The sequence below is a fragment of the Narcine bancroftii genome, chromosome 13 (assembly GCF_036971445.1).
Source record: "Narcine bancroftii isolate sNarBan1 chromosome 13, sNarBan1.hap1, whole genome shotgun sequence".
Classification (NCBI taxonomy): Eukaryota; Metazoa; Chordata; class Chondrichthyes; order Torpediniformes; family Narcinidae; genus Narcine; species Narcine bancroftii.
In genome coordinates, this window is record NC_091481.1 from 20,794,722 (window position 1) to 20,866,810 (window position 72,089).

Here is a 72,089-nt window from a genome sequence, read left to right on the forward strand (position 1 = left end):
TTTTCCTGCATTCGCACTTGGACGTCTTCCCTGCTGATGTTGGGGCAGTCAGTGACGAACATGGTGAAAAGTTTCTCCAGGACATTGCGACCAGGGAAAAGTGGTATCAGGGCAACTGCTGGCCAAATATTTTTGGACACTGACATGGGAGGCATCAGATGCTGCGTACAAACAAACATCAGCGGCAAAACTATTTTAAGTCAGTTGAATAAACATGGTAAATTCAATAAAAATTCATGAAAATTTCTCCAACTTACTTCATGATGAAGCAAATCTGAAATTATCTTTGTGTTCAGCTTGAGGTTGTCTATCAACGTCACCAATTTTCTTTCAGGAAGCAAACCTTTTGAACACGATATCTGGCAAGAGCATGAGAGGAATGCAGTGATATGAAAATAGCCACAATTTTAACCTCCTGCTCTCCCCACACCTTTTGGAAAGGAGAGATTAAAATCAGAACTCCTGATAATTAGTCTTTAAAATTAACTGCACTAAGAATCTGACTTTTTCTAGCAACCAAGAGAAAAAACCTGCTCTTCATTCAATTTTAAAGCAGGTAGTTCATCTTGCAAATGTTAGGAATAATAAGGATCCCATTTTATGCCAGCTGCATTTCACTTCAGATCCTCTTGGGAAAAATGGGTAGTAATAGCTGAAACATTCAAAGCAGAAAGACATTTGTATGGGAGATAGATGATAGGAATTCCAACAGAAGTTATTCCACAGAGAGAACAGTTTGTTAACTGAATGCTTGATGAATCCGATGATGAATCTCCTTGGTCATTCACATATTGCTTGAAATGGGCGAGCTGCCAGGAACTTGTGGTGGGTCACTGTTGTCCACTCTAAAATTCTTATTGTAAGAATGAAAAACAAATTGCTACCCTTATGTTTCAATCAGATACCAAATCTGTGCATTCAGCAGGCCAGCTTGGTACATTGCTTATATTTGGAAATGGCGCAGGCTTCACTGAAAGTGTCTCCAGAGATTCTCCTACCAGGGGAACGCTGAATACCATGATGGATTGTGATCCTTGCACAAATACAAAAATCTGAGGGCTGCTGCAATATACGAGGTTAAACAGTCTTCAGTATGTGTTCCTTTGAAAGATATTTACTGTTCCTAAAAACACATCCATTTGACACATCTAAAAGAAGGATGACATTTCAGGAATGATTCAAAGCTGAGATATTTATGGTTACTAAGATGCATTAACCTTGATGATTTTCATAGTCAATAGTTTGGAGATTCTTTCGTATAACACCCTTCTCTATGTATTATGAAAAAGAATGGTGAACGACCAGCACTTACCCTATGAGTGCATAGAGCACTTCTGCAAATGGGAATGTGTTCTTTGATGTACAAAGCTTGTACAAGGAGGATGATGTGCACAGAACAATGATCTAAATCTGTTTAGAACAAGTGATTCCACATCCTCATTTTTCATTGGGTATATGTGATCATAAATGGCACAAATGATGGCCTCACAAATTGATCTTAAGGGAGCATATAGGGCTACACATATATTACAAAATCCCCACGTACGCCACAGCCATGTGAGGCAGTGAATTACCTTCCATAATTGGCTATTCTTCATTCAGGTAAAATTCTCCTTTATCTCAGCATCCTCTATTATTACACTAACCTTCACCAACCTCCGGATTGGCTCTGCTACACATAGATCTCTTCCATCGTCCTGTAGAATTTCTCTACTGCCTCTTCCCCTGATCACTTCCCCAATAGTCCTGATTTTTTTTTCTCTTTCTCTCTGTTCCCCTTGTTTCCTGACAATCTCTGCACCTCTCCAATATCGCCCATCTCCAGCATTCTGCACTGCTGCGCTTACACGATAGTTCAGGCCTCAAACATTCTTAGACCTTTAACATGAGGTGAGCAGTTGCTGAGCAGCGAGCTTAAGGGACTAATGGATGTTACCTGATATCCTGAAATTGTCTTTTATCTTCCTGTACAAGAACAAGTCCTGATGCTGAAATGAACTGACATTTTTCAGCCTGCATATGATACCTATATCTCTATAGGTATGTCCCTGCATATTCATGCATCTATCTAGAAGCCTTTTATACACTATGGTCATATCTGTTTTCATCAGTACCCCTGTTCCAGGTACCTATCACTCTCTGTGTAAAAAGAAAAAAATTGTCTCACACATCTCCTTTAAACTTTCCACTGCTCACCTTAAATAAATGTCCTCTAATATGTGACATTGTTACCCTGGGAGATCTCTGACTACCCATGCCTCTCATAACTTTATCAACTTCTTAATATGAACCAGTTGAATACTACTTTTCCTAGATTATCCTGGAGACCATGTCTCGAAAGTTATTCATTAACTACAAAGCTAAACTGAAGACATAACAAGCATCATAGAAAAGTAAGTTATCTTCAGGTTTTTCTCCTCTAATGTTGGTCTACCCACTGATTTCCTCCAGCAGATTGGGTGTTGCTCCAGATTCCAGCATCTACAATCTCTCATGTACCTCCAAAGCAGAGTGATATGAACCTAAAGTGAATAAATGGGATGAGATCTGATGAGTAACAAGGTAGGCATGAATAGAGTGGGCTGAAGGGCTTGTTTCTGTCCTGTACCATTCTAGGATTCCAAGGCTTTAGCTGTGGAGGTGCTACCTGTCCTCACACAGAGACATTTTTCTTCCCCTAGATGTCCCACTGAGCCACACCTGACCACTGTGGCGATCCCCTAAGAATGCCATCAATGCAGTGCCCATTCATTCACTTGCCTCCATTTTAATCTCGTTGAATGCCGGTGAATGTTATGCTCAGCGTCTTGAAAGAAGAGATTTGAAAATTTAAGAACTGAAAATCACTCAAACAAAATTATTTTTCCCCCTTTATGCTCTGTGGTATTGCAAAACAAATTTAACAAAGAAACATTGCAGCAATTGCTCTGTTCATTAATTTGTGAAACATTTATCTGTGTTCTATTAACATTTTGTCTGTGCATCACTCCTATCTGGAAATTTTTAAAGTATATTCTGATTGTTTTCCTGGATCTCTTACTAATTACTCTTTAAGCAAAGCTTGTGGAAGAGCAAAAGCTTGGTTCAAACTGCTTTATTGCATCATATGAGATCTTCATTTCACAATACACTATGGCACCAGAGAGACTTGTTGTTTACATCATTATTCATCTCAAATTGAATTTGAAATCTGTTTCTGCATAATAATCAGGGATTTTAAGTCAATGTTTGTCTTCATGATCTATAAACTTTTCCTTAAAGAGAGAGGGAGAGAGAGGGAGAGAGAGAGAGAGAGAGAGAGAGAGAGAGAGAGAGAGAGAGAGAGAGAGAGAGAGAGAGAGAGAGAGAGAGAGAGAGAAATGCATCTCCCACAGTTAGATTGATGATGGAAAGGCTAAGTTGGTTTATCCCTCAAACTGGTTTGTTTTATCCACTATCTGTCACAGAACCATTCTATCAGCCATGTCCATCAGGACATGGCTAGCTTGGACAATGTTTGTGCTATCAAATTATTCTTGATGAAAGACTCTGAAGTCCCCAACAAGAGTAAATTCTGTACCCTTGTGCAGTGTAGATTGTGAAGAGTTACGTGACTTCTCTATCTGGAACTTATTCTGGACCCTAGTCAGAAGTCGCATCATCTAACAATCCTGGTTGGACTGTGCCCAGCCATTAGAGCACACCTGGCCATTGGTCCCTTTCATCACCTAGTGATTACCTGGATCGGAACCTCCATCTTGCTGTATTTCCTTTTAAAAATATATTTATTCAGTTTAACATATAATTCCTACATATATAGTCTTCAATCAAACAAATAACAGTCACATCATAGCCATATGGAGAATAAAACTATATTGAACTATCCCTTAAGGTCTTCTTTGGCTTGGCTTCGCGGACGAAGATTTATGGAGGGGGTAAAAAGTCCACGTCAGCTGCAGGCTCGTTTGTGGCTTACAAGTCCGATGCGGGACAGGCAGACACGGTTGCAGCGGTTGCAGGGGAAAATTGGTTGGTTGGGGTTGGGTGTTGGGTTTTTCCTCCTTTGCCTTTTGTCAGTGAGGTGGGCTCTGCGGTCTTCTTCAAGGGAGGTTGCTGCCCGCCAAACTGTGAGGCGCCAAGATGCACGGTTTGAGGCGTTATCAGCCCACTGGCGGTGGTCAATGTGGCAGGCACCAAGAGATTTCTTTAGGCAGTCCTTGTACCTTTTCTTTGGTGCACCTCTGTCACGGTGGCCAGTGAAGAGCTCGCCATATAACACAATCTTGGGAAGGCGATGGTCCTCCATTCTGGAGACGTGACCCATTCAGCACAGCTGGATCTTCAGCAGCGTGGACTCGATGCTGTCGACCTCTGCCATCTCGAGTACTTCGACGTTAGGGATGAAAGCGCTCCAATGGATGTTGAGGATGGAGCGGAGACAACGCTGGTGGAAGCGTTCTAGGAGCCGTAGGTGGTGCCGGTAGAGGACCCATGATTCGGAGCCGAACAGGAGTGTGGGTATGACAACGGCTCTGTATACGCTTATCTTTGTGAGGTTTTTCAGTTGGTTGTTTTTCCAGACTCTTTTGTGTAGTCTTCCAAAGGCACTATCTCATTGTCGATCCTTGCATCTGATGAAATGGTGCAGCCGAGATAGGTAAACTGGTTGACCGTTTTGAGTTTTGTGTGCCCGATGGAGATGTGGGGGGGCTGGTAGTCATGGTGGGGAGCTGGCTGATGGAGGACCTCAGTTTTCTTCAGGCTGACTTCCAGGCCAAACATTTTGGCAGTTTCCGCAAAGCAGGACGTCAAGCACTGAAGAGCTGGCTCTGAATCCCTTAAGGTACCTTCTGCCTAATTTATTGAAATGATCTATGATAACCATATATAAACCCATATTTAACAAGTTTATAAAAAAAAGAAAACAAAAAAACTAAAACTAAATCTTATCTATCCCCTCCTTCTAATCAAGGTTACCTTGTTAAAAAAAAGATGTAAAGATATAGATCAAATAACAACCTTCAGACACTAGACAGAGAATCACTGGAACATCCAAACTTTTTAAATCTTCCAATCATTATAGTATTCTGTGAATGGACCCCCCCACCCCCCACCATTTTTCAAATTAAACTTTTCTATCTTTAACATTTTCTCCAAGGGTAAATAGGACATTACATCATATAAACCACTGAGTATGGGTAGGTAAAGAGTCATCTTTCCATTCATTAAAATTGGTCATCTAGCTATCAACATGATAAAAGCTAAAACTTTCTCCTTGGATGTAGTCAGAGGTATATCAAGAAAAAAACAATTAAGGCTATTAAAAGCCATGGTTCTATTTTCATCTTAAAAATTGTTGAATAAATTTGGAAAATGTTTTCCACAAATACCTTACTTTACTATAAAGTCCACCACATGGAGTAACTCATACTCTTTTGCTTTTCAGTCCTGAGACAAAACCTGCTCCACTCCAGGTTGTGAACTGGGAACAACGCTGGAGGAGTCATTGGTTAGGTGTGCACCATGTAGGGATCAGGGCTATTGTAGATAGCATCAGAGCTGTCCCCACGTTAGACAAAGAATGGCGGGTAGCATATTGAAATCCTTGGTTGTTATGTTTGTACACAGTTATTGGTATTGGTAATGTTATGTCTGATGTGACTGGGTTAAACAAATTTGCCTTGTCTGAATTTTGAGCAAGAACAACTTGCCACACCATTTCAGAGTAAAATTAAAGTTTAACAAATTTTGTAGGGCTCAAGTCATGTGTAGACCTGATTGGGGAAAGATGGAAGATTTTCTTTCCTGTAGGATACTTGGAAACCAAATTAACTTTTATAATGATTTTTGTCCATTCAGCAATCTGATGGCAGAGAGAAGAAGCTGCTGGGTCCTCATAGTGAGGCTCCTGTACCTCCTTCCTGATGGTAGCAGCGTGAAGAGAGCATGGTCTGGATGGTGAGGGAGGGTCCTTGAGGATGGAGGCTGCTTTGTTCAGACACCACTTCTTGTAAAGTCCTCACTGGTACCTGTGATGTTGCTGGCTTGGCGATCCTTTCTTTTTCCCCGCTCCACACTTTACTACAAACTCATTGCTTTTTCGTTTACTGCCCGTTCGTTTTTTTTCTCATAATTTTGAACGTATTCAGATGTTGCTTCAGAGATGCGAGATTAGCTTTTGGTGTTTATGATAAATGGTTCAGTTCCTTTGGTTAGAGTGAAAAACAATTACTTGGTCCTATACTTGGAACAATTTAAACATTATTAAGATCAGTACCTGAGATAAACCTAGTGTACATTTTGCATTCTGTCAACAAGGAAGCTATGTATTTGATTCACCAGCCCTCCAGGTCAGTGACATATGCATTCGAGTTTTAGAAAGCACTGAATATAAACATTTCAATAGCTTAAAGTAGCACTGGGTTTTATTTTTAAAAACAATAGCAAATTTATGGGTAATTCATTACTCCATATTAACTCATTTAAACTGATATCAATTGTTGAAATGGATGCATGGTAAAAGTTGTAAATATTTTAACCTGCAGAATTTTGTATATTCTTTGGAATGAAGTAATTGTTTTTCTTACATTCTGTTCTAGGTTCATGTCATTAAGTATGTTGCCTTGTGTCAACAGATTGGAATTTGCACCATACATAAGTTTTAAATTTATGACCAACTTTGAGTTAGTTGGAATTCACTCCTTCTTACACTTAACCTCAATGCTTTAGATTCTCACTTTGATTCTGGTTTTCACTTTTACTCAATCTGATTACATTAAGTTTCACATTGTATCTTACTTTGCTTGAAGTGTGGACACGTTTCTTCAGGTATTTCAATGGTCTTAACTAATATGAAGCCTTTACAGTGGCGATGGACAAATATTGTCTAATTTTTTCATTAAAAAACATTACCAATAATTGAAGACTTAGCACTTTAAAAGATTGTGTTGATTATTGCTGTTAAAATGCAAAATACCAAACACGTATATTCAGGAAATCACTGAAATCGCCAATTAATGAAGGATCCAAGAAGCTTGGATATACAAATGTACATTAAGCAAGATATCAAATGGCAATGCAAATAGAATGGAGACACATTTCCAAATAGGTCAAAACAAATATTGATGGAACTGTACACCATATACTGCAAGCAGTAAAGACATGAAAATGGTATTCTGTCCGAGACACATAAACAAGAAAATTAGTAGAGGTTTGGAAACAACGGTCAGGAAGAACTATGGCATCTTAAAAAAAATGAAAGCAAAAACTGAGAAGGATATACAATATGATCTAATGAAGATTTAATATGGATCTAACATTACATTATTTTTTACTACTTCCATTTCTACCTTCCACGATATGTTGTTTGATGCAGAGTGATTCCAGTGAAGTCTAAGGCTCCCATCATTTTGATCTGGTTCAGGACAGTGTGTGGTCTATCTCATCAGAGACAGCATGTTGAACTGAATGGCTTTAACAAACAGATTTTCACCCTACACCCTATTCTAACATTTTTGGGCTTATAATACATGCATTTTTTTTTTGTTTCTCAAATAAAGACTTTTTCAGAGTTGTTTACACTGTGAAACTTGCTGGCACGTGGATGTTTAAGGGCAACATAAATATGCACAGAAGTGAAGGGGATCAAGGGGATTGGAGACAGAGTGGGAAAAGGTAACTAGACCAAAAGAGAACTTTATCAAAGTATAATTAGCCATATGGACAATGTGGGTACAGTGATGCTTTCCATGTTATTCCACATTGAGATTTGAAAATGCAAGATAATTAAATATTATGGATTTCTACACAGACTTTCTTCTGTCTTTTTGTAGCCTTCATTCATGGGAGAATTAACTTATTATCTAAATCAGCACCAATGAATGTAAAACTCCCCAGTGTTAATAAAAATAACTCAACTCTTTTTATAAGATGCACGAGCTATCAAAGCTGCACAACATGGCAAACCAAGCATAATTCACATCCAGATATCACAAACATTTATGTCATTTTGGAGTAGTTGTCTGTTTAAAAAGAAATTAAAAAAGTAAACTACGTTCCAAGCTCTAAATTACTTATGATTCCTCCCCGTAGAGAATTGGACAACTATTTCTTACACAAAGGTCAAATAAATTCTGTGAGTTCCTTACGATTCTATTAGAACCATAGAAAACAGGCCCATTGGCCCTTCTAGTCTGTGCTGAGCTATTATTCTGCCTAATTCCACCGACCTGCATCCTGTCCATAGTCCTTCCCATGCCCCTCCCACCGGTGCACCTGTCCAAATTTAAAATGTGAAAATTGAACCCGCAATTACCACTTCACATATTCACGACTCCCAATGTTCCTCCTAAACTTTTCCTCTTTCACCCTTAACCCACATCCCCTGGTTTATATCTCACCTAACCTAAGCGGGAAAAGCTTACTTGCATTTAATCTATCTATATCCCTCAGAATTTTATATACATTTCTTCACTTATTCTATGCTCCAGCGAATAAAGTCCTAACCTGTTTAACCTTTCCCTGTAACTCAGTTCCTGAAGTCCCAGCAACATCCTATAAATCTTCTCGGCACTCTTTCAATCTTATTGATATCCTTCCCTGTAGGTAGGTGATCAAAATTGCACAGAGTACACTAAATATAGCCTCACAAATATCTTACACAACTTTACCCAAATCCTCTACTCAATATTTTGATTTATATGAATTATGCTAAAAATAATTCCCAATTATGCCTTCTATTTGTAACAGGTGAGGTAAACTTCCACACAAGCATACTTATGGTATCACATGGAGCTGGTCTAAAATGTTACATGATGCTTTATAATCCAAGACAAATATCATGGCCCCCTGTGTATCATCTCTATTTTTAAAATTTATGATACAATATCTGGAACAGTGAAATGAAAAAATAAATTAAATCAAACAGATAATTTAAATTGTTGATATATATCCCAACTGATTGGGAAGGTGTCCAATTCAGTGTTCATTGCTCATTTTATTCTATTTTCTTGAATTTCTTCTTCTAGTGTTATCTAATTTTCTCCAAATACAATGATTTGTGTGATATTAATTGCACTTCTTCATTTACATTTATTATTTAATCAGAAGTCTTGGCCTTCTGCTGAACTGGAGCCCAGGGGATAGCCAAGGCAATTTGACCTCTTGTTACAGGACATCATTCCACTCATCTTAAGTGTAAGATTATCTTCACTTCAAGTGACCGTGCTGCTTCATTGACTAATTTTGTGCTTTTAGCTGGTTATAAAAATGTTCAAATTTACCACCAGCCCTTTTCTTTAACAATGTTCTAGTTCCTTTTGTCAATGCTTCTCAAACCTGTTTTCTTGGATATTTTGAACTAACATGAAAGAAATTATGTTCTCTTTTTCGGAGTTTGTGCAATTCATCCATCAATGGACCTTTGTCATAACACTTATATTAATGACTATATACAATGCCATCCATAATGTTTGGGAAAAAGACAGATTTTTTTTTCCTTTATTTGCCCCCGTGCTCCACAGTTTTACATTTGTAATCAAACAATTTACATGTGGTTAAAGTGCATATTCCAGGTTTTATTCAAGGGTATTTGTATACATTTTCATTTGACAGTTTTATACATAGCTCCCTCATTTAAGGGCACCATGATATTCAGGACATAGCAATGGTATGTACAGTATATGAAAGTAGTCATGTTTAGCACTTTGTTGCCTATCCCTTCTATGCAATGATTGTTTGAAGTCTTTGATTCATAGATATGACCATCTTCTGAACATCTTCTCCAGTGATGAAGAGTTTTTAGTTTTTAGCATTGAAAATCTCCTTTGTTGCTTTAGCAGGATGGTTGGGATAATTATCTTGCTGTCAGGTGATATGCTGCCCACCAAGTTTGTTTGAACTTGGATGTTTCACCTCAGATTTGATTTTGCTGCTGCCATCAGCAGTTATATCATCAATGAAGATGAGTAAATGGGTTGCCAAATAATATCATGTGGCAGCCATACTGCCCAGGTCATAACAGCCCCACTGGCATGTTTCACATTTTGAGGTGGCATGCTTTGGACCTTGGGCTGTTCATTTATGCCTCCACACTTTGTTAACCTCTGATGCAGGTTAACCTTTGGTTTCATCTGTCAGCAAGATCTTTTTACAGAATTCTGAAGGCTCTTTAAATAGTTCTTGGCGATCTGTAATCTGGCCATCCTGTCTCTGGTTTGTATCTTACTGTGTAGCCTCTGTATTTCTGTTCATGAAGTCTTCTGCGAACAGTCATCATTGACACATCCACACCTGCTTCCTGAAGAGTGTTTCCGATCTACTGGACAGGACTTTGGGAATTTCTTGATTATGATAAAAATTCTTCAGTTATCAGTAGTGAAGGTCTCCCTTTGAGATTACTGAGCTCACCAGTACATTTTTGTCTTCTTAATAATTTTCTTAACAGTTGATTTTGGTAATCCTAAGGTTTAAATGATGTCTCTTACTGTTTTATTCTTATTTTTCAGCCTCATCATGGCTTCTTTGACATTCAGTGAAGCAATAGAATAATACATGAGTAATTACAAACACCTATTAAGCCAAATTTCCCAAACATTATGAAGCCCTGAAATGGGGCAACAAAGTAAAATAATTCCTCCAGTTTCTACACGGTCAAACCAAAGTGTATGCAAATAACCTTTAATGAAATCTGGAATGTGTACTTTAATGGCATTTGAATGGTTTGATTGCCTATTTAAAACTGTGGTGCACAGGGGCAAATAAAGGGAAAAAAACATTTCAAAGGGCACTGTAGTTGTTATTCTGCACCTTAGCTGCACTATGAGATGGATTCTTCAGACTGTAACTCATCATGTCAGCACCAAGCCAATACCTCGCTGCAGTGCACAAATCAGGATGTCCAGGCATCTATCTCTAGCAAAGTTATGGAAAACAGGAGATCAGACTCAAGTCTGTCCCTGGACTTACCTATAATCTATCAGAGGCTGTTAATTATCTTGAACAGGTAACTGGAGGTTTTTTTTTAAATGAACAGCATGGTAACAGGCCCTTCCAGTCCATGAGCTCGTGCTGCACAAATACCCCAATTAATCCTCAGCCCCAGTATGTTTTGTAGGGTGGGAGGAAACGGGAGACCTAGAGAGGATGTAGAAACTCCTTACAGAAAATGGCAGATACAAATCTCTGCTGCTGGTGCCGTAATAGCATTCTACTAACCGCTATGCTAACCTATTTCTTATTACTTTAATCTATTTAATAATTTTGTAAATGGTTTTAATTAATTGAAATCCAAAAATTATTTTGAAGTGAATATAGCTTCGAAAGGTTTTTTTCTCTATCAGGGATATTTACTGTTCTGATCACCTAGGTATCACTGTCAAGGACAAGATCCCAATCTGCCCTACTGAGAGATGGTGATGACCTGCCTTTTTAAAGCACCACATGCATTTCTAACTGTTGGAAGATCAACAGACTGTGGCCAGGACCTTTCCTCAAAAACCCCAATGTCTCACCACTGCTCATGGCTCACACCACCAAATGGGACACTGCACAACTTCCAACCATTGGTGGAAAGTCACACCAGCATGGGGTGAGGGGGCGGTGGGGAGGTGAGATAGTTGACGATGAAATACGGATCAGCTGGAGTTCTGAAAATCTCACTTAAGTCATCACTTTCTCTCCTTTTAAGTTATGATAATTGATACTCTGTACTGGAGCCATACCTTTATAAAACTTTGATCTGCCAAATGGTAGTTATATTCTGTTGGAATATAATGGTTTAGAAAGGGTATGAAGAACTTGGAAAGAGCATGGAACTTGTTCTGGAATGTTTCCAGACCTGAGAGACTTATGTGAAGAGATGTTGTTTGAATAGACATTGTGAGAAAAAAAAAGGATAATTGGAGATTTGAAAAAAGTATTCAAAACTACAAAAGACCTTCAAGTAAATAACAAGACACAATTGGACATAAATATAGTTATCAAAAGAGCCAAAAGTAATTTGGGAGAATTTACACTGCAAGGAGATGAGATCTGGCATCCGCAGCCTAAATTTTTAAATTTAAACATATCACTCAGTAACAGGCCATTTTAGCCCACGAGCTCTTGCCACCCAATCTACATCCAAGTAACCTACACTCCCAGTACGTTTTGAATGGTGGGAGGAAACCGGAGCCCCTGGGAAAAACCCACGCAGGGATGGGGCGAGCATACAAACTCCTTACGATCACTGGTGCTGTAAGTGCATTGCGCTAACCGCTACCCATTTGAGAATTTCATTTGTGAGTTTCAAAATGAATTTGGCTGTCGGGATAGACCAGAAGAATGAGACCTATAAAATCTCTTGTATAGATTTTATTGTTTTTCCACTAATTTGTGAGAGAAATCCAGGTGTAACATATTGCAATTTCATCTGTATATCAACAGATGAGGAAGAGAATCCTTTTGGAAGATAGATTCTATTTCAAAGTCATTTCTTTCTGTTGTTGTAAATCAGACTTCAGTGAATCTGCACAAACTCTTCATCAAGGAGATATTATTTGGATGACAATAATAGAAATATTAGTCTTTTTTTTGGAATTCCATACAGATTTGAAACAATCCCTCTAAACCTGACAATCATACATCTATGTTCTTAAGTTTCTTAAGTTTCTGCAGTCTGAGTGATGGATTTTAAATGAAGATAATTTGATATTAAGAACAAATAAAATGAAACCACATCAATGACAGGAGCAAGAAATACTTAGCACAATGGGCAGTCAATATAAAATATGATAGGCCTATTGACTATTCAACAGTGGAGTTTGTGATCTTCTTTGACACATGATTTCCATTCTTCTACAAACAATGCAAAGTTATAAGGCATTCATATTGTCCTGAGACCTTAATCACAGCAGGTAAAATAGTTATCCTATTTGTAAATAAACCTTCCCTGCATGGGAGCATAAACCTCCTCGCAGTGTGTGTGTGTGTGTGTGTGTGTGTGTGTGTGTGTGTGTGTGTGTGTGTGTGTGTGTGTGTGTGTGTGTGTGTGTGTGTGTGTGTGTGTGTGTGTGTGTGTGTGTGTGTGTGTATATATATGTGTATATATATACATATATATATATATATATATATGTACATATATATGTACACACACACACACAATGCATGAGGTCAATTTTATGTGTGTTTTGTTTGAAATGAATTCTGTATTTCTAGCCACTCTGTAATCCTACAAATTGAACAACATGCTATTCGCCTTTTAAATTTCCCCCTGGTTCTGAATATTTTCCCTTCATCCACTGTACTACCAATGTCATTCACCCCAAACAACTTACATCAGTAACTATTTACATATTTGCCAGAAATTATTCTATCAAACTTTTATTGATGCACGGTGAAAAAAAAAATATACTGGCTGGGTGCATCACAGCCTGGTTTGGGAATTCTCCCATGATCACAGCACAAAGACAGGTCCATCACTGACCTCTTATCCATTGCAGACATCTATTCAAGGTGCTGCCTCAAGAAGACAGCAAATCTCTTCTCGTTGCTACTTTTGGGGAAAAAGGTATGGAAATTTGATTACCTAGCTCAAGAGCATATTCTTTCCAACATCTATTGGACTCTTGAACCTCCTCTTGGTTCGCTAATGTTAGACTGCTCAGACCTCACCAAATAACTGGACTATTTGCAAGTCACCTTTTTCACTCAGATATATGTGAATATTTACATATAGATGTCTCTAAAAAATGTCACTTTTAATTTAATCAATTAGTTTATTTTAGAACTTTTCTTTGCCAGAACCTGTGCATCAAGTAAGAATTTCAGGAAATTGTGTGGTTGGGGGAAATAATCTCGCATTGTATTTACTCTATTAATGTAGTGAAACATCTTGAATCAATCTTTTATTGGTATCCTATCCATAAAATTAAATCGCTGGTGTTACATGGTGAGGAAAAACAACCAACTGAAAAACCTCACAAAGATAAGCGTATACAGAGCCGTTGTCATACCCACACTCCTGTTCGGCTCCGAATCATGGGTCCTCTACCGGCACCACCTACGGCTCCTAGAACGCTTCCACCAGCGTTGTCTCCGCTCCATCCTCAACATCCATTGGAGCGCTTTCATCCCTAACGTCGAAGTACTCGAGATGGCAGAGGTCGACAGCATCGAGTCCACGCTGCTGAAGATCCAGCTGCGCTGGATGGGTCACGTCTCCAGAATAGAGGACCATCGCCTTCCCAAGATCGTGTTATATGGCGAGCTCTCCACTGGCCACCGTGACAGAGGTGCACCAAAGAAAAGGTACAAGGACTGCCTAAAGAAATCTCTTGGTGCCTGCCACATTGACCACCGCCAGTGGGCTGATAACGCCTCAAACCGTGCATCTTGGCGCCTCACAGTTTGGCGGGCAGCAACCTCCCTTGAAGAAGACCGCAGAGCCCACCTCACTGACAAAAGGCAAAGGAGGAAAAACCCAACCCCAACCAACCAATTTTCCCCTGCAACCGCTGCAACCGTGTCTGCCTGTCCCGCATCGGACTTGTAAGCCACAAACGAGCCTGCAGCTGACGTGGACTTTTTACCCCCTCCATAAATCTTCGTCCGCGAAGCCAAGCCAAAGAAGAAAAGATTTTCACCTCTAGAAAAAGTAGCACTTACAATCAGATCAGGAAACTATTTGGAAGTAAATTGGTGTTATACATTTCCAAATTTCCCATTGTTTCTTTTCAAAAGCCAGAAGTATTCTGAATGCAGCAATTTTCCATTAAATAGAAAATAATACATCATTTTTATCATTTATTTGTAGAATCTATGCAAGACTGTTTCTAAGCAGGGTAAAGCTTATCAGTGATTTTGATAAATGATTCAAAAGGTTTAGTAGATGATTCAATGCATTGATATATATTATCATCTGTAGCACATTACAAGGAACGAGTAAATCAAAGCATTATCAAAATTAAATCTATAATGTAATGCTCTATAGGTTATCACTGTCAAGTCAAGACATTGATATTTTTCATTGGGAAAAAAAACCAGTGTGTGTGTGTGATAAATACTGTGTAATTTGCAAAATAAGGAAGAAAATCTGCTAAAAGTGACTTAAGTTCCAATTGACATTGTGAATAGATAACTCCATAGCACAAATGATGCACACATGTCCAATTGAGAATTTCACTTATATTATTTCACAGAAGTAGCTATTAAGTGTCTCAATCCTGTTCTGTCTTTCAATGAATTGTTACCTAACCTGCTCCACTTGCCTAACATGTATAACGGTTAAAAGTGCTTTAGTTCATAAGCCAGTTCACATACGATTACGATATCCTGAGTAATACCGCTAACACCTTCCTTAGTCCATTTAAATGCAATGTTCAGGGTAAAAAAAAAGTGGGAAACCTTTGTCAATTTGGAGAAGAGGATTTACAGGATATTAGCCTGGAAGGTTGCTCATGTGCTGAGGCAGCAACTGTTTGGATGGGATGTTGACAGCTCCATCCATATTTCGTCAAACCAGGAAATCAGTAATCTTGTGTTTTCCAGACAGAAATATTCCTATTCAAATACTAGAGCCTTACATGAATTCTGGTCCCATTGTTTCTTTAATTTTATACTTCCCATAAAAAGCCACCTGTTTGGTGACAAACTTGGAGTTTTTGACTTTATTATTAATGCTCATAAGCCAGAGGTTGTGGCCTACTATGGGTTTTTGCAGCTACTGCTATCTCCATTTACTTTGAGCACTAACTCATTTTCTTTCCTCTGTGTTCTGACACCCATCAATTTGCTAACTAGGCCAATAATGTGGCTTCATAGCCATGAAATTGAATTTTTAAACTTTTACATAAGGTAATTAACATTAAAATTGCAGCAAAACCATCTAAAAATTGAATAGTTTTAACTTCAATATTTTAATCTCCCTTTTTCCTGGTCAGCTAGAAATTGTCAGCTGTTTCCACAAGCTGCAAGCATGAAATGCTAGGGTTTGATATAACAAAATGATTTAAATGCAACTGCAACCATTTTCTGAGGAACAAAATGGTTTAACATGCCAATATTATCTGAGTGCTGTCTTTTCTGCCCTATTATTGACAATGATTACATCTAAACATGTACATTTTCTGCAATGGGTTGCAAAGATGATCACTAAAAGCTCCAGAGGCAGTCTCCGAAGAGCTCTGAATAAACCTTGTTTGACCTTTTGTATCCATGTGTACTCACTATATTAGAAATTAAGAGACCACCAAGCACACACATACTTTAATTTTGAAAACATTGAATTTAATTTCAAAAGAAGTAAGTACTTGATATTTATTTTTGGCTATCACAACATTCTTCTACCTTCAAATATAAAGGCATTATTTCTGCACCAAGTTGAACCGGAGAGGTAAATTATCTAAGGTAAATTTTCCAATTTCATATTCCTCCACTAATGCCATAGCATGTCTGTAAACAGGCTTGCAAATGATGTTGGGGAATTTTGAGTTTGCTCAAACACATTTCTGAATTCCAAATTTGTAGTTTTTTTATTGCAAATCCACCTTCGATTGATGGAACTTGGAGAGAGCACAAGAGAACTGCGAAGAATAAGATGCTTTGAAAGACGAAATAATATGATATTGGTGTGAAATTAGATTCACGCAGCACAAAAGAAAGCCAGTAATTTAATTGGCATGCTACCTCACTAAAAACATTGTCCGAAGCATCTATGCTTTTCCTTCCTCCATGGGCATGCCGATCTTCCCTTTCTAGATTACAGTGCCCTCCATAATATTTGGCACAAAGACACTTTTTTTTCCTTTATTGGCCCCTGTGCGCCTCAGTTTTAAATTTGTAATCAAACAATTCATGTGATTAAAGTGCACATTTCAGATCTTATTTGAGGTTATTTGTATATATTTTGGTTTGGCCATGTAGAAATTAAAGCCCTTTTTATACATAGTTTGCCATTTCAGGGCACCATTATGTTTGGGATATTAGGCTTCGCAAGTGTATGTGATTACTCAGGTATGTTTAATTGCTTCATTGGTTCAGGTATAAGAGAGTTAAACTTGCTTCTAAGCTTTTGATCTTATTTGGAATCTTCAGTTGCCACCTTTCAACAGGAGGGCCAGAGCTATACCCATGAAAGTCAAAGAAGCCATAATGAGGCTGAAAAATAAGAATGAAACAGTAAGAGACATCATCCAAACTGTAGGATAACAAAACTCAACAGTTTGGAACATCATTAAGAAGAAAGAGTGTACTGGGTGAGCTCAGTAATGACAAAGGGACTGATCGGCCAAGGAAGACTTCCACTGCTGACGACAGAAGAATTTTCATCATAATGAAAAAAAAATCCCCAAACGCCTGTCCGACAGGACGCAGTTGTGGATGTGTCAATTACTACTGTCCGCAGAAGTCTTCATGAACAGAAATTAAGAGACACCAGTGCAAGGTGTAAGCACCAGTTGGCCATAGAAGCAGGATGGCCAAATGACAGTTTGCCAAGAAGTATTGAAAAGGGCCTGCAGAATTCTGGAAAAGGGTCTTGTGGAGATTTAAAGAAATTGCCCAAGTTCCAAAGCATACCACCCCATCTGTGAAACATGGTGGTGGGGCAGTTTGGCCTGGGCATGAATGGCTGCCACAGGATGCCATTTGCCAGCCTGTTTACTTATCTGTATTGATGATGGCAGTAGCAAAATTAATTTGGAGGTGTATAGAAACTGCTCATGTTCACGCAAATGCCTCCAAACTCATTGGATGATGCTTCATTTTGCATAAATACAATTATCACAAACATAGTGCGAAAGCAACAAAAGAGCTTTTTCAAAGCTAAAAGCTAGAAAAGTTTCTTAATGGTCAGGTCAGTCACCCAATCTAAATCCAATTGAGTATGCCTTCCATATGCTGAAGAGAAAACCTAAGGGGACAAGGCCCCGAAACAAGCAGGAGCTGAAGCTACAGAAGAGGACTGGCAGAGAAGATACTCAGCACTGGTGATGTCTATCAAACATAGGCTTCAAGCAGACATTACAGGCAAGGGATATGTAACAAAGTACTCAACATGACTACTTGAATATACTGTGCATTCTACTGCTATGTCCCAAATATTAATGTGCCCTGAAATGAGAGGACGATATATAAAAGGGCTTTAATTTCCACATGGCCAAACCAAATTGTATATAAATAACCTTGAATAAAATCTGGAATGTGCACCTTAATCGCATGTGAATTGTTTGATTACAAATTTAAAATTGTGGAGCATAGGGGCAAATAAAGGAAATAAATGTCTTTTATCCAAAAATTATGGAGGGAACTGCATATTCTGATCTCCTTTGAAAATGACAATTAAATCATTTCTATCACTCTTTTAAGGCATTGAATTCTAGATAATTATAATAATCTATGATCATAAAAGCATATTTCCCCAGGCTATATAGTTAATCTTGCTCTGCTTAGCAATCTTTGTAAGTTGGATTCATTTTTCCGTATTCATTCTTTCCGAACCCCTCAGAATTACAGCACCATTACGTCTCTCTTTAACCTTCTCAGTTTTAGGAAGAGGTTGGGAGAGAACAAAAATGATCAAAATGTCGATTTTTGGTCTGAAAATCTGGTGGAAAGTCTGGACTGGCATGGAGAAATCGTAAGGGGAGGAGGTATCATCATCCATAAATGTCACAGTTCACTTGCAAATACGGAGAATAGAAATTTTTTTAGATCTTCCTCCCCATGCTGGAAAGAAGACATGATTTATCCAATCTATTGCAGTGGTATTGCTTGAGCAGAGTCAACCAGGTCGAATCATGGGTGAATCGACTCCCAACTCGATCACTGAATGAGGAAGATGGTGGAGGGTTTGAACTTCACAGTAGAAACTGTAACAATGCCACTTTAGACCCATCAGGGAAGGTGAAAAAAGTAAGCGAGATTTAACCAAGAAAATTACAAGACAAAAAGGGAAGGGAATACTGATAGGTTAGGTGAGAGAGTGGGGATGTGGTAAGATAGACTAATAGCAGCTGGCATGCCTGTGAATAACTTAATTACATTTTGTCCTGATATCTAGAAGTGAATGACACATCTGAGATATAAAATAGACATTAATATCCAAGCACAGATTCTAATTTGAAAGAGAGTACACTTCAATATCTCCTAAAATCTTTTAAAATTAAATGTTGAAATACTTGACTCTGACACGTAAGAGGTCAAAACAATGAGTCTAGTCTAGACAATTAAATCACCAGAGATTTGGAACTAAATGACTGAGAACTGATCATGCAGCTCATTTTTTTAGGTGTCCCTCTGAAGGTGTTAACCTTGACAAATGAAATTAGCTTTGCAAAGTAGTATTTGGTAGTGCAAGTTAATTGTTACAGCAGATTCTATTAGCAAACACATAAGCTTACATAAGAAGGTTTGAGTTGTATTCTTTGCTCACCTGTCTGTTTTATTCCTGTTTCACTTTACATTTATCGAGCAGGTTATTATTTCAAAGAACTTGCTGCACAGTTTTAAATCAGAAAAGTCATTGTGTGATATTATGATTGCAATCTTATTTCCCAGAAAGTGAGTTCCTGGGATGACATTCACAACTTTGATCGTTCTTACAGAATTATTGACACGAGAAGAGAGGCACAAAGTATGATATTAAAAAAAAATTGCTAACAGATTTCCAGTCCAGGATTAGTGCAGCTCTGGGGATTCTCAGTCCTCTTAAAAGCAGATTAATGAACATTTACGGGAAGCAAGGATAAAAGATAATTAATGTTTTAAAAGCCTCTGGTGGAAAACTCATCTATAATTACTCATCGGTAATTAGGAATATTTGACTCCTAGTCAGACCAAGTGAGTTTGAGAGTCAGGGAACAAATGATAATCACATCACTGCCTATTAAAAAATAATATAATGGAGCTTCCTGTCAAAAGCAAATGTGTGACTGCTTTTGACAGATTTTTCACTGTGGTGAAAAGCAATGGGGTGTCCCAGAACAAGAGGAACAATGGATAGTGTCCAATAAAGAAATATGGAGCAAAGTTCAGCTTAAGCTTTGATCTCCAACTAGAGCAGTGAAGCATAAAGGGAGTCAGATTTAGCTGAATGCCTAGGAGAAGGAGAAGGAGAAGAAGAAGAAGAAGAAGAAGAAGAAGAAGAAGAAGAAGAAGAAGAAGAAGAAGAAGAAGAAGAAGAAGAAGAAGAAGAAAAAGAAGAAGAAGAAGAAGAAGAAGAAGAAGAAGAAGAAGAAGAAGAAGAAGAAGAAGATAGGAACATAGGAACATAGGACCATAGGAAGTAGGAACCAGAGTAGGCCAAAAATGGCCCATCGAGCCTGCTCCGCCATTCAATAATATCATGGCTGATCTAATTTATGACCTAACTCCACCTACCTGCCTTCTCCCCATATCCCCTAATTCCTCTATCATGTAAAAATTTATCTAACCAAACTTTAAATATGTTTAATGAGACAGCCTCAACCACTTCCCTGGTTAAAGAATTCCAAACATTCACTACTCTCTGGGAAAAACTATTTTTCCTCATCTCTGTCCTAAATCTACTCCCCCGAATCTTGAGACTGTGTCTTCTCGTTTTAGTTGCCCCGGCTAGCTCAAAAAACCTTCCTACATCTATCCTATCCATACCCTTCATAATCCTATATGTTTCTATAAGATCTCCTCTCATTCTTCTGAACTCGAGCGAATACAATCCTAGACGATTTAATCTTTCATCATAAGTCAACCCCTTCATCCCAGGGATCAACCTAGTAAACCTCCTCTGGACTGTCTCCAAAGCCAGTATATCCTTCCTCAAATATGGAGACCAGAACTGGACACAGTACTCCAGGTGCAGTCTCACCAGTACCTTATACAGTTTCAACATTACCTCCCTACTCCTGAATTCAATTTCTCTAGCGATGAAGGCCAACATTCCATTTGCCTTCTTAATAACCTGCTGCACCTGCAACCTAACTTTTTGCGATTCATACACAAGCACTCCCAAGTCCCTCTGCACAACAGCATGCTGTAGTTTTTCATCCTTTAAATAATATTCAGCTCTTTTATTTTTCTTGCCAAAGTGGATAACCTCACACTTACTAACATTGTACTCCATCTGCCCACTCATCCAGCTTAACTATATCCCTCTGCAGACTCTCCACATCCTCATTACAATTTGCTCTTCCACTCAATTCAGTGTCATGCGCAAACTTGGCTACACCACATTTTGTCCCCTCCTCCAAGTCACCAATGTAATGATGAACAGTTGTGGGCCTAACACCGACCCCTGCGGCATCCCACTTACCATTCTCTGCCAACCTGAAAAACTCCCATTTATCCCGACTCTCTGCCTCCTGTCAGACAACCAATTTTCAATCCAGGCCTATATACTTCCCCGGACTTCACTTTCCTGTAACTTACTGATAAGTCTCTTGTGCGGCACCTTATCAAACACTTTCTGGAAATCCAAATATACAACATCAACCTGTTCCCCTCTATCCACCGCACCCATTATATCCTCAAAGAATCCTAACAAATTTGTCAAACAAGATCTTCCTTTTCTAAAGCCATGCTGCGTCTTCCTGATTGAACCCTTATGTTCCAAAAGTTTCACTATTTCATCTTTAATGACGGCTTCAAGCATTTTTCCAACTACAGACGTCAAGCTAATTGTCCGATAATTTCCAGTCTTCTGCCTACATCCCTTCTTGGTATGTGACCACCAATGCATCAACTATAACTTCTGCCATTTCCTTCAGAACCCTTGGATGCATATCATTAGGACCAGGTGATTTGTCTGGCTTTAGTCCCATTATTTTCTCCATCACTACTTCCTTTGTAACAACTATTTTATCAAGGCCCTCCCCAACATTTGCATCCTTAACTCCGCACTTGGGCATGCTGGACGTGTCATCCACCATGAAGACTGACACAAAATATTTGAAGAAGAAGAAGAAGAAGAAGAAGAAGAAGGAGAAGAAGGAGGAGGAGGAGAAGGAGGAGAAGAGGAAGAAGAAGGATGGAAGAAGAAGGAGGAGAAGGAGAAGGAGAAGGAGGAGGAGAAGAAGAAGAAGAAGAAGAAGAAGAAGAAGAAGAAGAAGAAGAAGAAGAAGAAGAAGAAGGAGGAGAAGAAGAAGGAGGAGGAGGAGAAGGAGGAGGAGGAGAAGAAGAAGAAGGAGAAGAAGAAGAAGAAGAAGAAGAAGAAGAAGAAGAAGAAGAAGAAGAAGAAGAAGAAGAAGAAGAAGAAGACTCTGCAGATGCAAGAAATCTGAAGCACAACTGAAAAATGCAGGAAATGCTCAACTGGCTAGGCATTGTTTGTGGAGAAACTGAGTTCATTTTCAGGTCAATGTTCTCAGTAAACTAACACCTTTTAATCCTGCTTAGCCTCCACCTTATTACAGACATTGCCTTTGGTATCTTTATGCCTCCTCCTTCAAAGCAACTTCAAACATGTCCACTATCAACCTTTCTCTGGTTCTGATGAATGATCATCACCCTGAAATATTAGCATCAAATACCAAATAAATAATAAAAGAGAAAGAACTAATCTTCACTTAATTCAGCCTGCCTTCCTACAAATACCAATCTAGCTCCTCTTTACAGTGTTGGCTCAGAGTCCACTGTAGTATTAATAAAAGCTGAACTGTTCTTATTGCTGTGGACTGAAGAATGGTGGAGTTATAAATGTACGTATATGAGAACAGAAAGCGAGAGAGAGAGCTCATCACATGGAGATGTGTGAGGTTGTCACATTCAATTTCAGAGTTACTGTTTGAGATAGAAAGTGTGACCTTGGTATTTACTTGATCAAAGAATAAAAGCTAAAACAGATTGTGTAATAATTGATTTGTGACTATAGGAACTCCATCTTTCAATCAGGTATTACGGAGGTCAAGTCTCAAAATTGAGAAAGGTCATTTTCCTTCAGCTGTCTGATCAATATTTATCTCTTGTCCAAAAACAGATTGTCTGGTCTTTATAATTTGCTGCTTGAGCAACCCGGCAATACACAATCTGGGCTCTTCATTTTGCATGTTAAAGAGTAAATGCACCTCCATTTAACATTATTGGCAATGAAAAAAAATTTGAATGTTCTAGATTATATAAGACCAAATATTAATAGAAAATTTTCCTTCAAGCAGAGAAAATAAATGCATGAATACAATCAAATGCCAAGGCTACTCTCTTATACTCCGTGTATTGAAGGTCAAGTTGAGAAGGATCTTGTGCATTTTGGATATTGTAAGGTAAAACATCATGAGATGGGACCGGAGAAGGAGTCACCCAGTACTAAGGAGTAACAGAATGCATCCTTGTACTTACAAGATAAGAGAGACATTGATGGATTGAGAGGCAGGAAGCTAGCAGGGAAAGGATAGCAACAGTTTTAGTCATTGGACAAGTAATGATATGATGATGTTCTAAGCATGTATCCAAGGGTATAAAAAATCACCATTTTGCTGATAACGGCAGAATGCATTCTCCGACTAACTTTGTTAGTCGCAAGTGTTACAATCCGGTAATAAAGAACAAAGAACCCTGATTTCGACTCAGCCTGGTGTTTGTCTCACTCATTCATGAACAAAGCAGACCTAACAATATTGAACAGTATTTTTAGGCTGCCATTTCTCGTTTTTCCTGCCTCACTGCTCAACATGCATGTGGATGAAAAAGCCAGATCATCTGATTTATTCCGCACTGGGCATTACCTGACAATGTTTCATGAATGTTTACCAAAATGTTTTACGTAAGAATGCAAGAAATGGGAACAAGAGGAGGTTATAAAACTCATTGAACCTGTTTCTGTAAAATCATGGTTGATGGGATTTGGGACTCATTCATTCTCCTGCATGTTCCCCATAACTTTTAACTCCCTTAAAGTGTAGCATTCAGTTATTTCCTGCTTGGAATATATTCAGTGATTAAGCCTTTTCAGGTTTCTGGGTTTGAGAATTCTACAGATACAAATGCTACCAAGAAAAGAAATACCTCCTCATTCCCATGTTAATGGGTAACAATTTATTCATAAATAATTCCCCAGTTTGTGATGCCCTCATGAATAGAAAAAACCTCTCAATATTATCTCTCTTTTCAAGCCGATTCAGAATCCAACATGCTTCAATAAACCACCTTCTTTTATGTAAATTCCAGCTCAACCTGCATAACCTTTCCACACAGGACAACCTCCTTAACCCAGTAATCAACTTAAGTGAATTTTCACCGAATGAAAATTCTATCTTTAAAAACAAGGAAAGTAAAAAAGTTCATGATACTTCAAGTGGTATTTCATAAAAGGTCTATTAGCAAGTGAGGTGACGTGGAGTGATGCTATGTGATCATTTGCAGCATGTTTTTGTTGTATATGGACCACAATAATTCCAAATAAATCGACCCCCTTTTGATTAAAAAGTGCATTTCCTATTTTTCAATCTGATGGAATTTTCCCACATCTAGAGCATTCTGGAAAGCCAACTGGACACAAACATTGGTGGAGCTCAGAATTCCCACAATTTGTTCATTGTCACCTCCATGTTGATCGTAATTTTCCTGAGTTCTTCCCTCCTTTTCGATAACCAAATTTCAGCTGTTTCTTGGACATTAATATATTTCCTATTTTGAAGAGTGATAAAAATTATCAGTTTAATTCATCTTCCATTTCCTTCTTTTCCATTATCAATTGCTAAACTCATTTTTGGGGAGGATTGACACCCATTTTATTGACTCATTTCTCTGTTGATCTATTTAATTTAAGTTTTAATTGAATTTATTTTTTTAAAGTAGACATACAGCTCATTAAAGACCCTTCCGGCCCAGAAGCCCGTGCCATCTAAATACTTAAATTCACCTACAACCCCCATACATTTTGAAAGGTGGAGGAAACCCCCGCAGACATAGAGAGTTCCTGACAGCACTGGCACCGTAATATCATCGTGCAAACCACTTGGCAAACTGGGCTACCCATTGGAATCACAGTTTGATTTTATATATCTGCATTGTTTTATTTAATATTTTGCTGCTTTTTAAAGAAATATTGTGTCATATTCTTCTCCAACTTTCTGATCTAACCTTCATCTTTGCAAAAAAATTTTTGATGTTTCTTCTTATTATTATCTTCTACAGTTAATTGTTAACACTTTTAGTTATCCAAAGAGAATGGGACCTTTCCTGTATTCTTTTTTTCTCTTGTTGGAGTGGCTCTTAGCTATACATTCTAAAAGATCCCTTTAAATATCTACCACTACATCGTAACTGACCTTTCCCTTACTTGGGGCCAGATACAATCTTTTATGTGATAAAGTATTAAGGATTCAGTGTGGTTATTGATTAAGCGAGAAATTCTGTTACATCTGCATTTTATTTTCTTTCCTTCATCACAGAAAAAAAAACTCCGTTTGCTCTGTGATTTCATTCTTTTGTGGCAATGTTAACACCACTCATCAGACCACTGTTTTTTGTCCATTTCAAGAAGGGGTGTGGCCAATAATGAATCAACCACAGTGCTTTAGATCTGTACTCTCTCATAGGCCCAACAGGAGAGGATAGTCGATTTCTTTCTTTAAAGGTCACCTGTGCGCCTGACGGATTTTGTTTATGACAATTACAGTAGATTTATGGTCACCGTCTCTGACACCAGCTTTTTCATTTCAGGATTTACTTAAGTTTAAATGTCCTAGTTGCCGTAGTGGGATTTGCATGAACAGCTGTAGATCAATAATCTTGGCCTCCGGTACTAATCCTGAAATTTAGCAACTATAGTATCCAGTTCATGCTTGAAAAATATAAATTAGTTTAACCACTAAAAATGTCACTGAACCCCAGAAAGTTATTAAAACATCATTGTTTACTTGCTTTCAATATAATAGTCTTCTGTTATGTTACCCTAATATCAACCCAGGTGTAAACACAGGGTCTGCACTTTAGATTAGAGTGCAAATCCATAGGCATTGTAGCCCCAAACAACTCAAGCAATGTGATCAATCACTGACCCCTCAGATCTTAACACAATACCTGCAATCCCAGATTAATTGAATTAATAAGTGTAAATGAATTCTTCCTGCTTGGGAAATGTGGCATGAAAATACATTATGGAATTGACATTATACAAGAGCTTATATTCTGAGGGGAAGACGAAACCGAGAAAGGCTGAGTAAGTGGATTCTAACTCTATCTATTTACCGGGGAGGTATTTTCCCTCTTTATTTTGATTAATACTTTCTTGATTTTGGAAAGCCACTGAAATTGCAGAAGGCTGCAGAATGCTGAGTAGCTGTTGACGGGGAAGGATGAAAGGCAATTGTTTCATTTTTGGAAGGTGTAACTGCTTCTCTCCCAACTGGAGGCCGGCTTTCCACTTGGCTTTACGACTGAGCAATACCCGCCGGACATTCCTCACGTCTTTGGTACAGTATGAGGGCCCACTCTTCATTTTTTATTTTCCTCTCATTAATTAAGTCTGACCATTCCTTGGGGCAGCTTTTGTGAAAGACTTGTCTCTATTTGAAATGTTGATCAGTCCAGATGTTTGCCCAGCAATTAAGAAATACGCAAGCAATTTCTAAGTGGAGTAAAAGTGAATGAAATTTCCTTCAAAATGAAAAAAGCATTAGTGGTCACTGACTAATCGGGGGTCACCCACAGTACTTTTCATGCAAACAATCTCAGAGGTTGTAGAAACAAGATACTGCAGGTCCAGAATAGCCGAACTAAAAAAAATACATCAACATCTCAAGCCAATAACTTTTCATCATAATTGGAGAAAAGATAAGTTAAAAATATCTAGCTGTGGAGAAGGAACGGGTGGGGAGGGAAGGAGGTGACAGAAGGGAAGTTTCGTGAGAAGCTGACTTGCAGGAAAATCGATGAAACTTTAAGGTGTGAGATGAAGGAAAAGGGACAAGAAATGGCAGATGCTGTACTTTAATGGATTCTTTAATTGTCCGATGTATTTAGCATTGCACCATTGAATGCATTTTAGCAAATGAGTTAAACATTGTAACTTGATTTATGCTTCCTTTAATGTTTAATCAAAATGATTTATTCCTTATGAAATTATATGATTTGTTTGAAATGGAATTGGTTTTTTTGCTCTGTGTTAAGAATGTATATTTAAAAAACTATCTCTTCCTCGGACCAGCACAGTTACCTAACTCCAAAGGAAATGGGCCAATAACAATTTTTCTCAAGCAAAATATTTCAGTAACAATTGGGTCTAGATTAGTGGTTCTCAACCTCCCCTTCCCACTCATATACCTCCTTAAGCAATCCCTTACTAATCACAAACCACATATGGCATAGGGATTACTTAAGGTGGAATATGAGTTGGGGGGGCAGTTTGAAAACTTCTGGGCTAAACAAACAAAGCATTTATTCCCTATTTCGAAGAATTGTTTATGATACCTTTATATAAATGTTCAGGAATAAAGTCTACAGGCAGAATCATCCAAAATATATTTATGCAAACTAAAGGAGGGTAATCTAATCAAATATGCCTGATACCAGGAGCATAATGCCCATCCAAGCATAAAACATGTTTACTGTAGCTTTGCTGATTCACATTTTGTAACCTATATTTAACAAGGCAGATAAATTGGGTAACACGCAGATTCACAATAACAATTAAGCCAACTGCATGGGATAGATCCAATTAACCCTGGCCAGGATACAATTCCAGAATGGCTACTTGCTTTATTTATCTGGATCATTGTTTTTTTGTTAAATTCGTGTTTAATTTCAGGTTAGAGAGTGGTTTCAGTGTCATTGTAGCTAATTTTTATCCTCAGGCAGAATATCTCAGTTAACACAAGGAATCAGCATCTTCTTTAAATGGCAGTGCATTTACCAGAGCAAAAGTTAAATGTGTTTTTGTTCAATTTCCATTGACATGAAGCCATATTTCAATAATAAAATGGGCACTTCCTACAGTCAATATAGGTGTAACATTTATCAGATATAGAAAATGGAAACAGTCCAGCACAAGAGCAGCCCTTTCAACCCTTCATGGCACCAACATGATGCCAATCAAAGCGAGTCCCTTCTGCCTGTACGTCACCCATACGCCTCCTATTCATGTGTTTGTCTAAATGGCTCTTAAATTTTGCTTTTGGATCGGCAACTGAAACATGTTCCAGGCAACTCTCTATGCCAAAAAAAAACTTGTTTTGCAAATTTCCTTTAAATTTCCCCCCTCATCTTAAATTAATGGCCTTTAGAATTTGATATTTCCACCCTGGAAAAAAAATAGACACTGACAACCCACTCAATGTAAGCCTTTAACACTTCGGAGAAAACAGCCCAATCCAGTGGCTATCTCTGTAAAATCAAACACAGATCGGGTGAATGCTTCTCCAAACACCTACGCTCTGTTTGTTGGTCTAAACATGAGTTTCCTGCCCCAACCATTTTAATTTCCCCAATCATTCAAACAGTGACATGTCTGTCCTTGGACTCATCCATGATAATTATTAGGGCAAGGCTAAACCTAATTTGAGGAAACAACTCATCATATACCTCCTGGACAGCCTTAAACCTAAAAGCATGATTTATCTCATTTTAGATAACGTCGATCTAATTCCATTGTTCTCATCTCTTCTTCAGCTACACCTGTACTTATTTTTGCCTCCCTCCAACTTTTATTTCCCTACCCCCTTCGTATTGGTTTCTCCCTCCACCTGTCACACCATCGCTCACACTTTCTGTCCTATACTCTAACACCGCTGGGCCCCTTCCCCAGATTCTTTGGCCTTTATATATGCAGAGCCCACCTCACTGACAAAAGACAAAGGAGGAAAAACCCAACACCCAACCCCAACCAACCAATTTTCCCCTGCAATCGCTGCAACCGTGTCTGCCTGTCCCGCATCGGACTTGTCAGCCACAAATGACGTGGACATTTACCCCTCCATAAATCTTCGTCCGCGAAGCCAAGCCAAAGAAGAAGAGAACCTTGGTGAGGGGATAAGACCAAAAACATAGATTTAACATTTCTACCTAGGAATCCTGTGTGACCTGCCAACAATTCTTTGTTTGCACAAGCAGGTGAACCTCTTTTGCACTCTCTCAAAAGCTTCCACACACTTCCTACAGTGTGACAACCGGAACTACATGTAAGACTCTGAAGGGAGCCTAACTAAAGTTTTGAATGGCTGTAAGTTGTCTTCCCAACTTTGGGCACTAGGGTGAATGTGTTTCTTTCTTTAAGACAATTTATAGATCAAGGCTCATATTTATCCTCATTATTATCCATGCTCCAATTCTTCAGCAGCGTCAAATGGTTGATGCATGCCGATCAGCAATATTCCTTCACGCTTAGAGTCATTCATGTGTTGATGTACTGAAATCCTCAGCTCAATCAGTCACATCACATTCTTGTGCCTGGAATTACCAATCATATTGCACACCCTGATTCAACCACATATTTGATTATAAAAGTGGTTGAATTTCTAAACTATTAAATGTTAATGATAGCCTTCTCTCCGCAATCTTACATCCTTTAATTGAGTAGGTGATACAATTCACGACATCGCTCCACAATTTCTTCCATTGCTTTGTATATTCAAATATCCCCTGCTAATCAAACCCTAACATCATTGAATTATTGTTTCAGTTGTGTGTGCTTGAAAATGATACAGCAAACACAGGGTTTTGTTTAGTTTTTCAGATAAATATCCTATGCCCCTGGGAAAAATCATTCACTAATGAATGTGCCCTTGGAATTAAAGCTGCTACATTTACTAATGAAGGAAATATTAGCACTTTTAGTCTTTGCCAAGAAGTCCTCGGATACCTTTGAGGGCCACTTGCTGGTTATGTTCTGGAGACAGGTAAGAGGGTTTGCTGGATTTGCAGTTGTGCTTTGAACAGATTGATAGGAGATCCCATCTGTTGAGCTAACTGTGCCAACCCCATCTGAATAATGATATGTTGGTGAACCATGTCAATGTACACATTGATAAAGTCCCAGATTGCAAACTGATGTGAACATTTTCCAGCTTTAACAGCTGTATAGCTTGGTCTACAAAGCCCTTGAAGACAGGCAGTGGAGTTGTGCAACAAGGCTAACAGCTGCCTACTGTAGCTAATTTGAACTTTTGCTTATCAGAGCAGAGCCTCCTTAAGGCTTTATTTCTGGAGATGCCAAATGGAGCATCTAGTTTCTAGCTTCATCCATTCTCAATGGATGAGTCCCATTTTACATTCACTTTGTTGCAGAGTTCGCTATCTGTAAATAGGTTTCTTCTTGCCAGTAGATTTTTGCCCTAATGACCTATCTAGTCTTTTTGGAGTGGCTATGACATTTCTCATAACGTTGCAAAGATAAAGTGCACACTTCTTCACAGCACTATAGATTTTAAACAGTTTTTACGACCAAGAGTAGGAGAAAGCCAAAAACATGGATAGGCTTTTTTTTCATTACTTTGTGCCTTAAAATAGGCCAATAATTGCTTTCTTACATAATGCTATTTCCAAGTCACAGTTAGAATATTAAGGCAAGTATTTGCCTGTGAACATCATAGAGTTTTATAGGCATAATTTCCATTCTGAAAATTATTTTGAGGAATGGGATAGAAGGCAAAATATCTGCCCTCTCCCTGAGGATGGGGAGGGGGAAACCATCTTAATCAGGCTGAGCTATGAAAATTTAGAGACCTGGAGGCCAACAGGGAGCTCCCGATTATCTCCTACGATTATTGTTTTCTTTTCTTTGGGTTTGTTCTTATTTTTTGTAATAATTCTTTAGGTGTGAATGTTTTGTATTATGTTCTGTCCTTATGTCTTTAACTTGTCAGAAAGATAAAGGGACACTGATAAATGTGACAGGAATAAGGGAGGAGGGGTCATTTATTGCGGCTCTTTCCTTCTTTGAGGTGATTTGTTTATTTAAATTTGTCTTCGTATGCAGTATTTGCAAAATGGGGAGGGGAGGGGTGTAAAAATCAGACTCGACAGTGAAGTTTGTATATAATTAGAGAATGTAGCGTGATTTTCATTATGGATTGTTGACACTGTTCGAGTTTGAAAATTTAAAAACAAAATATTTAATAAAAATGAAGGCAAAATGACAATACTGTATAATAGAGTGGTTTTTTTTGCCTTAAAATTTTGTAGATTATAATTTTTCCTGCAGGATTTCATCAGTTTTTCAGAGCTGTGGCAGAAAACCTGTTTAATCATGCAATTTTTTTTTTTCCCCTGATGCATTTAAGGTTACAGAGCAGGGTGAGATGTTTCATTCTCTACCTTAACTCACCTGCTGGTAATGAATTATATCATTCTTGCATAAAATGATCAAGTTTCAAAAGCCAAATAAAAAGAAAAGGCAAGGACTTTCCTTAGCATGGTCTGAGCCATTCCAAAATATTTTGGAAGCAATTAAGCCCCTTTTTTATGTGTTCCAGTAAGAGGTAACACAGCAGTGAATTTATACACAGCCAGCTCTAGAAATGCAATAACAATCAAACAATCTTCCTTTGTAGCATCAATTCCAGTAACAATAGCTTCAAACTGGAAACCTTTATATCAAATATTACATGGCCAAAGGCCTGAAAGTTTGATGTCACCCTCAAGGTCAAGGAGAGCACATAAACAAATCAGAAAAGTGAGTAAGGAAACTCATGAAGTTCTATTCTTTCGTTTCAGTTTTCGTAAGTGCATGCCTTCCAGCTTTCAACTGTAAGTAAATGAAAAATGTGTCGATGCCTGATCTGCTGGACACATTTGCTTTTCCTGTTTGAGTTTCAAAGGCAGTGCGATGATCATTCTGCTTTTAAAGAAAATTAATGTTCATTCAATCAATAGATATTTGAGAGTTAAAGTGCAACTCACAGTAAAAAATGCTTTTTTGTTTAAAGTACTGGAAGAAAATTGCTATAGGGAAGGAACTTCACCATGAAGTAATGACTGATATCATTACTTGGACTGATATCTGCCCAATCCTGAAACATACTCCAACATGGCACACAGTTTTATCAAAGTCATTAACTTCCATGGAAGTTCTTCTGCAATCAAATTGCAACCATTAAAAAGGTGCCAGTATCCACCAATGGATTGTAAATTCTGGTCTTGCCTATGGCTTAAGATGCTGAGAATGAGTAAAATAAATGGAATCTGTTATAACTCTTCTGTGTTGTGCATTTGTGAATTACACAGGGAGAGCTCCTTTTAATGTCATTGTAACATTTGTGAATATGGGTATGTGTTATGTCTGATTAACTACCATGAGAACATTGCTAACATTTCAAATGATATGATAAAATTAAATGAAAGTGATTCAAACTCTAAACAAGGATGACAGACTCAGAATTGTAGGCAGTCATCACGAAACATCATTAGAAAGGAAAGTCGGGCTACAATAGGCAGCCAATTCACGACAACTTCCTATAAAAGTTAGGCTTACATCAGAAAGATTATTGCGCTGGCTTTGAAACTCAGACAGGAAAAGCCAATGTTCCCAGCAGGTCAGGCATCTGCACATTTTTAAACGCAGTTAACGTTTTGGGAGGAACTGATCAGATGGACCATCAGAAAAAAAATCTTCATTCTCATATGGTATCATTTACCAAAAAGGTTATATTTAACTCCGAAATGCAGCTGAATTTGTAGGATGTTTGCAGAATTCTGACATTTATTTCATCGATGAAATGTACGATCTATTTCAACATCACTTTTGGTTGTCGCAGACAGGGTGAGTCAAATGGAACACAAGTGCTAAACCAGACATCCCTGCAGAATTCCTGCTTTCCAACGTTGCTGTGAGTTGAACATGATGGTGGCAGCCAGTTCCAGCTGCAGTTATCCTTGTGCTATTCAACTAGGCACCTCCTAATAGTGCTTCCCTTTCCTCAGGTTGGGATCTCTGTCCATTGAACTCAAGCAAGTTCATACCTGGTGCAAGAACATCTGTCCCTACCAAAATGAGTGGGAGGAAGTGATGTTTAAAATCATATACTTAAGTTAGTTTCAAAGATCTAAATTGGTTTTAGTGCATTTTTAGCCTTTTAAAAGTTTGATCATTGTTATTTTAAATGTTTAACATGTACTGATTGTTACTAAACATTTGTTGAAAGCAGAAAACTTTCAATGAGCCTGGATACAGTAAAACCCTGGTATCCGACATCTATGGTGATCAGTAGATGCCAGATAAGTGAATTTTCCAGTTGTTTGAGACTGGATGTCTCAATGTCGGTTTTTTTAGTCTATTTATTTTCTGTGATTTTTATTTTTTACCAGTTGCTTGAGGCTGCTGGTTGCTTGACCTCCAGATAATGGAAATTACTCCAGAGTTTGGCCTGGGAGGGAGAAAGGATGGGATATCCAGTTTCAAATCCATTCTGTAAGACGAGTAGGCTTCTTGCGTTGAGACATGCCCTACAATGGGTGGCATCAAGTGCTGGAAGCTATGGTTCCCAGCACAAGAAGGTCTCACAGTAAGACTATAATGAAGGACATGGCATGGGCAGATAGTCTGCTCAATCATCCTCAGCTGGTTTATCAATGATATACCCTCTATCAGAATGACTGAAACAGGGTTTGTTTACTGATAACTCACTGTATTAATTCTATTCACAACTCTTTGGAGTGAAACAGTCTGTAACTTAATCAGCAAGATCTGGGCCTGATGTAAGCACAGATGGACATCCACAGCAGCACTAGTTCCAAATATTACCAGGCAATCACCAACCACCCCTTCATACTCAATGACTCATACAATAATTATTGTTCCTATATGTGTAGGGCATTTTAACCCTATTTTAGGGGTTACTATTAAACAGAAACTCAACTGAATACAGATCTATAAGTAATCTGGAATAGACAATAAACCCTAGGTTAGATGTGGAAGAAAATTAAAATTTTCAATTTAGATATACAGCGCCGTAATCAGTCATTTTGGCCCATGAGATCTTGCTGCCCAATTACACCCCATTGCCCTATGCATTTTTGACTGGTGGGAAGAAACCGGAACACCCGGAGGAAACCCATGCAGACACGAGATGAACGCACAAGCTTATAGGCAGTGTTGGATTCGCACCCCGGGCGCTGTAACAGCATTGCGCTAATTGTGCTGGCCCAAATTTAACACAGCACCAAAATCGCAACATTTGAAAGTGGTTGTTGTGATGAGATCTCCGTAGAAATTTTCCAAAAAGGTGAAGGAAAAAAAATACAGGACGGAGGAATGCATCCAATAATGATTGATTTGTTGCTTAAATCAGTGCACCCTTTCCACGGAATGGAACGGAATGCGGTCTGAATGATTACAGCTCCAACTATTCAATGATAACTAACAAATAAACTCTTTGATTTGTATTCCCTTAATCATTCTTCCCATTCATTTTCTCATCAACAGTTGTAGCGTGACTATAGCCTCTAACAAAATGTGGTTCAAAAACTTCCCTAAGACTTTTTAAAGGGTAAACTCACAAACTCTACCTCCAAAAGGATATCCAACTGGACTGTGAAAATAACCACTGCTTCCAAGCTCCCTCCAAATTGCAGACAATCTGAAATTGGAAGCATATTCCTTTATTGTTACTGGGCCCAAATATTGGATCACTGTACAGCACAGTGGCAGGTACCATCATTATTCAAGTAGGCAATTAACCCATCAGTTACTAAAAGATTCAAAAGGATGGAAAATAATTGCTGGGCATTCAAATGATGTCCAGATCCTACAACCAAACACTTAAAGGGCAAAGAGTTACACTGAACCATACAATAATTATTGTTCCTATATGTGTAGGGCATTTTAACCCTATTTTAGGAAGTCAGCCTGAAGAAAACTGAGGTCCTCCATCAGCCAGCTCCCCACCATGACCACCAGCCCCCCCACATCTCCATCGGGCACACTGAACTCAAAACGGCCAACCAGTTTACCTACCTCGACAAAGAGATAGACAACAGACTCGCCAAGGCAAATAGCACCTTTGGAAGATGACGCAAAAGAATCTGGAAAAACAACCACCTGATGAAACACACAAAGATCAGCGTATACAGAGCCATTGTCATACCCACGCTCCTGTTTGGCTCCGAATCATGGGTCCTCTACCGGCAGCACCTACGGCTCCTAGAACGTTTCCATCAGCACTGTCTCCACTCCATCCTCAACATTCATTGGAATGACTTCATCACCAACATCGAAGTATTCGAGCTGGCAGAGTCCGCAAGCATCGAATCCACGCCGCTGAAGACCCAACTGCGCTGGGTGGGTCATGTCTCCAGAATGGAGGACCATCGCCTTCCCAAGATCGTGTTATATGCGAGCTCTCCACTGGCCACCGAGACAGAGGTGCACCAAAGAAGAGGTATAAGGACTGCTTAAAGAAATCTCTTGGTGCCTGCCCCATTGACCACCGCCAGTGGGCTGATCTCGCCTCCAACCATGCATCTTGGCACCTCACTGTTTGGCGGGCAGCAATCTCCTTTGAAGAAGACCGCAGAGCCCACCTCACTGACAAAAGACAAAGGAGGAAAAACTCAACACCCAACCCCATCCAACCAATTTTCCCTTGCAACCGCTGCAACCGTGTCTGCCTGTCCCGCATCAGACTTGTCAGTCACCAACGAGCCTGCAGCAGACGTGGACATACCCCTCCATAAATCTTCATCCGCAAAGCCAAGCCAAAGAAAGAAGATGTCATAAGAATAATTTAACACATTGTGAAGTTGTTAAATTGCTTTTACAGCCAGAATTGCTAATTTGTGTAGCTATTGTTGCTTATTGATTGTGGTTCAACTCTCTGACAGTCCTAGCAGTCGAGTTAAATCCATTAAGTGTTTGTATACTAACTGTTTATCTTTAAATTGTGATTTTGTGCTCAAGAAGCAGTTGCTTTTGAGCCAGATGTCCAACTATTCCATCAGTGAGTCAACAAAATTGAGTAAATTCATTATCTTAGTGGATTTTGGATGGTCTAATCCAGGTAAACTAAAGTCAATCCAATTCTGTGATGGAAGAGAGAGAGGTAAGTGTGAAGACAACTAATGTTGCATTCATTCCTTGACCTAAAACTACAAGGATACTGTGATTTCAATTATTCACTTTGCAACATTTCTGTGTTTCATACTGGTAGTTTTCATTGTTTCTGATAACTTCTGTGCCTGCAGCTTTGCTCATAAATTTTTGATCCATAAATGCCCACTAAGATGAAGTTTTGTTCACTTATTTTTGTCTTTTTTGCTCCAATCTGTAATGTTTGAATCTGAGGGATACAAAATGTGGAACATCTTGAAATTAGTTGGATAAGCAAAGTTTCACAACTTATTTGATTCATTGTTGATCCAAAAATGTATAAAATTAATCCATTACATGAAAGTAAGTTCATCTAGTGGTGTAATAGTTAAGGCCTTTTAATTTTTAATGTCGTTGTAATTCTGTATCACTTCTTCACTGATGATTTCTGACTTGTGAGACTCCCAGCATGTTCTGATTTTATCTACCAGAATCTGTTATGCTTTTCATATTTTTGACTTACATGCATTCATGCTTATTCCTTCAATTCACATTGTTGACAAACTGAAATCCTCTGGAATGCCAAATGAGTCATCATTGTTAAATTTAAATCCAGGTGCTTCTTGATGTGACAAAATATAGCATTTAATATGCATAATGAGGCCTTTGAGAGGAATAATTAAAAATGAGTCTCGATAGCAAAGAATGTAAAAGTGCTTCAGAGTTTCACTATTAACAATTTAGCTCTTAACAATTGGCATAAACGCTGATTTTTTTTTAATATACAAGTGATCCTTGGTAATGTTTAAGAATAAATTATGATGGAGAGGCTGCAGGAGCACTGGAGACAAATCCACAGACTTCAATGTCTCTGAATCGACTCTTGTTACCAGCCCAGCGGCAATAGAAATTCACCAAGACAATGGCTACTTAAACAAGAGTTGCTTTTAATTTTCTTTAAACAGGATCAATCTTAAACTTATTATTATTAACTTAACATAATTTACCCCTCTTCTAATTCTAAGCGCACGTGTATGTAACGTGTATATGTTCAGGAAAGTTCTCTGTTTCACTGTCCATTCATCCACTTTTCAGTTCTCCAAGTTCGCCAGTATCAGGCAATTCTCATACTGTGCACAGAATTCAACATTTAAAATTTCCAGTAGGCTCTGGTGCTTGAAGGTAAACATTTACCTTGAAGGTAAATGATTACCATTCAGGAAGGTTCTTGTCGGTTTCAGAGAGATATTGGTTGCCGTTGGACACGCACAAACTGATCTCAGTGTCTTGCCGAAGAAACTTGCCCCATCATGGGTTTTCCAAATGATAACCTCTTCTTCTAGGACACCACTGAGTTCCTCTTGTTTCCCTTATTTCAGGAGAAACACTCTAGCCAGCCATTTCGTCTTGTAAGGACGACAAAGGTTTTGAACAGGTTGAACTCAGAATTCACAACCTGTCTTCAAAATGGGGGTTTTCAACAAGCCTGCCAGCTTGCCATTTTGCAGCCTCAACTGCTACTGTGGAACTCATTTCTCTCTCTCCCAAAAGAGAAATCATCCATTTGGTTTTGTTTTCCTCTCTCTACTTGTAAAAACCAAATGACCTCTCCCAAGGCTCCTAACCCAATCTTTGAAAGATCTTATCAGTACCTGAGTTTGGACTTTGTTCCATTTGCACATCCTTGTGAAGTTCTTTCCAAAGCAGTTCCGTTGTGTCTGCAAAATCACTGGCACACAATGTCTCGCTTCAGTAATGCTCTTGCATTTTAAATGAGATGTCTTTTGTGAAGTGTTACTTTCTGAAGTGTAACCTACACTAAACCCCCACAATCTATTTCTTTTAAAGACATATTTCACTCATAACTATTCTAACATATCCTGTTACACTCTCATTTGCTAATCTTTCTCTCTTTATAAAGAGGTGCCGGGCAATACTAATGGCATCATTTGTCTGCCTCATCACAGGCAAAAGGAAATTTGCGTAATATTAGATTTTCGGTATTATTATGTGACACTAAAGGAACCTTGAAGAGGTGGTTTGTTCATAATAATTTAAAAAATTACAATTTGGGTATTAATTTTGTTTTTAATGTGCTTCAGGTGTTTAAGCACAATCTTTAAATTTCACTTTGTATCATTTTTATTTTCCTTGCATTATTTCTGACGTTTCAATACAGTTTATTTTCTACAAATTGTTATTCTGAAACTAATGGTCCTAAAATTTTATTCTCCTACCAATTCATTGTGTAAAATGCATCCCCTTACTCAGTGCATTTCCAGATGAGCTTGTTTGTTGTACTCAGTGTGGCCTTCTCTACATCAGTGAGACCGAACACAAATTGGGTGACCTCTTCGCTGAACGCCTGAGCTCTCTCTCTGGATCTAAGCTTGAACTACCAATTGCAGATCATTTCAAATCCCTTCACCATTCCCACTCAAATATGTCTGTCCTTGGCATCATCCATTGCCAGGGTGACGCCAAACATAACCTTGAGAGACAGCACATCATACTCCTCCTGGATAGCCTTAAACCTAAAAATAAACATTGATTTGTTCTAATTTTATGCACCCTCCACCTCTGGTTGGTTCCACACTTCTTTAATTACTCCAGTTGTCAAATATCTCAATAACCTTCCCCACTTCCCACTGGCCCCTTCCCTCTACCTTTCTCTCCACCTTATCCCTAATGCCCCATCCTTCCACAGCCCTCAAGGGAGTTGATATCTCCCCTTTCCACTTTAGTCTCGATAAAGAGTCCTGACCAAAAAAGTTGACTGACCATTTCTACCCTGACTGTTCTGTTGATTTCGTCCAGCCGATCATTGGTTGCTCAAGATTCCAGCCTGTGCAGTGTTTGTCTCTCTCCCGTGATTTTGTCTAGGTTGCTTTTATTCCTTTATTTCACCATCTGATCATTCACACCACATTATTTCTTGCTACTTTCATGCTTTTGTTTGAGTGTGTTTAATTTTTATTCCATATATTTTAGTTCCAAACATAAACCACCCAAGTTAACAAAGTAACAGTAAGAACCATGGGAAAGCGACAGCTAATCTGTCAGCTTCATGTGAAGAATAAAATGGAATAAATTTTTTGATGTAAACTGCAGCTGAACCAAGTGACGAAGAGTCCACACTCAAAAAAAATTAAGCACTTAATATGCATATTTTCAGAACTATGAAATGAAAATAGAAATAATCTTTAAAACGTCAGTAAAATCTCTGGTATCTGGCACATATGGGGATTGTTAGATGCTGGATAAGAACATTTCCCGGTTGCTTGAGACTGCATGTTGCGTGAAGAGAGAACTAATGGCGAGGCGCGCCCATTTTAATCTTCTGGTTTTTTTTCCCCATTTATTTTCTGCTATTTCTTTTTGCTGGTTGCTTCAATTTCAGGTAACAGGGGTTTCACTGCACATGGATTTAAATTCTGAAAGTGAATTAATACATTCAGAGAAATGAAGTGTGACAATTTAGAAGTATTGTGAGATTTTCTTTATTTCTTTCACTCAAAAATAGGCACATGCTTTCCCAGATTACTTGTTTCTTTAATTATCATTCATGGAATTTGCAGACAATATAATGCTTAAATTGTCAGCAATCAGTCTGCAACTGACAACTGCTTCTAGCATCTGAATATGTGCATTTAAACTTCACAATCCTAAACTTGCTGTCAAAGTCTTATCCTGCTCTTCGTCACAGGGTGGTGTTGCAATCTTTACCAAGGCAATCAATCATTCAGGGATTTAACAAGAATCTTAACTTTTTAAACATTTCTCTTCTTTTGAATGCCCTCAGAAACTGGAAAAGTAGAAGAATAAAGCTTCAGACTATTCATTCTCTCCTGCTATCTCAAATCTCCTTGAATATCTCAACTTTGAAGAGCCAGAGTCAAAGTTGCAATGCTCTGTGATTTAATTGTCAACCCCCCCCCAAATTATTCCCCAATTTAGTCAGCATGTACTCTTTTTGTTCCCACCAATATTGACTCAGAATTAAAATCTATTTTCTATTTTCTGTCCATCAGTCTCCCCCCCCTCAAAATTTATCAAATGTAGTTGATATTTCAAATGACATTTGTAATACTTGCAATGTGAAGATTTTTTTTAAAGTTTCTTTCGAGTGGCCAAACTGGTTGCCTTGGATTTATTTGGCAATAGGATGCAAGAATGATAAATAACCAAAGGTTTGTCTTTAAGTACATAATAATGAAGAAAGTCAGATGGTCAAACAGCGTATTACCTTGATGAAGGGCTCAAGCCCGAAACCTCGATTATATATCTTTATCTTTGCTCTATAAAGTACACGTTTGACCTGCTGACTTTCTCCACTGTTTTTACTTCAACCACAGTGCCTGCCGACTTTCATATTTTACTTCTGTCTGTAAATGGCAGCCAACAATTATTCATAGACTATCCGTATGATGTAGAGATACCCACAAGCTGCAGATGCTGGATTCTTGAGTAGACAGAATTGCTGGAGGATTAACATGTCAGACCGCAACCATGGGTAGACATGGCCAGCCAGTGTTGCAGCTCTGAACCCTTTAACAAGACTAAAATAGAATAGTAGAAATTACGTACTTAAAAGTGGATTGGGGGCACTTCATGTATGTAATTTTACCCCCTTTCTATATGTATTTTCTCTTATTCTACTCGCCTTGATAAAGAGATCAGATCCGAAATATTCACTGATCATTTCTACCCGTGGATGCTGTCTAACCTGCCGTGTTCTTTGTCAATGTCTAAGAGATGTTCTGAATGTCGCTTCATTGATACGTATCAAACACTGCAACCACTTGAGTTGGAGCCTGCAACCCAGTGCTTGCTGATTTCTGTGCATAACAGTAGAGGGCACTCCAGTTATTGCTCTACTAAATGACAAGAGGCAAACTGCAAGCGGGGAAGGAAATCCCTTCCCATTTCTCATTTAATATTTCTCATATCAATGTTAAATTATGTCTGTGAGTGAATCTTAGTAAAGATAGCTATAGTGGGAGTTCGTTTACTCACATAGGAATGGTATCAAACAACTAATGTAAAATCTGCAAATGTTTATGTGTCTAGTTGAAATATTTATGGAAGATTGATTTTGCTGGTATTAATGTGAACAAACCTTATTAATAGTCTCAGGGTGGAAGGAAAATGTTCATAAAAATCAAAATAGCTGATAAAAAGGAGTAGGTTTTATTGTCACAATTGGAGAGTGATTTAGATTGGAGTGAAACACGAAAGTCTGCAAACGTTGTGATTATAGTGTGAACACAAAAATGCTGGAGGAACTCAGCAGGTCCCACAACATCCATAGGAGGTAAAGATGTATAACCGACATCTTGACTTGAGCTCTTCGTGGAATATAGAACGTTACAGCACAATAAAGGCCCTTTGGCCAACAATGTTGTGGCGACTGATGTAAAACTACTCAGTGAACTAAACCTTGCCTACCTTATATTCATAACCCCTGGTTTTTATTGTATCCATGTGCCTGTCTATGAGTCTTTCAGAAGTCCCTATTGTATCAGCCTCCACCACCACCCCGGCCATGAATTCCAAGCACCCACTATTGACTGTTTAAAAACCTTACGCCTGACTTCTCCCCTAAATTTTCCTCCCCTTGGCTTGTCCTCTGGTGTTTTCTGCTCTTGTCCTGGGGAAAAGGTGCTGGCTGTCCACCCTATCTATACCTCTCATAATCTTGCAGACCTCTATTTAATTAACCTCTCACCCTTCTTCGCTCCAAAGAGAAAAATCCTAGCTCTGTTAACCTTGCCACAAAAGAAACAATGTCCAATCCAGGCAACATCCTCAAAACTTTCCTCTGCACCCTCTCCATAGTTGCCACATGCTTTCTGTAATGAGGCAATCAAAACTGAGCACAATATTCTAAGTGTGGTCTAATCAGAGTTTTATAGAGCTGCAATATTACTTCACTACTCTTGAATTCAATTCCCCAACTAATAAAGGCCAGCGTACCACAAGTCTTTTTAATTACCCTATCAACCTGCACAATAACACTGAGAAATCTATGGATTTGGACCCCAAGGTCCCTCTGTTTATCCACACTGTTAGGAATCTTGCAATTAACCATATACTCTGCCTCATGTCGTTCTGAATGAGACAACATAGAATGATCCGAAATGACCCGGTTTTTATATTCGGCTTGGAGTACTCTACCTTGTAAATGTGTCGATACCAAAAAAATCTATTCTAGAAAATGAATCATGTCTAAATGAATGAAAGGAGAAATCTTTCTTTGTAGGATTTACTCTCCTCCAAATATAAATTAAATTCAAATCTTTCATCAAAGCCCCTATTTGTATTGCCATCTTTGATCTCCTTATACTTCTCGGAGACCTATCCAACAAAGGATCTAAAACACAGTTAAAATCTCCCCAACCAAAATATTTTCCTTGGCCTGATTTAACAAGAAAAAAGCCTCCAACATAAACCTTTCATCATCCACATTAGGGTTAGATATTTAACAAAGTCCATGATTCAGCAAAAATTTTACAATTCAACCTCAAAACCCTCCCTGCAAAGGATTCTAATTCGAACAGTAATTTCTTATGAATTAAGATTGCTACACCTCTCGCCTTGGAATTAAAAGAAGAAGAAAATACATGACCAACCCACTCTCTCTCCAATTTCATATGTTCTTTTTCAGTCAAATGTGTCTCTTGCAAAAAAGCAATATCGACTTTCATTTTTTTCTATAAGTCAATACCCATTTATGCTTAATAGGATTATTCAATCCCTGGACATTAAAAGTTGCAAAGTTCAAATTAGACATTTCAGTAAAAATTCAACTATAAAATATTGCTCTCCCTTCTAATTCCCTAAATATTTTAAACCCTCCCCTCTATATAAAAATACCACAAAAAATGTAAACTTTCCCTCAATAAACTACTAAAAAATAACTTCCTAAAAATCTGGGTGTGGTAAAAACCCACTAGTGGCAGACGACTATCAGGTCTCAGTGTCATCCACCCCCCACCCCCCCCATCAGTCTTTCACAAAGTAATTATTCAGACATATTCAACCCAGTGATTTCAATCCCAATGATTGTTCCAGGTCTTCAATATCAAGAAGACTTTGTGTCAATTCAACTTTCTTTCCATTCTTTCCGTGTTTCCCATTCTTTCCATTCCCATTTCCATTTACCCTCCTTTTAGGCGATGATAATGGTGACCGACCATTTCCTCGCAAATATGGCAATGAATTAGCAAAAATTAATGCATCATAATCAATTTCAAAAAATTGAAACTGAAAATGTCTATAAAGAACTTTAAGTACAGCCAGGTAATGAAAGGCAAATTTGTAACCCTTTTGCCACAACACTTCTTTAGCTGAATTAAATTTTCGGCGCCTTATAACAATTTCTTGACTCAAATTTGAATAGAAAAACACTTTGTTATTTTGTACCATCATTGTAGTCTGATTGTTGCCGCGCCTTCTGCACCGCAACTCGGAATATCATTTCTCTAACTTGATATTTCAAACAAATCAAAACTGCCCTCGGTGGTTGACCTAGAAACATTGCTCAATGCTCTATGCACTCGATCCAACTCTAGACCATCCAGAAAAACTTCCTTGCCCAGTTCCTCAGGAATCCATTTCTTAAAAAACTTTACCGGATCTGAACCTTTTCATATCTTCTGCGAGACCTACTATTTTTACATTATTTCTTTCTCCTTGATTCTCAAATTCCTTCTTCTGAATCCCCCAATCCACAAAAGAATCCTCCTCTTTTTTTGATTTTTTTTCTCTATTACGATCCATTTGGTTCTTACATTCAAAAAAAGCTTCTTCAATTTTTAAATAATTATCCTGTACAGCGTCCACTCTTCTTATACATCTACTAACAGTCATATCTTTCTTCATACAGGTCATCTCTTCACACATATTGATCATTTTTGTTTTCACTTCCATAAATCCTTGATTTATCTGAATAGCCATCTGAATTGACATGTTTTCCATTTTGTGAGCAATCCCTTCCAATATTGTAAACACAGAATCCAGTCCAGGTTCCATCACTTCCCCTTGAAGCCTACCTCCTCTGGTCCCCGTCCCCATAGATATTCTTCCTGTGTTGATTCCAATAGCGCAGGGCTCTCCTCCTCTTCTGACACAATGGTTCCTCTTCCAGTGCGGCTGCGGGTCATCAACCCACTGTCTTTCGGGTTCCCCCACAGCCCACATCTTCTCTAGTAATTCTCGAACTTGCGACGCACCATGCATGCCCGGAAGAGTCACCGGCTGTGCAGGCGCGTCCTCTGACGCTACACTGCATGCCCCTAGACCACAAGGCATTACCAAGCATTACTGCAGGCTCTCGCGTCTGTCCCCACTTGGCTGCTGCCCAAGCGCCTGGGCTCATGGGGTCACGAGTCAGGGCCAACTGAGCTCATCACAGAACCGACGCCATATTGCGAATGCGCGATCAGCACCACTGTAATACTCAGCCGAGCAGAGGTCCTTTGAGGCTTGGGAACTCCAGTCGACGACTCCATGGCTTCAACTTGGTAGGTAGGCCTCAATTCTTCAACACTTTTATATGGAAATTTCTTCTGTAACTGAGTTTTTGATTTCTTCACATTTGCACCCATTCCAAAGTCTGTGAATACTATTTTTAACAACTTTTACAAGTTTTAAAATTAGGTATTTATAAGTCTAACTGGGGAAAGGTGGAACTGCACGTCTTCCGTCTACGCCATCTTGCTACGCCCCCCTCTCCAAAGCATCTTGAGCCAGAGCAACAAGTCCCAACTCTGGCCCACTCCATTGCTGGCCGCTTTGCTTATATCCCTTACCTATTTAAACAAGCCTCTTCTCGCACTCTTTTGCTTCAACTCCCATTTGCTGGAAAAAGAACTATTCACCACTAATGAAAACACTGAAATGCTGGAAGAACTCAGCTGGTTTATTCAGCATCTAGGATTTTTAAGATTTTTTTTCTTTTTTCTTTATTTTCAATCCCCCCCACCCCCAGCCCCCCAGCCCTCTCTCCTAAAAGATCTTTTAAAAGAAAATAACCTAGAGGCCAAATAGACCAGCTGAGTTCCTCCTGTGTTTCTTACCACAATCACAGCGTCTCAGACTATCTTGTTTCTCTCACTAACCTTTTTAAGCAAGCCTGCTCTTGCATCCCCTTGCTCTAAATCCTGTTCACTGGAAAATAACTTGTCAGCGGTTTATTCACTTCTTTAAACAAGTCTGCCTTCCCAGACTCTCGCTCCAACTCCCATTAGCTGGATATGAACATCAGCACTTTGCCCTGCCCTTGACCTTTCTCAAGGGGTGAGCAAAAAGAAGGTGGGTGCCTGGCTAAAAATGCTAGGGGAGGAGGAGGAGCATAGGCCAAACAGGTAAATGGTCACCATCAGACATAGACAGAAGGAGAGGAGAGGACAGTTGAGAATTGATCGGGGAGGGGCGTGACTCTGAGAATGCAGCACTGGAGGAAAGGAAATGTAGAGGGAAAAGGAGTGAGAGAGAGAGAGAGGGAGAAAGAGAGAGAGAGAGAGAGAGAACTAGAGGAAAGGAGAAACAGGGATAGCGAAAGAGACAGATGTGGGAGGGGCACTAACAGACACTGGAGAAGTCAATGCTAATGCCTCCTGGTTGCCATGAGCCCAGACGGAAGGTGAGGTGTTCTTCCTCCATTTGCGCATGGTCTCAGTCTGGCAGTACATGAGACGGAGACGTCAGCATGCGAATAGGGTTGGGAATTAATGGGTGGCCTCTGGGAGATCCCCACTATTTGCAGCAAAAAGATCCTCCAGTCTCTCTGATGGAGAGGAGACCACATGATAGCGATTTAGATTAGAGTGTGAACAAAGTAAATCCAGACATTGCAGATTACAGACATCAATGCAGTCGTTCAAATGTCCAGATACAACTCAACCGAATTTCGAAAGTATCAAGTAAAAGAAAGCAAATGATCCTTTCCACGTAGCATTGAAGTATTTAGCTAATTGACAATGTCCATAATCGTGTATAATTTTGTGAAACCTACGCTCAACAATAATGAAGACTTTGGAATTTAACTTCAAAACTCAAAAAGTTCTGGTCTCAGAAAAGCTGTAAAGTAGATCAGCTGATACATTCAAACTGAGATCTTGAATCATGTCTGAAATGAGAATGGGATCTTTTCAAAGCTGCACTGGAGCTTTATATGCCAGCAGTATAAACCTGAACCATAGGCATGAATATTAAAATGATGTTATTATGCTCAACAGAAGAAGAAAAGTATTTGGAAGGACCCAAATAAAATACTTTATGGCCCAGAAATTCAGGTTTGGTTCAGCATAGCAGTGAGCGGCATGCTGTTACAGAGCCAATGACCCCGATTCGAATCCGACGTTGTCTGAAGAGAGCTTGTAGGTTCTCCTCATGTTTGTGTGGGGTTCCTCCAAGTGCTCCGGTTTCCTCTCACCCTCCAAAAACACACAGGGGTTTGTAGGCTAATTGGTATATTTAGGTGGCACAAGCTCATGGCCAGAGGGATCCGTTACCGTATTATCTCTAAATTAAATTTATGCTAAGCTGTCAATTAGGATAGGCCTTTGCACCACGCAGCCTCCAAAATACATTCCATTCATGTCATTCATTCGAAGGCTTCCTTTGTTGGAAAAGGTTTGAATTTATTTCTGAGTTTCAGCCAAACTAATGCCAGCCCTGTAATGCACCATGAAGTTCCAGTGTAACTTCTTAAATGAGTGTTGGCAAATCCCTCTGAAGACCCTCAACCGCTATTTTTGTGCAACTCATGCATCCCGACGCAACCAGGATTACTTTAATTCTGCCCTTCATTCTGAATTTAACCTCTGGCTCTGATATATTTTTACAAAGAAATGCTTGCTGAAGTATTGCTCTGGCAAAAAAAAGTTAAATGCTGATCTTGAAAATGTCAAAGGCACATGAGAGAGTAGTCTGCAAAGGTAGCTCAGTTTGTGACTACAGAACTGAAAGCTTAAAAAAATGCAAACCTCCAACCAGACTGTGGAGTAAAATGAATCCTTAATTCTTACATTGTATAGGCTATGAATTCACATCTTGTAGAATGTTGTTACTCAATAACTTTTAATCCGCTGCTTCAGAAAGTCTCTGAATATTGTTTGGACGAAGGTAATAAAGGCATCAAGAACAAAATGGCCCTGTGGCAATTAAATTATCTTCTGGATTGGAACTGTAGAGAGCAGAATTGTTCTCACTTAAACAAAGACATGGGAACAGAAGGAGGCCAGTCAGCCCCCTTGAAGATGTGGTTCTGCTCTGTTTGATCTTGGTGATTTACTGTATGTCTTATGTTTCTTTACTGAACCTTGTGCAACATTTTTTTAAATCATTACTCAGCAAAATATGGATGAGAAATATTATCTCTAATTGCTTTATTGTGGGAAAAGATTCATGATTTCCATTGGTCTTTGTGTAAAGAGATGTTTCCTTGAATTACCAGCCCTAATGTTAAGGTATAACTCTATCACAGCCATTCTCAATGGGGGACATATGGTTCCCTGAGGGACCACAGCACATTTAAGGGGGGAGGGGGGGATGGTCAGAAATCCTAAATACTTCTTATGTTTTCCATGTAGTCAGTAGGAAAGAAGTACGGAAGAAACATACTAAACTTGACTGACTCACAGGGGGCCCATATACTTTGAACAGATTCCGAAGGGCGCTAAAGTTGAGAATGGCTGCTCTATCATTTCAGACATCCTTACCAGACAAAATTATTGTTTTTGTTTAAGTCATTCAATTGCATTAAATAGGTGGGCACAACATGGTACATCCACTTCCTCACAGCACCAGAGACCTGGAGTTAACTCTGACTTCACGTGCTTTCTATGTGGAGTTTGCATGATCTCCCTGGGACTTTGTGGTTTTCCAAAAGAGGTGTGTGTTGGTACATTAATAGGTCACTGAAAATTGATCCTGGAGCATAGGTGAGAGATAGAATCTGGCAGAGGAGGATGAGAATGTAAGGGAACAAAAATAACATTAATCTGGTATTTGTGTAAATGGGTTTCAGGGCCAAAGGACTTGTATCTCCATTTTATCTCTCATGACCTTGAATCTTCTTAATCTTAAAGGAATGATCAGTGCAAACTCACAATTTGACATGTGCTTCTCCATTGAACATTTCCAGACCTCAAAATACTGCAATTATTACTAATACTTATGTTTGACCTCCATCCACAGCCTGGAAAACTGGCACAAAATTTCAGATCATCTAGCACACACTTTGCTTACCCGCTTCGACACTTTAGCTGCTGATTTTTCTTGTATTTAACAACTGCGTGGCTGAACTTGCTTCTGGGATTACTTCTAAATTAACCTTCAGCCTATTGAAAATATAAAGCTCTGTTTCAATACAAAGCAGAGCTTGCTTGCTGAGGGTTAACGCAGTCTATCGTGAATTATTTGGTCACAAATTTAAAACTGTGGAGCAGTGGGGGCAAATAAAGGGAAAAAAAAAAAGTGTCTTTGTCCCAAACATTATGGATGGCACTGCACACATTTTGTAGTGGTGTTTTTCAAAATTATGTTGTTGGTGGAGTCTAAATTTTCAGGAGATAAGTTATTTAAAGTGCAGAGAAAATTGCAAGGAGATTCCTACATTACAATTGGGAATGAATTGAAGCTGTATTAGTGTTTGCCTTGAGGTTGTGACACTAGAAGTTACGTGGGAGTTGGAGAGGGAGGACACTGTCTGTGTACCTATTGCCAAGATTTACTTAAACTGCAAAAAAATGACAGAGGATAGATATGACTCTGGTGCAAAGGCTCACTCTTAATGTAAAGCCTTGAGGTGCAGCAGTTCAATTACTCATCATTTCAGTTGGTAGTTTTGTTTCCCCAGTGAATTGTTTCCCTCATTCTCTTTTTACCTAACGTCACCCCACCTTTAGCAACAAACACTGCTACTGGGAGTAGATGACTTAGATCTACAACTCATGTACATGGTTTTTTCAATTAGATTTTACCCACAGCAATACTACTTCCCACCCAGGCATTCAGCCACAAATGCCTTCCGGAATTGTGGCTACTGAAGTCTACTGAAGCAATAGATACACATGTCTTTTCTCCCTGTTTCATAGCCAACATGAAATCCCTTGGGTGTGACTAACAAGGAGACATAGAACTTTATCTTAAATTAACCCTCAGGTATGATTATATTATAAGGCAGCTTTCCCACAGTATGGATTTTATATTAAGGCTGCCTGCCCTTAGGGGATTAGCATGTATGACAGAGAAGTTAGATCCATGCCCTGTGTTGTGATAGGCATCAAAACCACCACCCATGTGCTGAGTCATCAAGAGATATGCAATGCAAGCCTTTTGTTTGGACTTTTTGAATATTTTTATTGTATTTCACAGAAATAGCACATAAGTAAAAGCCATGAATCAAAAGTAATATATAAAAAGGAATGTACAGAAAAAAAAAACCATTTTATATAAGAAAAATAAAACTAAATATAAATTCAAAAATATAACAGCCAAACAAAAAGAAATGTGGGCAACACTTAAACAATTACAACATTTGTCTAATTAAAAAGATTTTTTTAAAGTTAATATTATACTATACTACAAATTCTACCCCCTTCCCTTCTGGTGTTATCTGGTAAGTTCATATAATTTCACTACCATTAAAAGAAGCTACAAACTCACAAAGCAAGATCCAAGTGATCTTATAAATTACAAAAATAGTTAATAAAAAGATCCCATAACCTTACAAATTTAAATCCATTACAATATAGAAGATCATCTGATTTTTTTTTTCCAAAGTTAGGCATGCCATTGAGTATAAGTAGGAGGGACAGCATCTTTCCATCTCATCAATATTGAACATCTAGCAATAAGGGAGGCAAAAGTGACTACATGGGATTGAGACATAGTTAAATTCCAATCAATTGTCTTAGTTGAACCAAAAAGAACGATTATAGGATTAGGCATCAGATTCACATTGAGAACAAAGGATAAAGTACAAAAGATATCCTCCCAAAAAAAAACAGAAAGAAAGGAACAAGACCAAAACATATGTAATAAAGTACCTTATTCAGCCTGTCACATTTCAAGGAAATGTTAAGAGTAAAGCAATGCAAGTCTTGACATAACCTACACAATTCGAGATCCAGAAGGAGTGCTGGTAACTTGAAGAAGGCTTTAACTGTTCATTAAATTGCCCTAGCTTGTCAAGTTACAAGTCTTGACATTACCTACACAATTTGAGATCCAGAAGGAGTGCTGGTAACTTGAAGAAGGCTTTAACTGTTCATTAAAGTGCTCTAGCTTATCAAGTTGGGGGTATCCAAAGCATCAGTGGTCTTGCAGATAGGTCCTAACTATTTTCTTTGTTCTCTCCCAACAAGCCATCTTTGTGTGGCACATTCAGCCTACATTTCCTACCGCCATCAATTGCACATCAGTTTTCTCTCTGTGAACATGACCTTCTGATCTCTCCATTCCACTGTCTGATTTCATGCCCTTCCTTGCTCTAGAATTGTGCACCTAAAGAGTTTGTCCTATTAATGTACTGATCCTGGCAGAATGATTGTCACTCCGTGTTACATCCAGTTTCATTATGGGATTTCTGAGTCCCTTTGGTATAAAATAAAAAGGTTCACCTGAAACGAGGATAGCTTACTCTTGCAGAAACTCGTAGCTGTAATGTAAGGTCGACTTTTAATTTTATTCAAAATTTAACCTGTAACAAATTGAATGCATTATCTATCACAGGGTGAACTTGATCTGGAATCATCAGCTTTGGCAACAAAATCTATAAGTGCGGATTTTTGTAACCAGGTTTCACCTGAAGAACAGACACTAAGACAGAAATTATCCTTACACATAGGATATCTGACTAAGCTTTTAACCTGCATGTTTGTTCATTTAGTTTAGTTTATTTATATAGCACATTTAAAGCAACTCACATTGACCAAAATGATGTATGGATCGTAAATTATATCTTAACTTTAAAGTGCAGTATAAAACAGGGTGTTAAGTAATTTTGTTAAGCAAAGTAACTGATTGTCTCAAGGATGTAGCATTATTCATGTGTTATTGGAGGATGTTTGAGATGTAAACTTATTCTGCAGCGAGCTATGTACTATGTGTAAGACATTAGAACACATTTCACCATTTTACCTCTTACCACTTCCATATTTCTATATCTTTTAGCTTTTCACTGTGATTATGGAATAAACAATCATATCTCAGGCACAACAAGATGGAATTATTACTGCAAACAAATGCAAATCTTGCAGAATAGGCATCTGAGCTGCATGGTATTAGCTTTTATTTCTCTTAAGGCTGGGCAGGTGGTTTTGCTCAGATGGAGGGATGTCACCCATGCTCAATGGCTACGTGACGTCATGTTTAAATTTAGAGAAGATTGGATACTCAATTTCTGATTTGAAATCAAATTTTCAAAGACCCTTTTCAACTTACTTCTATATTCTTTGATTTGTTATGAAGTTAGAACTGTTGATTAATCTCCATTTAATCTCTCATGAACTTGAACCTTCTTAATCTTCTATGCATAAAGGAATATAGGACTGATCAGTGCAAACTCACAATTTGACATGTGCTTCTCCATTGAACATTTCCAGACCTCATAATACTACAATTATTACTAATACTTATGTTTGACCTCCATCCACAGCCTGGAAAACTGGCACAAAATTTCAGAGGTGATTTGTGATAAAAATTCTGTCATCTATTTTTTCGGCCAAGCAGCTTTTTTCTTGGTAATGGGTTTAGATTTTTCCTTTTTTTAATAATAAAATATAATCTGTTTCATTAAAATGTGAGGTAACTTGGATGCAATTATATGATTCAAGTGTAATGTATCTTCCTGACATTTTTGGATATGACAATTCAATGTTAATAAAAATACCGAAAAAGAAAGAAATCTTGCAGAATAAAATTATGTGGTAAGTCAATTCATCTTAACAAAGGTGAGGCCATAAATTCATCACTGGGTTGTAGCGCTAAACGCAAAGCTTTTTTTTAGACCTACAGCACAGTAACAGGTCCTTTCGGCCTACGAGCCCCTACTACCCGATTGATCCACAACCACTCCCCCCCCCCCGTACTTTTTGAAAAGTGGAAGGAAACCAGAACTCCCAGGGCAAAACCCACACAGACATGGGGGAATGTACAAACTTCTTACAGACAGCGTGGGATTCGAACCCGGCACTGCTAAGCTGTTGCGCTGACCACAACACTAATTCTGCCACTCTGCATCAATCGTTTCTGTCAGCAAGGCTCAATTTATTTCCAAAGTTCATTCCAGTAACTTCAATCAAATGAGTTTTGAAAGCAAAGTATGGATCTTCAATGTATTTTTGCTCATTTATAGTATGCTCAGTGCAACTGACTAGGAATTCATTCAATATCCAAAACTAGGCTAGAATTAACTCACTTTGAAACACATTAATTACACAATCACACCAAAACAAAATGTGGAAAATGTTCAGAAGCCAAGCAACATCTTTGCAGGAAGAAATTAGGTTGGTGGTGAACAGTGAGAAAATTATCACTTGTGGTACGTTCTGCAAAATCTTGAATGAGAAATTAGATAAAACTGTAAAAGTTTCCCGTCACCCTTTCTGCTTTCATTGTTTTCTGCAAGGTTCGAAGCAGCATTACCCACTGAATGAGAAAACCTGTCCTTTTTGAAACATGTTATATAAGTTATGTACCTTTATTTTGAACATAACTGGGTGAGGCTAGCTTTTAAATGGTGCTGATGGTTCACAGAGGGCAGAGGCTTGACTGACAAAATTCTTTACCCTGGGCATTTTAATATGTGAGCTGTAATTTCTAACACTGACCTGTGGTACAACTAAGGAGATTTGTTCTTTATAGAATGGCAGCTTCTCTGAAACTCTCTAATTTGTTTTGTCGGTGATGATTTTATTCATTGATCCAACTGAACAGATGTTTTACTTGCTTAAAGCAAAATCCTTTTAATTGTCCAAGTGTAGCAACCTACCCTAATGTTGAAAATACCACCAAGATAGGGAGAAGAGTGTGAGGAGCACTTTGAAAAAGTGAGGTGGTGGTTTCTGGCATTTCAACAAAACTTAGTGGAACATAGATTTTGAGCAAAACTTTAATGGAAAAGTGAGTTTAAGAAATCCCAGAGAATATGATTAAAATTGGTGAAGCTTTTACTATGATGCGAGACAATGTATACAAGATGCTGCTGTCCATGATTTGAAAAACAACGATGGACAAAAAGACAGAAATGAATTTTGGATACGCGAGAGGGGAAGATTGTGAGGAATAAAACGCAGGCAGATGCAATTCAGACGAACGATTAACTGAAACTATTGGAAGAAATTAAGGACATTAGCTTCCAAATTGCATTCATCTCATTTTTGAGTTTGGGTTGGAGGCACACGGTACAGAAGTTGGCCTTTTGGCCCACTTGTTCAGTCAACATGTTTGTCCAACTACACCGATGTTATCTTCCTGTATTGGGATTGTATCCTCGTTTGCTTTACCTTTTTAAGTATCTGTCTAAATGCCTCTGTAACATAGCAATTATACCAGACAGCATGTTCCATATTTCAACTACTCTCAATATAACTGAAATACACCCATTGTCCCCTTTATATCTCTCACCTCTCACATTAAAACTATGCCCTCCGGTTTTGAATACCCCATCATGGGAATTTTTCTTATTTTAAAATTTAGACATACAGCACAGTAACAGACCCTTCCAACCCATGAGTCTGTGCTGCCCCAATTACACTTAATTGACCTACAATCCAGTATTTTTTTTGAAGGGCAGGAGGAAAGCAGAGCACCTGACGGAAACCCACGCAAACGTGGGAGAACGAGCAAACTCCTTACAGTCAATGGCAGATTCGAACCAAGGTCACTGGCGCTGAAATGGCGTTTCGCTGTTGTGCCACCTTTCCTACCCTATCTACACCACTTCCATCAGATCAGCCTTTATCCTTCTTCATTGAAGGGAACACAAGCCCATCCAATCCAACCTTTCCCCAAATGATCCTGGTGCTTATGTTGTGCTCATTATATCTATGTTCAGCTCCTATGATCAGTGCGAGAAGCCAAGGAAGTAATATTTTTTGACATCCATTTTCCCAGCCTGTCGAAGTAGCCCTGAGGATGAGGGTATCACGTGTGATTCAGGAAAACATGGAATTGACCATGATGAATTTGAGCCATAGCACGTGCCCATTGAGCATTTCCTTTCGGTGAGAAGGTCCAAGCCATATATGGTAACCATGATAGGCACTTAAAAGAAGATATTGGCTTTTTTAATTAACAGGAAGCAAACCCAAATGTGTGAGATGTCATCAGCCCTGATTAAAATCTGTGAATAAGAAACAGAGTTAACTCTCTGAGACCATGGAAAGAAGCAAACTGAGGAGTAGGATTGAAATCTGTTTTTTTTTGCTTGGAAAGATCATATGGCAAAAGCCTTCACAGCCAAGATGACGTGTCCTTAGCAGAAAGTGCGAAACAAATACTGGAATACAGTAATCACAAATAAGTGATAAGAATACAAGGCTGCAAATACATTGTTCATTGGGCAGGTCAAAAATCAGATCACTAATGAAAACATCTTTTTCCTCTTCAGCAATTCTGGATCCACCCTGAATGAAAAAAATGTCAGCATGACTAATGGAAAGAAATGGCTGGTTTCAATGACTAGCATTTCATCTGGAAATAACCATACATTCCACCTTAAGACAAAGATTGATAGGCTTGCCAGGGCATCAGTGATTATGGGGAGAAGACTGGGCAGTGGGACTGAGTGGGAAAATGGTTCAGTTCATGATTAAATGGTGGGGCAGACTCGATGGGCTGAATAGCCCATTTCTGCTCCTATAACTAATGGTCTTATACTCTGGGTTTATATCATTTTATGTGAGACTTGCTCATCAATAATGGTTGAAAATCAATCCTAACTCCAGGCTAGCAAGACTAAATGGTCCAAACTAATAAGAGTATTAATGAAAAAGGAGCCAATGTTCGTAATTAGTTTCAATCAGAAAAATAGAGTGGATTTATAGCTCAGCTTAAAAACAAAAAGTATGCTGGGGATTTTGAGATTGGTTAAATTGAAGATGCGAAGGGGGGTAGGTTGGGGGTCTGTTTTAAAAACTGAGCAGAATTTTTTATTTGGTTAGCTTTCAGCTGGAAGAAACCACGACGTCGTCACAACTTGATGTTGAACAGGCAGTCCAAAGGATTGGTGGGGTTGGAGTATGAGAGTCATAATCAAAGTGTAATCTAGAGGAAGGTTTAACTCATATAGGTGATTGGAGCATATAAATGAGGGGGACAAGGGTGTGCATATCCAAGTGATTCAGGAAATACAGTTGTGCTAATTTGTCCGTGCCATTACATCAATAATTCATTTGCAAAAATTCATGCTAAAAAACCACTGGAACAATCTATTCTAAATTATAAAACTAAATGAAGTATTTGACTTTCTAAAAAAAACTAATTTGTTCATCTCACAGCTATGCAATTCTTACGTTGCTTTTGGAAGGACATGCCATTGCATAACTTATTAACCAATGTTCAATCAAAAAAGTTCAAAGTATATGGATGCCCTGCAAATGTAGTGTATTAGAAAATCACATCAGATTTATATAAGGTTTTGTGGCAGTCCTTGTAAATGAAACCACCCATGAAAGTGGCTCTCTGAATTAGCAAGCCAGTTATGCATTCAATTACTGGAGATGTGGGTAACTGTTGATATTTTTGTTCTGAATTAGTCAGAATAGAATGGGAATGTATTACTCAAATATAACCATTTTCGAATTTTTTTTGCAATGACGAGAATTATTGTTTTAAGATGATGTTCTATTCGATTTTCATATGAAAACACACAATTGCCTGGATTAAAGGGAGAAAAGATAAATTACAATTAATTTTACTGGATTCATTTTTTTGCAGATGATAATCTGTAAGGAGAGAAGAATTTCTATTTCAGCTGAACTACATCACAATAATTATTTAATATATTGCTGTCGTACATCCTTCTTATTATCTGATGTTATCTTTGATCACACGATAAACATTACATATTTTTATCATCTAAATACTTAAACATTTTGAAAAAGACTGAAAATTTTAGCCAAGAATCCCAAAATATAATCAACAGAATTAATAACTTCTGGAGGAACATTTTTAATTATGGCAGAGCAGTTATTCAAAGCAGATTAAAGTTAATCAAAAATAATTTCTGTCACATACTGAATAAATCCATATAACCATATAACCGTTTACAGCACGGAAACAGGCCATGTCAGCCCTTCAAGTCCGTACCGGTTCACTTAAACAACTCCACTAGCTCCTCCGCAAACTCCTTAGATAATATTTAGTAATATTGTATAATATTCAATAGTTCTTTTAGAAACCCTATGTCTAAAATATCTTAAGTAAGGGAATTTTATGTATATTATTTGAATAATTTTTGTATTCAATATTATTTTTGACCTAGTACGAGTTATGATTTAATTGTTTAATTATTATAATTATAGAATTTGATCTCCTGAATGAAATGTTATATAATAATTATGGTTCTGCTTCTAATTTTGAATTGATATATGACAAATATATGATATGATTTGATTTATGTTATCCTTAGTCACAATATCTGTCTGACTATCCATCCTATAGGATGATGATTGTTCCTTTCAGTCAGTTTTTGGGGTTTGAAAGATACTCCACTTCTCAGAAAGAAACAGCATGTGCGTGAATGGATTTAGGTGAGTAGGTGGTTGCACAGGTCCAGACCCATCCTCTCGACATCCCCTCCTGGATCCAGTGACACGGTGAGGCCCAAGACGGCTGGGGAAAGTTCTGTTGCAGTGAATGGCCAGACCAAGCTTTGTTGATGCAAGGGATGGGCTTTCCGCGCTTCACGGCACGTGTTTGCTAGATGGCCATTCACCCTTTGACAGGTCTTGTTTTTCACCCTGCAAGGTGTCTAGCCACCCTCTGCACCAGGCAAGCCTGCTGGGGGAGCTGGTTCAGTCGCCAATCACCTGACCATATGACAGGTAGTATTGGGTTACATGGTAACAAGAGCACTCAGACGAGTGACCTGATGTCATTAGCATTAGTAAACCTTGTGTAAAGGGTTTTTGTTAAACTCAATAAAAATATTTTAAAAAGAAAGAAAGGAAACCTATGTCAGTACAAAAAAAAAACCAGCCTGTTCTGGTGACCCTGTCAAAGTAAAGACAATTTCCACTGCAAATCAATATTATTTTTTTGTTTCGATCTCCTTGCAATTGCAATCTACAGCTGCAGACAAATAATTTAATTAATTCATTGATTGTCTGTAATTTGCATATATATTTAAGCAATAAATATCACACTTAAAATCTTGTAACCTGCAAAATTTTCTTCATATCATTTGATGTGTTAGATATAGATATTGTATATTGTCTCGCATTTAATGAACAACTGATGTAAAATCTATTGCAGCTCCAACTGGTGAATCTTAATGTTCAAGTTAATAGAAAATGTTTTGCTGGCTTTAAATAAGAACTTGCTTCTTCAACCTAATTAGATCTTATGCATTTGTTTAGAATAAACACGCACAGTTTTTATTTAACATATATCTGAAGGAGTGAGAGCTGAAATTAAGAATTATGGAAAATATAATTTTTAAACTGTTCCCTCAAACAGCAAAGACTAAAAGAAATCATGATTCTGAACCAAGTAGAATGCTTCACAGAATATAGGCCAAATAAACACATGTTCAAAAACTTCTAAAAATGGTAGATATCCTGAGAAAAGAACATATGCAGATGCTGGGATCTAGAGTGCTTGAGAAACTCGGCAGTCATGCAGCAGCATTCTTAGGAAGTAATAGGCAATGAATGTTTCAGGTCTGAGCTCTTCTTCAGGGGACAACAAATGTTATCTCTGCCCATATAAGGCACAGCTTCATTGGTGCAATGAAAACATGCATTGTCAATCATGAATATTGCAACTATCTTCCATTACAATCACTTGGAAAGACGAGAGTGTTGTTATTTATGACTCATTCAAAGAAAAGTTTGTACTAAAGTTGCAGTTGAGTTTTTCATGGTTTATTAAACCTTATCAGTTACTACATTATGACTACTTTCTTATATGGTACTAAAAACTATGATAAAACAATTAAACAATGCTTAAAACGATTATTATAACAGTCAATAAAAGTATTTGGACCATCTCCATTCTTTCCATCTTCACAGAGCAAAGGAAAATTCAAAACTGATTGCAGAAAACTAGCCACAAACTTGAAGCTGGCTGTTACAAAGTTACATTCAAAGAAGGTCAACAATATCTGATGGCTTCTTGCAGAATATGCTTCCAAGACATTTTAACGCTTACAATACCAGTCCCTAATTACTTTATCTAAAAATACCATTACAAAGAAAAAAATCATACATAGTAATATATCAGTTAAATTTTCAAAAGAAAGTGAAAGTCAATTATCAAAGCATTCTGCTTCTTGTAAGAGATAGATTTTGGTAGTTAGCTTGTTCAGAAAGCCAGATTTCGTCTTAATTCAGACTTAACGTACAAGTCCTTTTTTTGTCCTGGATGGTATCAACTATTTTCCCCATCAACCAGGAATTCTGAGGTCATGAATGTTCCTTGACATTCATTCCCTTTTCCACCTTTAGACATGTGTATGTACAATATATAGGTCTAAGTAAAAATGTATGTGTGTCATGGTATCTTATGACATACAGTATATTTCACCTATAATGATTGACTTATGCCCAAATCGATTTGCGTCCCCACTTCCAGAACGTAACCCAGATGCAAGTCGATGCATCTGATATCTAACAATATCTCAAAACTTTCAAAAAATAATTTTCATTGCCAGCAAATGTTATTCGCAGTAAATGAATCAACTATGCAAATTAAGAATGGACAGGCTGCAATATTTGTGGCTGTGTTTAGTCAGCATTGAATCTCTGCACACTTCATGTCTCATTTCTCAGTATTGCAGCAAGGCTTTTTGAAAAGCAGGGAAACATTCATAGAGAATTCCAAATATCTGCTTTTAAGTGAGAAAATGCAGATATCACAAATTGCAATCCAATCTTTGATCCCAATGAGTGATGGTATCCTTTTTTATTCTTATTGCAAAATCTCAACCTGTATTTCTACTCACTGGTAGCAAACTGGAAACAAAATTCATGTTTATCAGAAAATTGACATTAAGATGTTTTATAAAATGTATTGTAAATTAGGACTGAAAATGTTAAGGTAACATTTGATGTTTGCATTAAATACAATTAAGACCAATAAATAGTTTTTGTGTCAAATGCAGGAACAAATGTTATCTATAAAGTTTTAAGGTATTTTAATGTGTACATAAACTAATTTATATTAAATGGCTACAACATTGCATCAGAAATAATTAATGTGAATGTATTAATGAATTTGTGGATCAGTAGGGAAAATAAATGTCATTGCATTTGTAAATCAAATTGTAATCAACTAACAATCAAACATAGCATGGTATCTTGAATCCCAAAGTTTGATTTTGAGTATAACTAGCTTTCATTTCCTCTTGCCTTCAAAATCATAATCTTCAATTTGTCCTCAAAAGCATTTGTATTCTTGATCTATCTGTTACGTTATACTCAAGCAATCCTATCCTAATTTCAAAGATTATTTCCAGCTTCCTTGAAAGCATTGTTAGATTCAAACTCCAGTCATTAATTTCTTCATTACCTTTGGCATCTTAGGTTTTAAATCATGAACAAAATCCTCGAGATTACATCACAAAGCATTTGTATTCAGCTCTGATTCCTCCGGCACTAAGTCTGGTCAACTATTCGATGTTTCTGAAATTTTAGAAATGTATTTTAGGTGTGGTGTGGAGATTGGAACCTTTGTCCACTCCATCTGGCTATGAACAAAGGTGAGACCCTTCTGGGAAGAACTGGGGGACATTCTCCACGAGATCCGGAGTTGTACCTTTTTGGAGATATTGGAAACGTGCGTTTTAGATCATCCAAATAGCAAATTCGGTCTGTGAAGCTCATCTTGGCGGTAGCCATGAAGTGCCTAACTGTTACGTGAAAGTCCAATTCCCAATTAAATATTACATGATGGAATATGGAAATGCAAAATTGCATTCCCTTGGAGAAAATCACTCACAATCTCAGGGGGAAACATGACACATTAGTTAAAGTGTGACGACCATATCTGAAATACATGGGCATGTAGATTGACCAGCTCCCCCTCCCCTTGAACCTGTCCTAGAAGGGAAAGGATTGGAGTTAAGGAAATGGAACAGGGCACGGGCAACGTGTGTTTTCTTTCTAGCCCTTTTTAAGTTTGTTTTATTTTTTTTTCCTTTTATTCCTTGTGTTATTTAGTTAATTAGGTTGTTCTTTTTAAGGTTTGAGTGGAGGCTCTGAACCCCACTTGTATTTGTATAATGTATAATTGGTATAATTATATGTTTGGGGGGAAAGGAGGGAGGGGGTATAAAATACAGACTCTGTATGTTTCAAACATGAATTTAGAAAAATAAAATACCTTGTCCTCATCCACCAGAATATTTGAAATTGTTGTAAATCGGCACTGATGCTCACTGATCACAATTTATGGCTGCATGTTCTTGTGTGTAAAGAAATTTCTTGATTTACTTGAGAATGGCCTCCAGTTCCCCAAAAATGCAAACAAGTTCTCTGCATTGAGCTTATGAATCGTTTCAAGCACTTCAATTTGATCAGCCTCCCGCCACCTATCGAAGCTCATGGATACAGAAGCCGACTCTGTGAATTCTATCCTCATTACTTAATTCTTTAATCCCTGTTATCATTCTAATGTATCTGCCCTCAATCCCTTGTCTGTTAACTGTTTGCTTATTGCAAGTATCACTATGTATATTTTATATCATCAAAATCTCCCTCATCCTTCCTTCCCCAATCTTATCTGGCCATACATCTCAGTGCAGAAACATGGTCTTCAGATTCTGGCTTCCTACGTGCTCTTCATTGGCACAGCCTTTTACCTCACCATGTGGATGCACTGGAGATCCACAAACCCCGCTCGTCACAGCTTTTGAAAGCCGCTCACAAACTGTTTCTTCAACATGAATTTGATTACCCCTCCAGTTCCACTGCTAGTTGGCATCTGTAAACCTCTTTGGGGCATTTTCCTAGAAATACAGGTTGATAAAATAATTAATGCATTAGTTACTTTGAGGTTTTGCTCACAGTTCTTTAAGGCTGACAATGTGAAATAGAGATGTTGTGGAGGATCATGAGACCTCCCTGTCTGAAACCTAGTTGGAAGTCACATAACCTGCCAATCAAGGATGGACTCCAGCCTCCCATTAGCGCAAATCTTATCGTTGGCTCATTTGAATGATTGGCCAGATGCCCAGCTCAGAAAAATAAAAACTCCAACACATGCAACAGTTCTCTCTCTCTGCTCCTTGCTGCTGACAACAAATGCTGCTCTACGCAAGGTCACTTAACTGGAGGAGTCATTGATAAGGTGTGCACTGCTCTTAGAGCTGGACCATAGTATTGTTTGGTAGTACTTAGCTTTGAACTCTGCCCCCAATCCCCCCTCCCCCCCCCCTCACCTTCGGCACAGGGAACTGGAAGCATGCATTTAAGTTGCTGTCTTGTTAGAGTGTGTTAGTAACCGTATATTACTTAATGAGCTGCAACACACAGTACAGAGATCGGGAGTGTGTTTGGAAGTCCCTGTCTGTGGGTGTGTACATGTGTGGTAGGATAAGTAGCCACTGGTATCAAAGTCCTTTGAGTCCAATGTGCTTGCTTATACCACTATAGTTTTTGTCTCATACCATGTCGAGGATAGGCGGCCACGGGTATCAAAGCCCAACCTGGACCCGATGTGATACCTGCATAGCTATTAAGTAGTGAGAGTGATTAAGTATCATTTGATGTCTTTCCCTGTTTGATTCCCGTGTTGACAATAAAGTTACCTTTGATTATGATACTTGTGTCCAGACTCGCCTCTCTGTGAACCCACTGAACCTGATACTTTACCCAACATAACAGATGTGAAGGGGGACCAAGCAGGAGAAAGAGAAAAAAAAACAAGCAGTAGGAAGGCAATTAGAATGTTAAAAGGAGCATTGGACAGATTGTGTTGACCTGATTGCTTCTGCCCAGAATTGCTACCCATCTTCACTGCACATCACTAGCTGAGCCGGATGCCATGGACCTACGACTCTTGCTATCTACACCATAAGGTCCAGCAGTCCCATCTGAATGGTGGTGGGAGTTTGGGCGAAAACCCCATTCCCAAACCACTCTGAAGCCAAGATAGGTGGATGTGTTGCCAGTGTTAATGATGTCATTAAAATTGAAGTAAAATCTTTTTTAAAAAATGAGAAGCTGTTTGAAAATAAAATTGTGAAAACCTGCAAAAATAATAATTAAAAAGACAAAATAACTTTTTAGTGATTTAACTGAAGATAACCTAACGTCCAAGTTTCTTCCTTAAATATGTGTCCTACTAGATCCAATAGAGCTTCATTTCTTGCATCAAAACACATTAGAAACTCAGCAGATACACAGACAGCAAAAGGCATTTGGCATTTTCAGGACCATCTGAGTATCTCCAGCACTTTTGTGTATTGCACAGAACCCTAGCATTTGCATTTTTTTTGTTGTTGTTTACTACCAAGACTTTGCATCAGGTCTGGTCTGTCACAGGACATGAGTGGCATCTTTGCAGCATAAGTCCACAGAGTGTGCACTGCAGTTCAGGACTTGCTTCAGTTTGAATGACTGAACACCCACACAATTTGGCCCAATAACAAAAGAGATGTCTCACCCTATTGAAATCACAGTGCAGTTGGACAGCATGCACAGTCAGGAAGACAAGGCCTCAGTGTCCAGAACAAAATTTAAAAATCCAGTTAAATTTACATCTATAAGTGTTTTGCCATTCTTAAGTATTTGCAATATATTCAGATACTTTACATGTTAGTGAACAATTTGGAATGTATTTAATAATTACACTGCTATGGACAAGTGGGTGTACACTCAAAATTCTTTTGACCAGATGCCATATGAAAAGACATTAAACCAGGATGAATACAGTGTGCTTCATTGCTATATTTTAAGCCATAGAGGAATGAAAAAGGGACACCTTCCTTTTATTCTATAAAATGTTATCTAAATCAGGTTGCCTTATTCAGACCACAAGCGGGGTGATGTTTAATCTCATGGAACTGCAAAACCATTGGATCTTTTGAGAATTGTTATTGCCACTCTATTCCTTTGTTGTGATACCTTTGAAATAATGCAGCCACATTAACACTTCTTCTTCAAGGAATATTAAGGTGCATTGAAATCCCTGGAAAGTAAATTGAGTGATTTGGACAACAGTTGGTTCAGATTATAAATATTAATTATTTTCCATTTAGGTGTATTTTTCAAAGAGAGAACTCGAAGAACTGAAATTAATAGTTTTTATTTAACTATTAGAGATGAATGTTGCCTGAGCTGTGAAAATGAGAGTACAGGAACACGATCTATGAAACCAAGGTTGAAGGATTACAATTGGGAATGGATGGTTTCCAAAGGGTCGCTTGGTTATATTTTGGAATATTGCCTCTTGGGTCCCTTTTAAAATTTGATTTAAATGTTTCTTGGATAATTAACCCATTATCTTCCACTTTGTAATCATGGTGCTGTAATAAATCAATTATTCAGATTTAAATACTTTTCCTCGATCAAGATGCAAAATGTGGCTTTCTCTAGAAACAGAAATATAAACAAAAATCCTGACAAAAATCAGCAAGTCAGACATTACCTACAGAATAAGAAATATTTCAGATTGAGAAAATTTCAACGTCACTGCAAGAGAAAATCTTTGAATATGTTAAATATTAGAGGCAAATTGGGAGAAGTTGTATAATCATCATGTTGTCACTAGGTCATAGATTCCAGTGCTTTATTCATTCAGTCTTTCAGCATTAAACATGACTACAAATACACAATATTGTAACCGAGTTAGCTGGAATTTATTTCTGCATTTTACAGAAATCAAAAGTAGTTCACCTAGAAAATGATGGAAATTTCAAAGGGAGGACTGGCTTGAATTCATCATTAGTATAACTTTATTGCATATAAAATGTTACAATTTAGTACTAGAGTACTCATTTTTACACTGGAATAATGTTTCTCAAAGGGGAAAATATTCATTAAAAAAATGATTAAGTTCTATAATTATGAGAGAATTGATTTCATGGGGTTTCCATTTAGTCCAGCCAAGTGACTGCTTAAGGTAATCCAGCGATACTTTCAACTGGGATTTGTTTTGAAATGTCAATCAATTTTCAGTCAGAACCAATCAGCTCTTAGATTAATTTCAGGTCAGTGGAACTGATAGAAAATATATTTCACCATTCACCATTAAAGGATGGGCCCAATAAATATATTAGTGATGAAAAGAGCATAAGGTAAATTTACCATTTTGAGCTCTTTTGCATTAGTATTTTAGGGACAAGGAGAAGCTTAATTGAATCACTAGAGAAATGAACTAAACTATCTGCCTTAATGAATCAGTAGAAAAATGAACTAAACTATCTGCCTTCAGCTGGCTGGCATTGGGGGCAACATTTTATCGAAGCAATTATTTGGAGAAATGATCCAAAGCATTTTAGCAGTTATACTGTTCAGTGATGGTTGACAGATGATCTTACTACATCAACCTGAAACATACTGCTCTGAATTTGAAAAGTTTTATGATTTATATTTTTTTCCTGATCTGCAGGTGGATCCTTGAATAAAATATGATTTTTTTCTCCTTTAACTTTGTTCTATAGTCATAGACAAAGATGTGAAATAATTAGATTATGTGTGTTTTACTTGCAATGAACATGGGAGCATAAATGTGGCCTAGCAAATACTTTTAAGTGTTTAGTTAGAATGGATTATGTCACACAATTACACACCTAATGGCTTGTCTTTTTTTATCCAATGCTAATCCATCCATTCCAGATCCTACTGATTAATTTAAAATATATGAGCTACCTCTACATCACAATTAGGGTCAGCTTTGAAATCCATTTGACTGCTCAGCTTTGGCAATTAAAAACTTCAAATTTACAACACACATTTCACAGTAACTTTGGACTTGTGTTAATAGTTGTTTTCACACCGCAGGCGAGCGGTGACCCAACTTTGTTCCGGTGAATTTCCCAGGAATTAAGGACCTCCCAGGCCTTTCACACCACAGTCCAAATTCCAGGGAATTTGCCCTCCTCAGCAATTTAAGAGGGCCCCACCTCTAATCAATGGCATGTCATACACTCACAGGAGTAAGAATAAGTTCAACCCCCATCCGTCGGTCGCTCGCTCACTAGCTCCCCCCAGCAGCCACCAGCCTGCATATCCCTGTGGTGATATGTAATTACACCAATAGGTCACCAGGGGTCAACCCGGTGACCTTGTATATAAAGCAGTCCAGAGCTACAGTCTAACCTTCAAGGTTAGTCTTGCAGAGAGACAAGACCTCTTAATGTACATATTAACCCCCAGAACCACCCCCCCCCCACACTTCTGCATCTTGCGACAGCAGCACAAGGCTGGATGAATGGCTGACTTTGTTTCCCATAATCCCTCACACAGCTGGAACCGCTCTGGGAAATATAGTTGCGTGAGGGATTATGGTTAATGAGGACGGCTGTTCATCCTGCATTGTGGCACTGTCGCGAATTGCTGAAGTAGTCCACTGTTGTCAGGAGATAAGTATATTTTAATTTTAACTTTAATCGCCTACTTGATGCAGCATGCAAGTGCAGACATCACGAGGCTTCCCCTACTTGGCCATTTGCCTTTTCACATCGCAGAGAGAGAGTGGTCGGGGAGAATTCCCCAGGGCCGCGTTCAAAATTCCCGGGCCGACCTTTGCATACTGCAGGTTTATGGGAAGGTTCCCGGGAAACTTTCCCGAGAATCTTCATTATACATTGCAGTGTGAAAAGGCCTATTAATGTTAGTGATTGCTTCAAACATTTAGAGTAGAGATTTGTCAGAGAAAAAAGAACCCTGATTAAAAAATCTGTTCTTATAACATTGAATTTACAGTATGTATCAATATTATTGCCCTACTATTTTTGTATATTTGTTATTTAACTAGATCTTGAATAATAAACGAAAACTCTAACCTCATAGTCAAGATGTGCTTTGAATGCTGCATTAAAGCCAGCACTGCAGCAATGTACTCTCCTTCAGAGGCCACGTAGCATCAACAACAACAGAGGAGATGGGCCATACACATAGATCAACATTGCATGGGTTTTAGATTCAGTGCGCCACTAACATTGATTTGAGCAAAGAATAAACCACACCAAGTAATTGCAAGATTTCTTGTAAAATCCTGGGGGTTTCATGTTCTCAAACACCAAAATATTTTGCTGATCAACTCCAGCAACTTCACTAGTTCTTTTTTATATATTGTTCTTTCCTGAAAACTGTCAACAAATCTCTGAAATGGCATTGATCTCACTGTTATGTTTATTCCTTGAAGAAGAACAACCTTGTGCGGTTTTAACACTTAAACAACTTTATTTTCTGAGCGGCTTGAACCAAACACGCACTCGACTTCTGTACTCGTCTACTTTTCTTCCTGCGCGAACTGTGCGCATTGCCTTCTTTATTACCCACACATCATAACACCTATTTCCCCTTTTCCCAAACACAATACTAGGTCTCCATAACTAGGGTATCTACATTCTATGGCCAGTCTCTTCCCACTTAGCAGCTTTCAATCGGTCTCCGAGCTAGTTTAACAGTTCTTTTGGTCTGGTATGTGTTTCCACTGGAGTATTGCTTGCATTTGCTGCCTTAGTAGTTGTGCCTTTCTGTGAACTATGAACAACATGTTCCTTTTCTACAAGTGCTGGCCCCTTTTGTGTACTGGCAGGTGAGGGTTCACGACCATGCGATGGAGCTTGTGGTCATAGATCCACGCGGTTCTTTCTCTGCGGTGTCCCTCCCTCTGGATCTGGTAGGAATGTGAATCTATTTCCTCTTGCACATATCCCAGCATGAATCATGCGCCAGAATTGTGATCTCGGATTCACACTGGATCTTCAGGCTTCAGGACAGCGAGGCTTTTCGCAGTCTTATCTTGATACTGTTTCTGTTTTACTTTCTCTTCCACTTTAGCCTGTTGGATCTTGTGGGCTCCTTTAGGTGTCAACAGATTTTCATGCATTGGAAGGTTGGTCCGTATGCTACAACCCATCAGCATTTGGGCAGAAAAAAGCCATTCTGTTGTGGCCCACTACTGTGAATCATTAGACATCTCTGGAAATCCTCTCGTCCATCATGCACTTTCTTCATAAGCCTCTTCTCAACCTTGACAGAACTCTCTGCTAGGCCATTAGACTTCTCTTGATGTGGGCTTGAAGTTATATGTCAAAACCCCTAAGTACTGGCAAAGGACTTAAATTCATTGCTCAAAAAATTGTGGACCATTGACTGATACTATTTCACAAGGAACTTCACGCCTTGCAAACACATTTTTCAGGAAAGTGATAACTGCCTTGCTGGAAGTTGACTGCAATGTTGTTACCTCTGGGTAGTTGGAAAAAAAGTGTGTTACTACTATATGGCTCTTCCCATTACAGCCAAACAAATCTACAAAAACTTGTCCGATACAGGGTGTGGTGTAAGCGGTTCTGCTTGATATATAGGTAAGGCATATTTCATATTTCATATGGCTTATGTCTTGGTTCATTCTTGGTCAGTACATCACCTCTTGAGCTCTACATTTGCATTTCCCTCACCTACTCCATTTCCTGGAGCATTTATTTGCATAGCAGCATTGGAATCACAAACCTCTTCCCTTTGAAGATTACATCTTTCACAACTGCTCAGTAATCCCAAATACCCATTGGACAGTCATTCTTAGTTACTGGCCATCCTTTCTGTATTGTATGTTTAATCTGTCTCTGTTGCTTTCCTGATCTGCTCTGTTCTATCATCGAATACTGGAAATGACGTGATAATCATGTCAACATAGACCTGTACCTTTGAATTAACCTCTTGGTCGCTCTTTTCTTTCTTTCTATTTCTCAAGACAGTACATCAGTTGCAATCGTATTTTCCTGGCGTGTAGATAATTTTCACGTGTTAGTTCTGAAGCCTTATCAACATGAGCTGTACTCCCATGGGACCTTCATTCAGTACCTTAGACATAATTGATACCAATGGTTCATAGTCTGTCTCCCCACTTCAAGAACTTGTCCATTGATGGAACCTTTTGCATGCATAAGTGCTGGTAAGAAGCTCTTTCTCTACCTGGGCATAATTGACTTCTGCACTTGTTAAAGCCCTTGATGCACAGGCCACAGGTTCCCATGTGTCCTCATGCTGCTGCAGTAGTACTGCTCCAAGGCCATGTCAGGATGCATCACCCGAGCTCCTGGTGCGCCTATCGGGATCATAAAATTTTAGTACAGACTCTTCGGTTAGAATTTTTTAAAGTGCCTGGAAGCCCTCTTCTTGCTCGTGTGACCATATCCACATTTTTTTTTTCTGCTCAAGGACTGATCTAACTGTTGCTGACACAGTCAACAGACGAGGGATGAATTTAGCCAGATAAGCCACCAGCCCCGAGAAATGTCTTACCTCCTCTTTGTTTGGGGCCTCACAAACATTTTAATGGCTGATGTCTTTCCCTGTTCCGATATGACATCTCCTATGAAGGTCAGTGTCTTTACACCAGACTCATATCTCTCATTTAATTTCAACTTGACATTTCGGGTCATGTCAAGCACTTGCCTTAGTCGCGTATCATGTTCATCCCGCATCCTTCATGGACTCAACCCCAGGTATACTTTCAAAGATCATGCGGATGGTTTTATGGTTGACTTCTGGTGCGGAGAAGATCCCATATGTAGCCAAAGAAAGTGGTATCTTCCTTGTGGTGTATTGAAAATGCATAGTCTCGAACTTACCTCATCAGGCTTCATCTGCCATAACCTCAATGACATGACAAGTTTGCTAAAGCATTTGGCACCTGCAAACTGGGACATGATTTCCTTCCATGTCGGCAATTTAAAATGCTCTCTCTTGATGGCTTTATCGAAATCTCTTGGGTCCAGACATACACGCAATGCTCCATTTTACTTTTACACGATGACCAGCTGTTTGAGCTTACTACTTTGCTTTGCTGTAGATTTGGGAAACTCCTGGTGCTCTGCTTCTCTGTTTTCACAGCATGCACTGTTGTGTCTATCCTGTGCACCTCCTTAGCTTGTACACATATTCACAGCCTTTTCCAGTATCATTTTTTTTCATGCAACAGTCTTTCTCTAAGCCCATTATCTGGGATTCTACAAACTATTCTGTCTCTAATGAGTGATTTTTTTCAAATCTCCAAATTCACAGAACTTACTCAGTGTGTGAAGCTCAGCTAAGTATTGGTTGAATCTCATACCTTGTTTCTGGTTACAGGAGGAAAACTTGAATCTCTTAAAAGTGACGTTTTTACTTGGAACAAAATACTCCTCAAATTTTGTCATCAGAGCGTCCAACATGAAAACTGTTATACATGTCAAAGGCATCTTCACCTATCACGTGTAGAAATGTGGACACTTTCCATTTTTCATTGGTCTCTCCTGCTCCATCCAGTCTCGAATTAAATGTTGAAGCATTTCTAATTATCGGTTAGATTGTCGGTAAAATGCATTGGTGTGGGAGGACTTAACTGATCCATTACAGGAACTATTACCTTTTCTTACTTACTCACACACTTCTGACACCATGTTATGTTCCTTGAAGAAGGACAACCTTGCATGGTTTTAATGCTTAAACAACTTGATTTTTTGAGCTAACAATGCACTCGACTTCTGTCGTAGTCAACTTTTTGTTCCCACGCAAACCAAGTGCAATGCCTAATGGAAAATGTAGTTCTTTATTATGCATGCATAATAACACGCTTAGCTGAACTGAGAATTGAGCTTTTTGCTGGTGTGAAGTTTCCTTTTTAATGGCTGTGATAGTACAGATTCTATCACCAATGTGTATATGTACATATGTACCGATGGTAGTGTAGGATGACTGTGATTGGCTGAGAATGTAGCCACACTTACTGGCAGGTCTTAAAGGATTGCTCCTAGCCAGACCAGGTTATTCTGGACTGGTCGACCTACTTGTGATATGCTCCAGTCTTTTAGTTAATAAAAGCCTTGGTTTGGATCAACAAGTCTTTGATTCTTTCGACGCGCATTACAATGGCCTCTTAAATGACAATGAAATGCCCATGCCTGAGTAGCCAATTTAAATGATTAGTTACTACCATTTGCATTTTGTTATCCGGACATTAGCGTGAACTTTCCTGACTTGTGCCAGACAACCCCACCTAACAAATGGAGTCTGAAAATAAAGCTGGCCTTTGAACTTTGACTTCTCAAATGAAGCCTCTTTAAGAACTTACATAGAGACAGATGAATATTCCATGGGAGTTTTCTCAATCTTCTGCTGATAGGATGGATTAAAACACCAATGAATGGGATAATTCAGTGTCGCTTCTCTGGATTTTTTCTTTATGAAAATGTATTATACTTTAGAGTTGATGCTAAAGCAAAGTGACTTAACACAAGTTAGTGAAGATCACAATGGATGATTTTGAAAAGTGTGAACTAAAACCAAACGTACCCCATTAGAAATGTCAGAATTCAATACATGGCCAACTGCTACATTTAAGGACCTTAATTCTTGGACCAATTAAGCAGAATGATTATGAATTTCTCTCCTAAGTTACAAAATAATTATTCACAGCATTTTGCTGAGGCTAATTCTGTGCACATAGGCAGAGACTGAAGCATTAATAAAGAATGCATTCCTGAGTCGGGAAGTAGGTATCAAATGTAAATCCCACATGCTTGCTTAGGGCAATGTTAAGATATTAGATGAGCATGAGGGTCATGGTTAAGTAGTTTATTAGACTGGAGGAAAGGCTTTTTCTATACTAATAATATAGACTTGGGGGTTCAAGCCACATTTTCTATATTTGTGGATAACATAAGCCAGTAACAGTATTGTGAATTGTGAAGAGGATACAAACAAGTTGATAGAATTGGCAAAGAAATGGCACTTAGAGTTTAATGTGGATAAATGCAAGTTCATGCATTTTGAGGGGAAGATTGAGGAGAGAAAATCCAGTGTCAAGGATATTGTTCTAAAACAGCTGCATGAGTGGAGAGATCTGGGAGTATGCATGAAAAAAAAAATTAAAGGCATGCATAATTCCTGGTTTTCTAAGTGGAGGCAAAGAATATGACAGCAGGGAGGTCATGCTGAACCGTCATAAAACATTGGTCTCGCTTCTATCTGCATATTCTCTTCATATTAGAAGGATGAGGCACCTGAGAAGATCCAGCAAAGATTAACAGAATGGTTCTTAGTTGAGAGACTCCAGTTATAAGTGCCGATTAGGCAATCTAAGATGGTTTCCTTTGCAGCAGAGAAGGCCGAGGGGAGATTCAACTGAGGCATAGAAAATTCTGAGGAGTCTGAACAGAGCAGGTAAAAGGAGGTTGGTCTCTTTGGTTCCAAAGACTAGGAAAGGTGAGATGAGGAAACATTTTGCACAGCATGCAATTGAAATATGAGTATTCTTATGTTGGAAGTGGTTTCAATCTCACGTTTAAGAGGGCTTTTGGTAAAAATGTGGGCGAGATAAACAAAACGTTCTGTAAAAGGGCCAATGGATGGAATTAGAATCGTTCTGGATAGAAAGCCAGCAGGAGCATAATGTATGAAATGCCCACTTTTTGGGCTGTAGCCAGCATACAATTCTAAAGAAATTCAATATACTTTTTTCTCTCTCTGTGTCCTTGATTATATTTATGGATAGTTTATTATTTTCTGTCCTCGTGTACTATCTTCTTTTGGAAATGATATTCTGTTTTATGTTAGTCCTTTCATAAATCAAATTACTTTTCCTGATGAAATATGCATCAAAATGTCCCCCTGCTGTGCTTTGCTTTTTTTAATTTCATTGTCTGTTGACTTGAATGATGTGAGCACATGCTTAGCTTCCTCTCCCAAGCACTATTTCTTGGTTTATTTTCAGCTCTGACTATTTGCTTTGCTCCCAAAACCTTCCCTAGAGTAGACTGCCGTCAGGTTTGGACAAATTAATTCCCTTGAGAAGGGACTTCATCTGC